This window comes from Manacus vitellinus, unplaced genomic scaffold (genome assembly GCF_001715985.3).
Source record: "Manacus vitellinus isolate BGI_N305 unplaced genomic scaffold, ASM171598v3 scaffold_0_pilon, whole genome shotgun sequence".
Lineage (NCBI taxonomy): Eukaryota > Metazoa > Chordata > Aves > Passeriformes > Pipridae > Manacus > Manacus vitellinus.
The window spans coordinates 10,601,089-10,673,177 of record NW_021938789.1 but is presented as its reverse complement, the minus strand read 5'-3'; positions in this window follow the sequence as shown (position 1 = coordinate 10,673,177).

Below are 72,089 nucleotides of genomic sequence, written 5' to 3'. Positions count from 1 at the left end.
TTTTCCTATTATCTAATTTAAACCTACTGTCTTTCAGCTTAAACCATTGCCCTTTGTCCTATCAGTATATACCCTTGTAAAAAGTCTCTATCTATGTTTCATGTTGACCTCCTTCAGGTATTGGAAGGCTGCAATTAGGTCACCCCAAAGGCATCTTTTCTCCAGGCTTGGCACTTACATCAGTCAATTCCCTTACAACTCTGGGATGCATCTCATCAGGTCTCTTCTGGTCTTAAGGTGAGAGACCAGAGCTCCATCTCCACCATGGAAGAGAGTTTTTGCCCTTAGAGAAAGAACATCCCAGAGAACAAACCTGTTTGTGTGGGTCCTCAAGGCATGTTCTCTTCATGTTTCCAACTCTGTGACAGATCTTGGAGATCAAGAGGTGGGATTTAGCTAATTGTTACACAGATCCAAACAAAGAGAATAATTGCCTGGTAGATATAGGATATAAGAAACTATATTGCATTAAATGGTTTAATAACAGTGAAAGTGTTGTGTTAAGACCAACAGAACAATGACCTTGCAGTTAAATGGCCTTTCCTGGGAACAAATCATGTATCATTTGAATGTTGTTTTCTGTTCAAATCTGCAGAGACTGTAAGATCTAGATAGAAAAAGAGGGGTTTGTGCCTTGCTCTTACAGTTTTCGCAAGTCGTGTAGTCCTGCCCAGGAGAAATTTCAACAGAGAGTAAGAATTCACTTTTTTCAATGTATTGCCAGAAGAAATTAGTGAGTTTAGGAATATTACTAATCAATATCTTATGTCAATATAATGATTCCTACTGACTTTACAATTAACATAAACAATACAGAAAGCAGTAGACAGTGCACAAATAGGAAAAGAAGGTGGCTGTAAATTTGCCCCTTTTTTTACAGTCATTGCTTTAAGAAGAAATATTTTGTCATGTATTTTGATATCCTAAAAAGTAATATGATGAGTAGAGTTGGGACATATTAGCATTTAAAACAAAGGAAAGTTTAAAATTAAACATATAGAACACTCCCTGTTAAGATTTTATTGTGTATATTTATGGACTGGGTATCATCACACAAAAAGAGGGAACGTCTTGATGTATTTTTTATTTTTATATTGCTAATAAAACTAGGAGTTTATACATATATATATATATATCTCCATTAAATGTGTTACAATTGGTTTTTCACGGATAGACTGTTATTTCCAGCCTGTAGTATAAATAGCCATGGACTAATAAAAATCCATTTTTAAATTGGTCTCTTTTTTGGGTTTTTAGATAAACATAAAAGTAAGAAAATCTGTAGAGACAGCAAACACATATACAAGCACGGACTAGAACAATATTTCCATCTTTACATGAGATTTACAGCATACGCCTAGTGCTGCATGCTGTGACAAATGGCACAGACCAAACACTTTGCTGTTGAGTAGTCACTTTATTTTTCTTTGATTCTGGGCCATTGTGGTAGTATAAGAGGAGGTCATATGTCAGCAGTAAGTGAAAAGATATGTAATGACCATTACTATATCATATTTGGCAGCTGTACTGGGGTACATTGTGTTCCTGAACCAATTTATACCACTCTAAGAGCCTCTCTGGAGTGCACTGGTGAATCTATATTTCTGCAGGAAGAGATCTCAAGCATGTACTAACCTTTTCACACTTCAATCCCATTGCCAAGGTAAGAGCCAGTATATCACAAAAGAGAGTCTTTCTGGGTACCAATTTCAGGCAATGGAGATGGGGTGTAGGAAAACAGTGTCACTCAACAGAAAAGTTTGGAGAAGATTCAAGTGGCAGTATAAATTGGCAACTAATATGTGGTTTAATCTTATGGTCTTCTCAGCAACTTTTCATCACTCACATTCCAAATCTATCAATACAGTCACATTTACTTCCATCAGTGACTTCCATTCCACAGATAGTGGGACTACTTATGCACTTGAAATTAAGCACATATACAATCATTTTACAAACACAGTCATGAATTTTCTCTTCACAGTATTTAAAATAACTTGATATTATTTGCTCAGTTCTTAAAGACCTCAGGGTTACATAGCTGGAAACAGGTGTTCCTGCACTTTTTCCTGATGATGGGCTGATATTGACATCATGGCTGTGACCCCAAATTCCAGGAGACACATAATGCCAATGTCAGAGCAGTGTATAAATTTTTTTTAAAGAAAAGAAACACATTTTTTAGAATAGAGCATATGTAAACATGAGAGATAGAATTTTTCATGTGGAAATGAATACTGAGGGCTCATGTACAGTGAGGTATTTATTGTCAAAGGTGTTATCTGGATTCCAGAATTATTTCTACTGTTTTTTTGATAATAAATAACTCCCCTGTGCCACTTAAAAGGCCATGGCATTCATTTCATTTCATTTCATTTCATTTCATGGAGAATGAGCAGCTTGTTATTTGGATGGAGTAGAATTTACTCCCAAGTGTCAATTTTTTCTTTCCAATTATGAAATATTTTAAGATGCCTGAGAAAATATCTTTTATGCAATATGTCAGATGAGTTTTAAATGGGCTGGACAAACTTTTTTCTACAATAAAAAATAATTGTTAACTGTTAACTCATTATTTCTAGATTTCTTTTTGCTGTTATAAAAGCCATACTTAATTTTTTTTTAATTTTTTTTCTTCATTTGGAAATATTCTCCTCTGAGATCCTGATCCTTTGCAAGTATTTGGATGCATTTATTCGAACCTTATAATGGATCAGACTCTAGTGCCATAGAGAGGTATATAAGGCTGATCTAGATCTCTCTTCTTTATCATTAGCAGCATATCCTTCAATCATGGACATGTGGTGAGCACATGAAGGTAGAATGTTTGATTTTATTCAAGAGAACATCTTCCTGTTTTTAACTTTCAGTGGTTTGTTGCTCAGAAGTTCTGAAACAGATAAAGTGATATTTATTTTTCTCTTGGCTCATCAGGAAAGTTATGTCCCCATAATTTGTGGGTTTTTTTCAAATCTCTGTTTTATACAAAGCAACTGTATAAGGCCACATTACTCATCTTTCCAATGGTAAGCAGTGACAGATGCCTGGGGAAGAGCAGTGAGAAGAGGATGAATAGTCTCCAAGACTTTCTTGATGTGCTTCCATAGCCTTCTCCCCCTGATGGTGATGTTACGGTGGCTGCACTATCAAGAAGCTGGTCTTCATGAATGAACATGTTAGCTTGTTTTAGCTATAATGAAATTTTAAAGATGCCAGTTTCAAAAGTGCAAGAATTCATCAGAAAATGCCACAGCTCTTTGGGTATGTGTTTACCTTAAGAAAGAACTAGACTTTGTGGGCGGCCTCATGGGCCAAGAGGCTAAAGAAATGGATTGCAAGGCCTAATCTAAATGACAGGTGTCAACCTGAAACTCCATAACTTCATTTGTGCCCTATGCTCCGCAGTGAGGACAAGTGACAGGATCACACCAAGAAGAAGTTGGCTGATGACAGGATGCTGTAGGGTGATGGAGCTGGAAGCACACTTCTACACCTCAGCAGAGGGTGGAAGACAGGGGTACTTCACAGTGGAAAATGGGAACTTGACAATGGCTTATCCTCACACCTGCAGTGACAATGCTGTGGTGGCTTCACTTGCATGGAAAGCTGAAGGTGGTAGCTCTCCCAAATCCTTTTTCTATAGGAACATAAGAAATGTGGAACAGCAAGAGCAAGCAGCCAATCTACAGCTGTGGGACAGGGTTTTAGTGGGGAGGCTACCAAGTAGTAGGGTGTTTTAGAGGATTCAGAATAAAACAGCAGTCTGAAATCCTCCTTGGGAGGACTTCAGTCAGTTGAATACTGTGATTGGAAATGAAAGGAACATGTGGAAAGGAGTGTGAATGAGTCTCTTTCCCCATGTGACTATCGTTTGAAGGGGAAAGAAAAATGAAAGGCAGGAGAGGTTAAACTGACTGTTAAATAGAAGCATATTTCTTGCACATAAAGTTTTATTGTGAGGGTTGTGTTTATGGGCTTAGTGAGAAGGGCTGATTAAATGGCAGGTTAATAAAGGGACAGCATGTGGTTTCTGAACTAGGTGGAAAAAAGTTATAAGGTGGGAGAGAAAAAAGGCTGAGGGCCAAGTATGGAAAGAGGAAATCTTACTTTGACACAGCTCATAATCAGTGCTCCTTATTTAGTATGGAGGAAGCTATTGCAGAGAGGAAAAATAAATGTGATATGCTCCATTGCTTTACCACCAAGGCTAGTAAATTCATGACTAGGATCTGATATCAGATGATAGTCAATATCCCTGGTGAATGCAACTTGTGTACCCTTAAGTTTCAAAACTTCTAGCCCAGCAAAAAGAAAATATGTTATGACAGCATCGAAGTCAAATATAATAAAGATATAAAGAACTGAAAGTTTTGTACATAACCTTGGATGTTAAAAAGGATTTTTTTTGTATATGTAAGTGACCAAAAATTGAAGAAAGAAACAAGGAAAAAATTTACAGTGACGTTTTTAGTAGAAATCTGTACAATAATGCAATTATAATATCACTGACTAGTAGAACAATAGATAATGTGATCTGGTTGTGATAGCCATTGCAGAAAAAAAAAAACAAACTGTGGTAACAGATCCTCCAAGCATCTAAGACTTGGCTTATTAGTGTAATTGCCTATATCTACACTTAAAAGAGTACAGAGATCTCAACTAACTGAAATAGTTCCTTTTATTGCATTATTTCAGCCTGGTGTCTTTTCCGGTTTGAAACCCTTGCCATCACTCTTATTATTGAAAGCTAAAATACATATGATTTAACAAGAACAGAAGTATATGCATTTGCTGTCTGTGCATGCATGCACTGGTACAACTGTTTAAGTGTCATAACCAAATTTTGCCAAATCTTCTACACATCTGTGAAGTCTACATTGGTGTTTGCCAGGCAAATTCCATCTGCTTGCATCTGTGCTACTTAGTCTTCTCTGTTGACTTAGCATTTCCTGAAACACAACCTACTTTTATCTGCGGTCTTGGAAATGCCTATTTACTACAGCAAATTGTCACTTCAAATACTTCATCAGCAGTTTTGGTAAATACCACTGCTTCGGCAGAAATCCATTATTTTGATGGAAATTTAGATGTGCTTCTCTATAATGCAACATTATGACAGGATGCCCTCAAGTGGCAAAATACAGACTCCACCCAGTAAAAATTAAAGTGGTTAATATATAGATGTACCCTGTCAGAAGCCACCCTGTTGGTTTAGGTATTGATGCTCTGGATGAACCTAAATATCTCTTAGTTCTAAAACAGTATCAGGAAATGAATTAAAATCACATAATATAACCTTTGCAAGATGAGAACTAGGAGATGAAAGACATTCTCAAAGACAAAAGGTGGTCTAGATTTTAGCCTATGCGGATTGATTAACTTCTTGCCTACAATATTGACTTCTAGTTATTTCACAAGACTAGCAAAATCTTCATATAATTCCTGGCATTTCTAGATAAGGTCTATCAACAGACAGTGTAATTGCATGAATTCTCATATATTTGCGTTAATTCAGGCATGAACCTTCTATTTCAAAACCATATATACCAAGCCCCATGTAAGTGAAGTACATTCAAATATTCATAAATAATCACAGATTTTAGGGTTTACAGATTTATAGGTTTTATATGTTCACTGTTTTTTGGCAATACAGCATTGACTGAAATAATTTTCTGAATTCATAGGAAGCTGGCTTGCATGGAGTGATAAACCTGGCAACAATGACAAAAAGAAATATTCAGCAGTTGGTATGAATTTATTTTTTAAATTTCTTTAATCCTTAGTATGAATTTTCATTCTCTTCCCCCTTAAGAAAAAAACCCAACAAAATACAAACCCAGAAGATTTGACTAGCCCAATTTCCTTTTTTTCCCAGTATCCCAACAGAAGCTTTGCAAAGAATACCATTAATGCTTTGGTAATATAGTTAGTTCATCTTATATGAGATCAAAAACTAAAAAATTTAAAAAAAAAAAAGAAAGAAAATAAAAAAATTTGTAGGTAAGCCAGTATATGTAAGTTTGGAATATTCGTTAATAGCTCAAATGCCTCCATGATTACTCTGCTAAATAGAAAAGAGCAGAACTTCTGTGGTTGCTATTTCTTTCCCTTTAAAACTGTGCGTTTTAACTGAACAGATCTCAGCTACAAAAATATTGGAAAATAAGTGGAAAATGGTTCAGCTAATCCTAAACTCTTCCTCTTTAAAGTCACTGTTATATCTAACATCTGAAGTTTCACTTAATTAGGTCTGTAATCTTCTTAAAACCTCCTTTTTCCATGAGAAGCAGAAGTATTTCCACAGAAGTTTTTTTAAGTAGGTAATTCTACAGACATTCATGAGGCTGATGTGACATCATCTGCACTGCTCAAGGACAAAGGACTTTTCTTTATTAAAACATCATACTTTTCAGCATCTTACTAGGCTCAGTCCTATATTATTTCTAAAAGTACCACACAACATTTTGCATGAAGCCTAGGAAGTTTTAAAAAAATGCAGATAACCTTATTCTGATCTTTGGGGAAAAACAAAAAAGAAAAAACAAAACCCATAAACCAACAAACCAACCAACCAAACCAAAAAGCTGTGAAAAATCATTAATGTTACCACAGGTGTGGGAAATGATGCTAGAATAATTCCCTTTTTGCACAACACTCTTTCTCTGACTCCCCACTCAGGCGGTTATGTGCCCACATAATGTGGTCCTTGCCCTCTTACTCTCCCCTTCTGACTGCCTGGGTCAGTCTTTACATAAAAGAACACAAGTTCCACCTACAAAGCCGTCTCTCTGTCTTTATTTTCATGGCAGACACTTTTATATCAGAGTACTTTCATCACAGTGGCACCCATACCAGAGCTACAATACTGTAGTTAAGGGTCTGTTCTTTGGCATTTCTATTCTAAAGCACTATTGTATGAGGTTGCTCAGCAGCTAAAATTCCTTCCATGCTGAGACTTGGCATAGAAGTGCTTAGCTCCAAAGCAATTTAATTTTTTTAAAATTTTGGTTTTAACCCTTGCGTGTTCCTTTGGAAAATGTAAAGGTGGAAAACAATAAATGCTGGCTGTCTTTGAGTGATTGCTGGATCTGTGATGGTGTGGTTTTTGTATTGATATATTACATGTTGTTTGTCAGCAATGTAGTTTTCAGGGACTATGTGAAATCTGCAAATTGCCCTCTATGAAATAAGTAAAACAAGATCCAGCAGTAATTCTGTCTGAATGGATGTTACATTTGCTGGAGTGTGAAGGTGGTCTCTTATAGCAATCATTTTTAGACATTACAGTGATTGTTATTTTAGAGGTATATATAAAAATAAGTATAGTAAAATCAGAAAAGTTTTAATATCATAATTGCTTTAACCAAGAGATTTTGGAAATAAAATAGTTGCCACATGGACTGAAAAAATACTGGTCTTCTCATCCTCTTCATGAAACAGTCTATGGAGCAAGGTTCACTGTGAGGATTTCACACCATCCTTTGAAGCCATTGTTAGGAGTTACTCATGATGGCAAGGTGCCAGACTGATGGACTTTTGGTCTGCTCTCGTGTAGTTAAGAATGGAAAGGGTGCCGAGCAGCTTAATGTGAATTAATGGTGACACTTTAAATTATATCACTGTTATTTCAGAAAAGTCAGGAAAACTCTGAACCATGTTACATCGGAATATTGATTTACAGTTCCTATACACCCACAGACATTGCTAGTAGTAGGAAAAAATACACAAAAGATTTCAGGGTTGAGGATTTTTTCCATTTTTTTTAGGTGACCAAAACCTGGGAATTTTGTCTTAAGAATCGCTGGTAGATTGCACAAATTTCCAGGAACAGACACAGGCACTAACTCACAGTGATAATTTTCTACTTAAGGAGATGATGAAACTTGAGTATTTATACCCAAATTAGAAAGAAGGTGAAACTGTAACATCCCAGCTGTGACATCCTTGTGTACAAAACAGCACTGAGGGCAGAACTCACGCACTGTGGGAAGGGGTAATGTGGGAAGCCATATAATTTAATTTGGACTTTACAGTGACGCTTGAAATCTGACAATAGCACATAATTTGCTGAAGATATACTGGTCAGAACCTTTATTTATTCTCAAATGTAGATGACAAAGGTAAATGATGTACACATTTTCCACAGGTTACCTCATTGGTTATATCTAAATATAACCAATATTATAACCAATATCTAAATATTGAGCTCTCTAAACTGCTTTTTAAGATGTCTGTAGGCCTGTTTGGAAGAATGTTATACAGGTATATAGGACCCTTAATTCTTTTCATCTGCCATGCAGATTTCCCAGTAAACCAAGCAGTCCTCAAAAGCCCAGTCGTACTCTGAAACTACTTTTGCACATGTTGTCTTCTGAATAATAATCTTTTATTTACTGTCTCTCACAGCCTTGCTTGTATAATTCAGCATATCTCTAAAGACAGAAACAATTAGGTATCAAATGTTGTCTATTCTGAAAAATATTTGTATTTCTGACATTTTTCTTTCCCAATTTTTCAGTATAAGTCCAAAAAATATTTATACTTTTAAAGGCATCTCTATCTCTATCATCTAAATCTAACCAGACAAATTCAAATACTGTGTTCTCTTTGATGCTGCAGTTTCTTTGTGAGAATTACAGGTAGGTGGAAAAACTGTGGATGTGCATAGGATGAGAACTGAAGAGTAAATTCTTCCCAGAATCAGACTGTTATTCCTTTTGGGAATATCTAGCATTAATAGCACCCCCAAAAATACGCAGGCAAGGTATTGGTGGTCCAAGAAAAAAAACCAAGCATGTGAGAGGTAAAGTCCAAACCCCATGTATCTATATTGGTGAAACCATACTTACTTCCACTACCTTCCATTTTACTGGAAAATCAAACAGAGAAGTGTAGTTGGAATAGCAGCAGAACTCCAATTGTGAATCAATTGTCTGCTGGAACAGTAAAAGGAAACCTTTTTTAAATATCAGCCAGCTACGCTTTTCTTTTTGTGTAAATATCCTCTTTTTCAACTTAGTCGAGTGTAATAATCATCCCTCTTCTTTTAACAAAATGTACAAAATATCTGGAGCAATTAGACTGCATTACTGTCTAATTACAACAAATGGTAATTTTCAAACCCAAGCTACTGTATTCTCTGTAGCTATATAATCACAAATTAGTAAGCTCTTAAATTAGTGGGCTTCTGCCGGAATCACTGGTAAGGTCTTTAAGTACAGTACAGCAGTGTGAACACACGTCTGTAATACACCCAATTAGTAAATAATTCTGTTAATCATTACCCAATTAAAGATTGCTTTTCTTTCTACACCTTTTTACTCATTTGTGTGAATTTGGATGTTCATGAATATGTATAACCTGTAGAATTAAAACAAGATGCACTCACTTATAGAGTATTATTTATGAGTTATCAAACTGAAAAGCTCTTCTTCACACAGTGGCTATTTACGAGGTTTTTAATTGTGTAGCAAATGCAGGTGATGGATGTGTAAAGATTAAAACCAGATGTCTTAGTCATTTGATCCTGAAATTGTCAGTTAGTGGCACTACTTTTTTTAACTGTGTTTAATAATTTCTTCTTTCAAAAGAATGTTCTGCATTTTGCTTTAATGATGGGCACTATTTCCTGATGAGAAATTTTAACAAATTAAAAAAAAGATAAGGAACATTTTGATTAGACATCCTAATTGTTAAAAGAAGAATAAATACATCCCAAAATGACAGGATAGGGCCACTGTGTAAACAACTGGAAAAAAAGTCCACATTTTTGAAGTAGTAATTACACTGAGTCACTAAATTATTGGAAGTACAGAGAAAAACATAGAAGCAAATTCTTATAAGAAATTTGGTATAACGTGTATTTTTAATCTCTGAGTATGTTTCATGTAAATAAAATTCTGATTTCAGTTTTAGTTGCAGTAACATTTCTATAAAATTATAGAAATTTCATAGAATACATAGAACTAGATCATGATTTAGTTTCTTTATAAATAAAGAAATTATACTCTTAAGGATAAATTATTTATATGATTTTAGTTATTAGTTATTTATCTTTCCATTCTAATACCCCCGCTTACCTCTCTGAAATATGTAAGCTGCTTTCTTCATGTTCTAGATATAGGAAACATATACAAAAACGTGGAATATTATCATCAGTTGACAACGGGGAGGAATATTTAGGAATATGAAGTCATTATAGGACTATTTGAAACAGTAATTGGATGTGTCTGGGAAAAAAAATAAAGAATTGTATCTTAAGCTTTTGCAAGGATGCCTACCAAAGTACCAGTACAACAGTCCTCATCTCAGTTTCTGTGGGCAGTGGCAGTGGATGCTACTTAACAAGTATAAATCCAAACCTGAATGTATTTAGAAAAGGGTCATAAAGATAACTAGATGAATAAAAATTTACCTTATGAGATGAGAATTAAAAAATCTTAACTTAGCACCAGCTTACTTGAAAAGACCTGTAGCAATGAAATGTCTCCTTTTTTTCCAAACGGTATCTTTACCCATGTTTTCAATCTTGCATCCTCTACAGATAACTACTATCTCAGTTGCAGTTAAAAGATCACCAAAACAGTGTATGTGTTTTCAAAATTTTTCAGTGTGTTTGGTGTATAAATTTAGATTGAAAAAAGAGAAAATGTAGTCTCCCTTTCTTGGGTGGCTTCTGTTATTTACTGCTTCTTCACCAGTGAGGTGCGGGCTCGCTCTTGCAGCACCATAGTACACATGGGCTGATCTACTCACAGTCAGAGTTTATACAGAGCGAGAGTAATGTAGTGCAAGAGCTGAAACTGATAGAGCTTTACACTTTCAGCATACAGTGAGTGACCAACAGAAGGTTTGTTTAGTGGGTTTTTTTGGTTTTGTGTGCATTCCAAACACAGTAACTTGAGTTTTTCAGGGTTAAACTGTCTGCCATATCTATCTGCACTGTTCTTTTTCCCCCTGTGATATAAGGGAAAAAACAGATTACTACCATTTGCCTCCAGCATTGATGTATCCCTGACTCTTTTATCTCCAGTCACTGTACAGACAGGGAAAAAAAAGTCGTTTGCTCATGGATCTTGAAACCTAAGGAGTCTTTTTAATGTGTGAAATCTGGATGAGAGTCACTACTTGAACTGCTCACAGCTCATGTATGATTTAACAAGCAACAGCGGGCGTATAAGCATTCCTGAATCTCCAGAGGCAGACAAAGGAGTGGATGGATAACACCACACTCCTAAAATCTCATCTAGATCTAAATGTGAGTCCTCTTGGATAATGATGTGTATTAGGTTGATAAAAGATGATAAAATGTTTGCACTTCTCTAAGTACTTGTGTGCAAAAAGGTTGTACACCTGATGTTTAGGAGGGTTAGATTTCAGACACACAATTCTTTACAGCATTTGCAGCTAGGGCTCTTACCTGTTACAAGCTGTTGATAAAAAATAAAAAAAAACTGCCTGAGATTAGCTCAGTTGGTTAGAGTGTAATGTTACTAATACCAAGGTTGTAGGTTTGATCCTGTGTGGGCCATTCACTTAAGAGTCAGACTCTATGATCCTTGTGGGTCCCTTCCAAGTCAGAATATATTGTGAAATTGAAAAATGCAGGTCACCTTTACAGCTAAGCCAGCCACATAATGTTTGGCAAGAAACCTCAGTAGAAAAGGACAACATCGCAAATATATTCATGGAGATACTCCAATTGTTTATGCATCAAGATGGCCCTGGAAAATAGATTGGAATATTCAGGATTTTTTCTCATATGTCATTAGACCTAGTATGGAGTAAGTCTTTAGCGGCCAAGCTTTGGAACATTGGCAGAGAAGAACAAGAGAAGCCATGTGAAAAGGTTAGTCAAAAATGTAAGTTTTAACTTCAGATAGATAATGCATTCACTCGGAACAGAAAATCCATAAAATAGATATAGGATCAAAATGAAACCAGAAGCCAACCAGAAAGTCTAATCTTTTACACAGTTCATAAAGTTATCACTCATTCTGTATCAAAATATTCCTGTTTCATGGTCACTTATTATCTGGACATTAAAGCAAACTGATTTACCTTCTGCAGATGCTGGGTACTGCTGAGAAATCAGCCCACCAGTAAAGTTTTCTTTTAGGTAACTCTGTTTCACACCTTTTGCCTGACTTAAAAAGTCCCAAAGCAATGGACACAAAGGAACTGAGATGTTTTGTATCTTCAATGATGGGGTCATCACAATAGGAAACATTAAGTATTTGGCAATTCAAATCAGGGACTGGAGCTGCAGCTCTCAGCATATTCTGTCAGATGGACTTGCAAACTACTGAGCTGTGCAGACCCTGTGTTCTTCAAGGATGCTTCTTTTAAGGAAAACAACTGATTTTTTTTCCATTAGACCGCACAGTGAATGATATTCAAACATGTCAATTATAAACAACCTAATAATTTTCCTTCCTTCTCTACTTCATGTTGCTTTTCATAAGATGCAGATTTGAAAGTTCTCAGGGAAGAATAAAAAAATATTTTTTTATTTCCTTCTTATTCACACCCGTTAATTTATATTACAGTAAGATTCATTCCTTTACAGAAAATTGAAACTATTCAAATCATGGTCAGAGCACCAGGTGTGATTAGGCAATTCATTTGACTAAATGAATACAATTCTTTTGTTATTTGATGCAATGTACAATTTCACTGTATTAAAATACATCTAAAGGATTATAATTCTCTAAGTTTGTGACCATGCTCCCTAATATAAAATCCATTATGCTTTTGAGTTGAACACCAGAAAAACTACTCTTTTAAGCCCATCTGTCTTTAATATCACAATGGCTAAACAGTTGAGTGAAATCTATTTCATGTATTTTTTTATGGCTTTGAAAGTTGTAGCAAGTCCAGAACAAAGAGTGTTAGCTGACTTATCCAGCTTTGACACTAGGAGAGGTTTTTCTGTATAGGTTCGACATTCAAGACCTTCAAGCATCTCTGCAGGTAGAGACAGAGAGCAGAAGCCAGGATTCCTGAATACCTTTGTGATGCCCCACAAACTCAGTTCTGGTGGAGGATAAACCTGGAATATTTGTGTTACTCAGCAGAGTGTCAACCATTTTTAGCTACCAATGCTTTCTTGCCTCACCCAGGGCAGGACTAGTGAGGTACCTTCTCCCATTGTCCTTGCTCCTCCCTGGAAACATTCAAGATCAGGTTGGAAGAGGCTCTGAGCAACCTGATCTAGTTGAAGATGTCCCTGCTCATTGCAGGGGAGGTTGAACTAGATGATATTCCAAGGTCCCTTCCAAACCAAAAGCATTCTATGATTCTATAAAGCATGAGATGAAATTTTCTTCAGTTTATATAAATAAGTCTTACTAGACAGTACTGCAAACCCACAGTACATATAATTTCAGTGTTTAAAAAATTAACAAGTATTTACCGAGTGGAAATATTTTAATTTCCTGTTACTTTAAATCACACTTTAACATCATTTCTGAAGCATTTAAAGAAGAAATATTTATGCCTCTAAACTCATTCCAACAGGACTAGCATCAGTGCTATAGATTTCACTAGAAAATATCAGAGGTAACTTGGATTTCTAAATTTACAAGAGGTGTGTTTTAAAATAAGTGTTGACAACTTGGAAGTTCGTCACTGAAAAGTAGTTGACAATACTTGTTTCTGACACATCACATTCTTATTGAATTTCTCTACTAGTACTGGATGGTTTTGCAGGTATACATATTTTTTACACTTTTTTTTAGTTTCTTGTGAAAATAACTTAAAAATTATAATAAAAATTATAATAAAAGAGTTGAACGGAAAGACTGTAGAAAGTGCTAGCAAATAAACCACAAGACATAAAGTAAATAATAGGTTTGAATTTCCTTCCACAGCAGTCCTGACATTTACTTATTACTTCTCTTTTGTCTGTAATCTCATCTGCAGTAAAATTAACTACAATATTAATCACTGGCAGTTCAATTATTTTCATGGTGCAGCTTTCAGGGTGGTGCCACAAAGGAATTAAAAGTTACTTCAATTAGTCATCTTTCTTATTAGTTATTTGGAATTTTAAGATATTGTCACATAATAGCAGTGGAGAGGGGCACTCATTCAAAGAAGTGAAGATTGTGAAATACAGAAGTGGAAGATTGCCTTACAAAATTTGGTTGAAAACCAAGTCATACATTATCCACCAGGCTTTGTGCTTCACTTAGTATGAAATATAGAGAGCTTATTTTTTGGTGTTTGTTTTTTTTTTCCTCACTATACCTATGACAATAATTCTAGAAATACCTTTATTGTGTGTAATTTCAGTAAGAAATTCAGGTATGGAATAAATCTGGGTTTCAAGCTAATATGGCCCAACAATGATTGTGTCCAACACTTTCGATGACTGTTTATTGAGCAAACAGGCTCTCCCACTCCTCAGGGCTTCCCATGCTCCCAGGAGCTCTGAGGGACATGGCAGAAGAGGGGGTGATCTTTGCATTTTGGGCAGTGCAGAAGTAAACAGCTGTGTTGAACTACAGCTTAACAAATGATCATCCCATTTGTTTTTAGGTAGTAGAGTCATTTTATAATAGAAAGTCCTGATCTGACTTAAATATCCTTGGGAAGAAGTCAAAGGCCATGTCAGAGGCAGCCATTCAAGCCACCATGTGATTTTGCAGTGCTACAAATTTGATAAATGTACTCTTTCTGAAAGAATCAGTTAAAACAATTATTGTTGAAGTATCAAATTTAAGAACAAACCTTTCTTAGCTTCCCCCCCCCCCACTGCACCTTGATCTATTGTCAGAGTCTCCTAGAACTTCAGATAATTTTAAGGCAGTAGATCAACTAATATTACCATCACTGAGCATCAGCAAGGGTGATACTTCTTAGCTACTCGTAATCATTTTCAATGAGAAGAATTGCCTAACAATAAGTAAGGTTATCAGTTCATGTGAGTGAAAAGATGTGACTTAAATTATTGTTTCCTGACTGTTCAACAGAGGAAAGGCCCACTGGCATGATGTTAACTTTGAAGGCAAGGAGAATTAGATGAAAGCCATCAGCCTTTGGTTTTCACATTGTGAGTTTCAAGTTTTAGATGAAAGGTCCCTGTGACAGCCACGGGAATACTTCTATTGCATCAGGATTATTTTGAATCCGTGCCTATGAACATCAGAACCATAAGTCAGGTGTAAGACTGCTATTAGGTTGGTACTACAGCCACAGCAGCACAGAGGGTTTTTTGAGGACAATAAATTAGATTTTAATATACTCTATTCTCTAGTTGGACTATGAGCAATTCCTACACTTACTATAAAGCAGACTGTGCTGACTCTGTAGACACAACTTACAGAAAAAGAACAACAGACTGCAGTTTAGCATGACTAATAGAAACTTAATCAACCTACTATACTTAGAGGATTCTCTCAGGCTGCCTTGTGTCCACTAACAATTATCTTTAAGAAGGTACTTATGGGGACAGAACTTTTTAAGAGGAAAAACTTAATTCCTAAAAAAAATATTTAATCAAGCACATTAGTTCTGCCTATCTAGAAGATAACAAGCAAATAAGTAAGAACCACCACTCATTTATTATAATCAAATGTCATCTGTTTTAGTATTGAGACATATATATTGACTTCACTAAGACTTCTAACATCTTGCATGACTTGCTGACACTGGCACAAGATGAGCATATAGATGGATAAAAGCAAGTTCTGAAGTTCATTGCCAACTTAAAAGAATGTTCTAAGTAGGATTGCACAAAGATCTTGATAGAAGTTATTCAAGAACATTACCACTAGTGGTATTATAGAACACAGACCCTGCTTTCACAGGCTTCACCAGTGGCAGTGACTGCAGGCATACTTGAGTGTAGTACTGGGATTCAGTGTGATCATAAAATCGCAGAAATAATCCTTGAAAACATAGAGCACAAATCCAGAAATGTATTTTTCATGTAGAAATTTGACATGTTTGACATGTAGAAATAATCAATTGTCTCTCATAGGAAGGGTCTAAATTACCCTTATGGGTAATTGTATGAGGATATACAATTTTTAGCAGATCAAAGGCTGAACCTGAACCATGGATGCAGCACTGCTAAGGGAAGGCAAATAACACCACTGTTATTTGAAGTGCTGGCCAGGCTGGTACTTTTCTTAGCTTGGACATAACAGTCCAAAAAAGATTTTGACTAGCAGAGGGAAATCTCAAGGAGAGCAAAGAATAAATGCAAAGATCACAATGATGGTCTCATTTGAACCCTTGAGTTGTCAGACAAACTGCAAAGAGAAAGAAAACATCTCATTCTCATGTCCACCTTGGACGGAGCATTACAGTATCACAGAATCAGAGTTGAAAGGAGATTTGACACATTCTTGCAGACAGTATCACCCCTTTAAATATATTTTGTGTTAAATCTTGAGTCATTAGTCTGAGTGGAAAACTATTGTTGAGAGTCCCTACTCCGACATATAGAAAGCTCCTTCTCAAGGAATCAGATCATAGAAAACTCAAATGACAGAATAAATTCTTATACAAAATTAATATATCCTAAAGCCCATTATGTGACAATTGTTACCATCCCTTATTTTGAACATCAGTTGTATGCAATTTCTGTTGATATTAGCAGGCTAAGAGTGTAGGCTGAGAATTTTCAAGAACCCTTTAAGAAAATCAATTTTTCCCTTCAGAGTTTGTCTTAAAAAAAAGATGCACTTAAGCTTTCTCTATTCAACAGCCACTTAATACTTATTATTATTTAAAATTTAGCAACTGCAAAATAGTCTGAAATCTGAAAAGAATGGTAAGTATTACTTTATATAAATCCTTAAAAGAAAATATAACCACTCAGATTATTCCTGATAAAATTAGGCCCAGATAGTTAACCTTTCAAAACAGAGAACAAGATAAACTATCCTTCAACAGGGCTTGCCAGACAGGCATAAATTATTCTTACAGATTATCATTATTGCTACACAATTTGATATTTGATCTATGTTATGTGGAGGAGATATTACTTTATATGGGATTCCAAAAATTATGCCTGTTAAATTGCAGAAGAAAGTGAACAGGCGAATGGAGAACTGTGAACAAAGCAAATAAAGTAATGGTTGAATAGTCAAGAAAAACTGTTATATACCTCTGTTTAAATTCTGATTCTTATACAACAAAATGCATATTTTTTCTTCTAAACCACGTTTTGCAAATAGGACATACTTGGTCCATCTTTGAGTTTAACTCCTCCCATTTTTGCTTCCTTACAGAAAAGGAAATGAGAAGGGATCCTTATTTGAGTTTACTAAGAGTATTAAAAAAAAAAAAGAATCAAAACATGATCTGCCTTCCGTAAAATGGGCAGAAGACCCATCCTGACTCAATCCCAACTGCCCAGGAGTTCATCTTACATGAAATGCAGAAAGTAAAAACACATCTTACATCAAAAGGATGCTTTGTTCTACTGTAGAGTAACAAAAAAAAAAAAAATCCCATTTTTTCTAAATACTAATTTTCTTTCAAATTTTATCAGATATTTTTAAAAATCTTAAAGTTTAATACAATTTAAAGTCTTCTAAGATTTTCCCCTTCCTCTTTAAACTTGGTTAGTTTAGCATCTTCTGAGAGGGATAAATTCATCATTGTCAGCTTCAGTAATAAGTTTTCATTAAACAAGGAATGTGAGAAAATTAAAAAGAGCAATAATAACATGTCAGGCAACCTAAACATATATTGTAAAGTCTACCCTGTGCTCTTTTGAACTGTTGTAAGAAGTGATCTTGAATGGAGAGCTGCACTAAGCTTTTTCTAAGATCTGAACTGCAGCGAAAGAGTCCCTTTAGGAAAAAATCTTTTGAACTTTATATATTTGAATCAGCTGTTTTATCTGGAAAACTTGTAAGAGCACTTTTGCTACATGAATTTAGAATAAAAATAGTATATTTAATTTAGTGCATATACATAGTTGGAGGAGAATTTCTGAAACTACTTTTCTTAAGCTCTCTCTAAGCTTTCGAGGGCTTATAGGACTTAAAAAAATAGTTCACATTCCTGCAGTTTTAATTGAACTGTATGTACAGTTCTACGGAAAAGGAGAATTTTGAAAAGACATTCAAATGTCCAGCATAACAAAGGTAGTGTGATAAAATTTTGTTTAAGGTTAAGAAGCAATAACTCACACAGTATCTTAACTAGTGAGAAAAGTCAACAGATAATATTTTTTTCTATTGAGAAAACAGTTCTGTATCATATTCACATTTAAATGTCATTGAAACATTTCTTTGCATCTGTGTTATATCTAGTGATTTTTGACACACTGATTCAAATTATATTCTAGATCAGATTATTTGGCCAGAAAACACTCAGATCATGTAGTCCACCTTCCTTCCTACTTCTCCCTGAATTAATTACTGTTTTAACTCTAGGGTGACATCTAAAAGCAAAACATTTTAAGAGATGGAGAACTCACAAAACTCCTCATAGTCTGTTCCAATGACTATTAACTTTTACTACTTAAAATGTTTAACATATTTCTGGTTTAAATTTTTCTATCTGTAACTCCTACTATTTGGCTTTTGTTCCATTTTTGTTATGAAATTTTTCAGTCCCTTAAGATTTACTGTGATCAAATCTCTCCATAAGCTTTTCTTTGATACACTAAAGAAATAGGTTTTCAGTCTTTGACTATAAGCCACGCTTTCCAATACTTTGATTATCCTCCTGACTCCATATTTAATTGTTTTCCTGTGGTGGATTTGCATTCACTTTAGAGAATTGTGTTTACTCTAAAATAAGCATGTCTGATGCTGTTACTTACACTACAAATTATGCCTATGATGACAATACAGTGCTCTTTATCCTGCTACACCAGTTGTATTGGGTCTGTCTGAGCTGGAGTTCATTTCCCCATAGTAGTTCTCGTGGTGCTGTGCTTTACATTGGTAGCTAGAAGGGTGTTGATGAAACACTGGTGGTTTGGCTACTGCTGACAGCAGCACCAACACTGTAACACTCCTTCTTCAGTTGAGGGCAAGATCCTGGGAGGGGACACAAGTAGGCCCAGCTGATCCAAACTGACCAAAGGGATATTCCAGACCATATGACATCAGCTCAGATATAGAAGCTAAGGCACAGATCAGGAAGGCAGGCATTCATTGTCTAATGGCTGCCTGCTGAGAAACCATCACACGTGCTGAAGCCCTGCTGCTTGGGAGTGGCCAACCATCACTGCTCATGGGAAGCAGAGAATAAACCCTGCTATCTTTCGCTTCGCTTCACTTTTGTGCACGCAAGCTTCTGCTTTACTTTTTTGCTTTAAATAAACTGCCTTATCCCAACCCATGAGTTGTTTTCCCACTTTGCTCTCTCCCCTGTCTGGCTGGGAAGGGGAGTGACCAGCCAAGGTCCAGCCAAGGTCAACCCAGCACACCAGTGAATGTAATTTGCCAGTTTCATGACAGTGTTAGTCTTGAGTTTAACAGAAGGAAAGAGTCTGCTGGAATTCTCTTTTCAGCAGAAATTGTTTCAATTCAAACTTTTAACTTCTTTTTTGTCCAGTCTTTCCCAATTAGTCTCTCATCACTTCCCCCCATTGACTAACCTATGTTCCAATACCACTGGGATACATTCTTCAAAAGTATCACATCTTGATGTGATGCTCATCTCCCATACAAAATAATGGTAAAGCTCCTATTAACCTCCAGCAGCAGAAAGGAGGAAGTGAAAAAATTTCTTAGAGACTTTAGCTCAATTAATTTCTTCTTGATACTTCATAATACATTTATTGAAATCTTACTTTAAAACATGGTGCCACCAAAGTCTTTCAGTCTGCAAAGCATTCATTGAGTTGGTAGACTAGAAAGTAACAATTAAAGACATATAAATATATATGTGTATATATGTCTCAATGTAATTAGAGAAGCAGTCTTTACATTCTTAAAAAGCACCCTATCATTTAAATCACTCTGTGATTTTAAGCCCTCTATCTTTCTAGACTCAAATGAAGTTTCAAATTTGCTTGGAACCTTTAAAAGTCATATCTGTGGGAAATTGGATAATGTAATGATTTTAGAATAGAGTTTAAATTTGCTACTAATTCAAAGAAATTTTTCATAGGTTGTGTCAGTTATCTACTGTTCATGGTTATGCCTTTAAATTTCCTTGTGTCTTCTCGTTAACTCTTCACTGTGCAGAATGAAGAGAAGACATTGTCCTTCAAATATTCTAATGTCTATATTAGAATTACTAGGAAAGCAGGCATTGGGTCACTGTAAATGCATCTTTCCATGGAAACGAGTAGAAGATGAAAAATTCTACAGAAGCTACTATGCTTCCAATTCCAGTTTCTCTGGAGGATGGTTTACAATAGGGAACAGGAACAAGTCCTGTGTTATCTGAAAAGTCTAACAGATTTTCCTGTGCTATGATTTACACCTCTCATGTGATTTTGCAGGGAAGATATTCAGGGGATGTAGTGATAATGAGGAACAATCTGTCATTTTGTTAATTACCTTTCAAACAGACGTAGGCTGCTATTAGGCTGCCCTTAACCTCCTCTTAACCCAACTAAACAACCCCAGCTCTCCCATGGTCTCCTCATAGGGTCTGTGTTCTAGACTCCTGACCATCTAGTAGTACTCTGCTGGATGCTCTTCAGTTTCTTAACATCCTTCTTGAACTATGGGGCCCAAAGGCAGTAATTTATAGCAGTGACAGCACTCAGTGTCTTATTCACAATGACAGCACAGCTGGCTCGTGCTGTCTGGTGTTCATCATAACCTCCAGGTGCTCTCAGAAGGGCACATAGCAGCTAGGCTCTTGACTATTTCTTTGTTTATAGAAATTTAAGGTATTATCTTGATTCTATGAATGTTTATTTTTTGATGCTTCTTCTTCCAGTCATACATTCCAGCACAGAAATATTTAAAACAGAAATCTTAAACAACAGACTACCAGAAAACAAACAAATAAATGAATAAATAAGTATTCCTATACCATTCATTGTTCACGAAACTGTACTGACTACACTGCTGCTAAGAGAGGTTGTAGCTGTATATAACACAGCAAATGACATTTTATGGAATTCTGCATTCTTCAATTCATCTTCAGTTAAATAACAAGATGAGAAGTGAAGAGCAGGGATGGGAAATGAATGAAAGCAGGCAGCTTCTAGGATGTAAGCAGGGGTTGTTTTCTCCTGATAAAGGGTCTCCATACTCTGTGCAGGCAAGGACATCTTACTGAGAATCTTGACTATAATGTTTTTACACTAACTAGTGAATTTTAAGTGAGATTCCAGATTTCATAGCTGAATATTTTAAAATCACACACTATGGTTTTGAGTCATTAAAATGAATTTCTATTTCTAGTTTGGAACTACCCTCGTCCAGCCCAGTGATGATGTTTAGAAAAGTACGGGAGCTAGGAAGCCTGAGCTGTGCCATTTAAATTACTTCTAAGAAGCCCAAGTGGACTCTGACATGAAGACTAGAGGCAAGACAAAATTACTGTCTCTGTTGGCATGTATCTAAGCCCCTGCAGAAGTGAGATCAGTAAGCCAGGAGAGGTGTCCAACAGGCAACATGTACCTTTTAGGTGCTGCAGCAGTGGAACTCCTTGGAAGTCTTTGCTTTGACCTATAAATGCTCCCTAGCCAAAGATCCCCAAGGTGTGTGGTATGTGTTTGGGGACTGTTGATTATGTGAGGATTTTGATACGCAACTCACAAAGTCAAAAAGTATATTTTCCAGAAATACTCTACTGCATATTATTTTTGTTTTTCAGAGGGGAGAAAACCGTTAAAAACAGACATTAGCAGGAAAGAGGATGTTGTTAATGTGGCACGTGATCCCAATCTTATAGAGGAGTTCTAAGAAAATTGTAGTGTTTACTTGGTGTTTTGAGGTCAATATGCTTTGTAGCAGACTCCTTTCCTTTTATTTTAATGCCTAAGTTTCCTTGATGTCAACTACGCATGCTTCCATTTCTTTGCATCAAAGAGGGTATCAATCTATTTTCTTCTGTATTTCAAGGGTTTCTCTTCTGAAGTGTTACTTCTGAAGTGTTACTGTAGGTTACTTCAGCACAATATTTAATAATCTTGCCATTCAAGTGACTATCCATGTTTCAGATTACACTTCCTTGAATTGTTAACCCAAAGTTTTGTAAGATATTTTTAATATTAGAAACTACAATAATTTTTAACATCTACTTTATTATTTCTGTATGTTTGATGATTCTCTGCAAGTTACAGCATGTTATTAACACAAAGTCAGGAGAGATCCCCAAATCTACCTTTAAAATAGCCTGAGTGTCAATGTATCATAATTTATTATTATTCAGCTATCCTACATAGTCTCATGTAGCATTGCGTTGAAAATTCATTCCTAAATTCTTCGTAAACCTATGAATTATGAAATTAAAAAATTTACATTCAGAGCCAAAAATGAGTGAAGTAGTCACATCAAACTACAGGGTTTTAATCTCCAGAGTTCCCCCACTTTTATGTTGGTGTCACTTCATTTGAATCAATGGTGTGATATCTTGGAGAATCAGCACACAAAGGGTTAGTGCAGAATCCAGCTTTATTTAATCTTCATTAGTGATCTGGAGGTGGAAGCAAACAGCTCATTAAGGGAATTTGCAGATGCTAATAAATTGAGAGAAGTTATGTACCCAAGGGAAGATTGCAAAGTAATAAAAGGGCATCCAACAGGGGTTTAAAATGTGGACAGAAAATAGCAATTTAACTCAGGAGAGCTTATATTAATACAACACAGAAAATAATTAAAAGCACAAATAGGAATGCAAATTAATTCCATACCTTAAAGTAGAGAATGAGACATTTCATCAGCAGAAGAATATCTATTCTCTTAGGTATTTGGAAAGGAAAACACACAACTAGACTTAGTATTAGAACCCGTCATCAATGATAGGCAAAACAGATAGACAAAATGGATAGTTAGAGGCATAAGGCAAGATGCTTCTGCTTTAAGATTTTCAGTGAACTAATGAAGTCTCTAATTCACTATTTGTGCTCAGTGAATTCCAGCAGTGGATTTTTCACAACTTAGTTGTCCAAATATTCTAATGTTTTAATCAGTCTTTCAGGAAGGTGACTGGATTTAATCTTGATGAAAATTTATATGATAATATGTAGTTTGGAGTTTGAAAATGTAAAGATTTTTTTTATGTCTTTTGACCTTGATTAATTTTTATGAATTAGTAAAGATTAATAATTCTGTTAAAAAAATAAATTTAGGAATTGCTGCTATTAAATAAAGAGCAAGTATTACATTCCTTTGACTCAGCAGGAAGTACTCACAAAGCTAAATCAGTCTTTAACTAAGTTTATTTACAGAAATAAATAACAATGCTATTATATTTTAAATTATACATGATTGGTATAATAATTCATTTAAATGTCTGTCTTTGGACCTCTGTAGCTGAAGATAGTGATGTGCCAAAAAAAAAATCAGTAAAAGCAATATAAGAAAATCATAGTGTTTTATAACTAATTTTTATTCCTACATTAGATTCTGTGTTTCCTCACTGTGGGGAATAATATCTCAGACATAGAGGGAAATAGAAATTGTACTGCTTGCTTTGGCTAGCTGTAAAGTTACAGCCATGAGCTCATGAGGACATAATGCCATTCAGATGGGAGCCTGAGTTTTGCTAAAGGATTTGGACAGCTAATCCCTATTTTGTTTATATTTAGAAAGTTAAAAGTGTAATTAAAAACTTCAGTTTGTTTAGTTCATTGTCCAAACATAATACAGGTTACTATATACCTAGCATGTTTTGCAGCAGTGTCTAACCTCCAGTAATTTCCTACCCAGAGCACTTTTCTCCTTGTTATCTTTTCTCCCTGTTTATTTGTTCAATGTTCATATCAAAACAGAAAATGTTCCTTTTCTATTCCAAATACAATCACTCTTCTTTTTCTTCCACCCTTCTTTTGTTAGAATGATGTTTACTGCTGTAACATTTCCTCTGCTTTTCTCTTTCTTCTCCAGTTGCATTGAGGACTATTTGGAATGATTCCCTCTCTAAAGACTCTTTAGGATTGGATTAGCTGATTAGTTTATTATCTCATAATTTTTGCAGCCCCTTAGTTGGTGATGGCCATTTTGAGCTTCACTTGATATAATCTTCTGTCATTGCCACTCAAGCATATGCGTAACAGCTGTGAAGCTGCAGAACATGCAAGTTTTGGCAGTTCTCAAGCTCTCTTTGCATTTGAGGCTGATGAGATAAAAAAGAGCTGTAGCATCCTGAGACACAAATGATCACATATGGGGGAGAAGGAAAGGAAGTAAAGATTATGTAGGCTTTGACCTCAAGTGTACGTTTTTGTGTGACTAGTTGCCTAATGATACACATCTGTGAAATCAGCATTGTATGCCCTCTAAAAAAGGGCAGTTCAATTTGCTGATATTATTGTGCAATGACATGATTTGACCTGCATTTGTAAAGTACAATCAAACTTGAGAAAAATGAGGAATTCTGGAAATACATAGGCTTAGCAGACAAGCAGAGGAGGATGAACAATGAAATGGAATTTCAGCTAATATGTGTGGTATGTCTGGAATCCCTGTCTGAGATATAGTATTAAAATTGAATTTCACAGAAGAAATATAGGATTGTCAGAGAAACACCACTGGCAGCATGAGAAAAAAATAGTAATTCCTTTCATTCTGCTATTTATCTGCTTTACAAGCATAAATCAGTCATTAGGCTTTAACACAAAATAGTTAACCTGTCACTTTCCCCTGTGCAATTCTTCAGGTATCCAGTGAGACAATCTTCTTGACTGTCAAACACACGTACCTTGGAATTGCACACCCATACATTTAGGGCCAGGTTTGCTGTCTTTCACCAACTGGAGCCCTCTCATTCATCACACTGGGTCAGGTCATCAGACTAGTGCTGGTGGGCTTGCTTGGCCAGCTTCCCTGTGTGGCAGCTGCAGAGTGCTGGCTGTGATTAATTGTGTTGCATTTACAGTGCTATATTAATTGTTTTGCTTCACAGACAAAAAAAAAATCTTTCAAAACTGTTAGGTCTCTAACAAGACACAAGTTGCCATTTCAGCTTCTTTGAATTAGTGTTATAGCACTGAGAAATGGTGTTACCCTCTTATTTTCCTCTTATGATTATGACCCAGGTTACTGAGGATCATGAGGTATCTTCCAGTCAAGTAAGCTAGCACTGTTTTGAAGATTTTAAAATAAATTTATAATTAGGAAATATCAAGTTTTTTAATTTATGGTTTCATATTTTCTAAAAAAAATGTTTTTTATCTGTGAAGTTCCTGTGATCAATACCTTTTGCAGTTTGTACAAAACGTAAAGACAAATTGGCTGAATGCCCTTCTTTTCCCCTCTCTCTTTTGGCTGTAATTGAAAAAAAAAATCATACTTTTTACATTTTCGAATAAAAATATAGTCTGGGATATGAATAGGTGTCTACAGGATTTATTTACTTTTTGTCCCAAGTGTTAGGTCCCACATGGTATTCCTTATAGCTAAACTCAGGGTTGTATCTTTGGCTGGTTATGGTCAGAGTGCTTAGTACCGTTCTGTTATACCAAGTTCTATCTTGTTTATTCTCTTCAAAATCCATCCTAAAGTTTTAGTTTGTGATTTCCCATCAGAGATTAGTAAGCTTAGTAGTTTCCCCTACCAAGAAAGACAACACTGTTTCGTGGATTCCCACTCTCAGTCAGAGTCCTTTCATCTTCCTCACTGTTGATCATCTGATACATGGTGGGTGAGCTGATGATCAGAAATTATCCACTTGAGTGATGGAGGGAGAGAATAGTGTTTCTTTACAGATATCTTAATTAGTTTACTGTGGAGAAAGAGACGTACCCTCACTGACAGAAGGCAAACAGGCTTGTATGGTGAGAAGGAGTTTCGGAGGGGAGGACAGAAATCTGTTCTGACAGCAGAAATCATGAAACTCACCTTCAGCATCTGGTCCACAGTTTGCTGGGTAAAATAAAATTGTTCCTATTGGGTTGGAATCCCAGCAAATTCTGAATCACTTATTGCTTTTTATGGTGCTCTCATAGATTTACTCATAATATTCATAGATGAATGCCCCACATAGGTGTGAAAATCCAGCAATAAACATTATTTCACTGTTTTAGTTCAGCATTGTCCAGACAAATCATCACCGAATCTAGTTCTTCTCCCATTTTTGCCTGTAAAATCATAAGAATCTCTGCTGAAGACAATCAAATTACAGTGCTGCAGAAGTGGACTGAAGAAAGCATCAGGGTGATGGTTCTTGGTTGGATCATACACACCTTGCATCTAGCTGAGGATGGGATGACATGACTACCCATCTCCTTTTTCCTTTCTGTTTCGAAGCTTCCAGACCAAGCAAGTTTCTTGTATCCCAGGAAAGTTATTGTCTACTCAATGTGTCTATTCAAAACAAAAAAAAAAAACCACAAACAAACAAACAAACAAAACTCAAAAAAATAAATTCAATGCATATGTTGTCCTTCTGTTCCCCTGTGAAAGGTTACCTGTTCCTGAGTAGCAAACTGCAAAGAAGCTAAAGGCTGAGGGAGCTGGGATTGTTCAGCCTGGAGAAGTCTCAGGGAAGACCTTATCACTCTCTGCAACTACCTGAAAGGAGATCGTAGTGAGGTGGGTATCAGTCTCTTCTCCCAGGCAACTAGCAGCAGGACAAGAGGACATGGTCTTAAGCTGTGCCAGAGGAGGTTTAGGTTAGACATTAGGAAGTTCTTTACTGAACGAGTTATTGAGCATTGGAATGGGCTGCCCAGTCAGGTGGTCTGTCACCGTCCTTGGAGGTATTTAAGAAGAGAGTGGACGTGGCACTTAGTGCCATGGTCTAGTAGAAAAGGTGGTGTTAGGTAAAAGATTGAACTCTATGATCTCAGGGGTGTTTTCCAACCTAGCTGATTCTGCAACTCTGTAAATGTTCCACTAGATTTATCTTCACTGGTTTATGATATTAATACCCTTGGCTCTCTGCTCATGTTGAATATACTATAATGGATATTTTCTACCCTAAATCCACTACTTTTCATTATTTGAAGTAGTATGTTGATCTGTGAACTTGAATGACCCAGGTAACAAAGTGTTTCCTCCTACCTCTCCTGCTATGGACCATTAAATTCTGATAAAACAGATAAGTAGTGGGTATCATGTTTTATTATATAGCCATTAAAAACACTGATGAACCTCTGTCAGAGTCCTAAGAAAAAGAACAAGAAGCCATACTCTCACCATAGTTTGGAGCACAGAGGGAATTCTGAAGCCAAATCTTAGCCTTAGAATGCCGAAAAAAAGAAGCTATTTTAGACATTTTCTTCCATCTCATACCTCTCAAAGTTCCCCTGAATGTTTTTTTTTTTTTCATATAAAAGGTTATGCATTGGAAGAAATCAGTCTGTTATCAACTTATCTACATAAGGTTATGAACTTTCACTTTTAGGTTAATGTAAGGTACCAAATTTTTTTCCTGCAAAAGGCACCATGAGACTGACAGGCACACTGACAAAGAATTTACTTTTGATTCAATACCAGTAAGTTATATGTGATTATAAATATTTCAATGCATATAAAAACAAGGAGAATGCAAGTTTTATAGTAAGATGATCATAATATAATGCAGTATTGTCATTCACGATTAACATTTGTGCAATATGACTGGTACATGTGAAGAGTTAGAATGTTTTAACATGTCCCTTTAGAAACTGGGATAGAAATAAAAGCTGTGCAGACAGATAAAAGTGATAAACAGAACACACCAAATTTTCCAATACATTGTCTCTGAACTATCGGTGTCGCCTGGTTTAAAGGCCAAATAATTCAGGAGAAGAAGAAGTAGCTAAGAGTGACCTAAGAGTAAGAGAGATCTCCTGGTGGAAAAGCAGTTCTTAATACATCTGGTGTCTCCACTGCTGACAGGGGAAACAAAGCAAAGCTAAAAGCAGGCTGTATGGTGAAAACAGCATCACTTTGATCTTATACTGTGCTTTTAAACAGCTCTGCATCCTTCAGAGCCTGGCATATGTTAAATCAGCTCTTATGTTTCTCCATCTACATGTGGGGACAAATGTTGCTACAGAGAAAAACAGGGCTAAAAAAGCTCAATAGTGAGTTTCAAAATTCACGTACAGAGCACCCTTTAATCCAGTCATGCTCACAATCAAATATCTGGCCTTGTAAATCTTTATTGTTCTCAATGAGCAAGAATTTCAACAATTACTGAGCTGCAAGTGCATGTTAAAGCCTCCCAACCCCCAGGTATATATCCAAGATTAGTCAGAGAATTATACTACAAATTCTAGTGTCTAAAGGAATCTACTTTAATTTTATAGTTTGTGAGATATATAAAACAACTAAAGATTCGTATTATTTTCTGACTTTGTTTTATGGTAGTTATATTCAACAGACACTGTTATGTGGTACATTGCACAGGAAAATCCAAAAATTTGTTAAAATATTTGTCATTTTGTCTTCATAGAAACTTGCAGTGGCATAACCCAGTGGTGGAAACATATAAGATGGAGGTAACAATCAGTAATAAAGGCACTGAGGGACAGACTTTCATACTTTCTTTCTTTCTAATGCTTGAAGGCATTACAGACTCTTACAAAGTTTTCTGCTGAGATCCTCACCAGCTAAAAAATATTAGAGCTGCCTTAATCCTTCAGTTTAATTTTCAAAATCCTTGAGTGGATATGCCAGCTACTCTGCTTCACCTGGATCGCATGACTATAACCAAAACAGTTCTCTAAGTCTGTTGCCAAGGTTATTACAGCTTACAGAAGCTAAGCTACATTCTCCAGCTGAACTTACTCCTGAACTCTTGTACTGCAGCTAAGTTTTAGCATGGACAAGCACATTTGCCTTCCATTTTTCCTTATTTCACTATATTAAAAGTATTGCAAGAGGAGAACACAGAAGAGGGCACAGGAGAAAATATTTCATCTGTGCCTGCTGGCAGATCCACCCCCGTGTAGCTCCCAGGCTGACCCACATCACTGCCTCCTGTGCTGAGGAGGAAGGCAGTAAGCCTGCCCCTGTATGACAGCTGGTAAAGAACTGACACAAATTTTCCTCTTTGAAGTATTCTTCATACTTTCCTATCTATTTCCATTCTATTTATTTTCTTAACAAAGCGAGTAAAGCATAGAGTGTAAAGCAATCATACTTCCTGTGAGGAAGGCCTGGGGTTTAATTCAACTGTCTGTTCTGGTTTTGTGTGTCTATTTTAGGAGACCTAAGTGGCAATCATGAAAGGAAACTAAACCACAAGTGCTTGTCTTTCCAACTCACATTCAATGATATAATTTCCCTGATAGCTCAATGCCTAATTGCTATCAGCACTACTGAAAAACACCAGTTGCACAACTTCAGATATTCCGTATACTGGTATTATTTTAGGTTGTCTTAGCTGTAGACAGTTGATTTTAAGTAAGACACTCTTTAACATCTTGTACCTTCTCCCTGTTTGTGTTCATATTGGTTGGGTCAGCAGTTTTGCCATAACTACGGCCTTGTTCATTAACGTCTTTATTGTCATTGCGACGACACTAAACTTGACACCGAGTTACTCATCAACATACTGAAAATCCTGTTCTGGTGGTAGGAGAACAACCAAATTTTCAACAAAGATCAGTAAATGAATGTTAACATTTCCTGTTTGAATTCTCCAGTCCTTCAAATCCTGTTCACAAAACAAGATGAAAGAATTAATCAAAAACATTGTAAAAGCCTGATTAGAATTTATGTATTGTAGCAGGCATAGAAAAGTTTTTGCAAAAATGAATCCTGAAGTGTTTTTACATATTCTTCTGCTTACTAACATGTTACCAGAGACTCAGTCATTTTTCACAAAAAGTTTTTTGACTCACTGGAATAATTTCTGTCTTTTCTCTTGCCTTTCTTTAGCTTTCCTTGCTTTCTGACTAATTTTGTATTTATATAGTAATCTTTTTTATGTACTTAGATACATTAGTAATATACCTTTTCAGTACTTGTAGTTTGGTATGAAGTCTTCAGATTAGTTTTTTTTTTTTTTTTGTTATACATTTTTGCAGGAGTAGAAATTAGAGGCTGTCATTATTTTTGTGAAAAGTTTGAGGATAGAGATTGTACCAAAAAATATTTCCCACTCCTTCTGATGTGCCAAAATATTTTGATTTGATTGAAAATTTGATTCCTTTAATATGCCCACTTTACCCCACAGTCTTTGTTTGGGCTGTATATAGTGGTTTTAAAACAGAGTACCAAGGCAAGACCAAAGGCCAGGTCTGCAGTCAAGTCAAAGATATAGCTGTAGAACAAGGTAGGTGATTCTTCACATGACTAATGACTCAGACGCAAATATTGAAAATATTAACATCCACCCATCATTTCTCTGTCTTCCTTTGACTTCTGTTGAAAAATATCTGCCCCTCAAAGTATGTATTCCCATACTGTGAAGTATCACCTGGAGCAGGAAGGGACAGTAAGCATGAACAAGACAGTTATTCATGATCCTCTTGAAAATAAGTGTTTCTTGCAAGTTATACAGATGTAGTTACAGAGATGCCTATTAACTCTCTAGTCAGATGGGTACTGATGGTATAAAAGTATAAGAAAAGTCTAAAAAATCTCCATCCATGGAAAGAAATTACAAGATTTTTTTCCAAATACATAAATAAATTCAATTACAACAGTTAATTATTTTCCTTGCTGATTTTTTTCTTTTTTTTAAAGAGGAACATGGATTTTTCTATGTCCCCTCTTCAAAAAACAGTGCATTGTTTTTTCTGGGGGGGACAGGGCAGTGGCAGTGGTTGTTGTTGTTAACTAAACACAGCAGAAGCAAAGCCAATACCAGTAGTCAACTTCCTGAGTACCCAAGAACAGAGTTTGCAGACTGCTCTAGGATCCCTGCAGGACTTCAGCCTCTGTTGGAGAACTGTTGCCAGCAAAGCAGAGGCTGGATAAATCTTGCCACCAAAGAGGCAGAAGGGAGTGGAGAAACACCATTTGTATTTGCAATTAATCATAGAATCATAGAATCAACTGGGTTGGAAAAGCCCTTCAAGATGATCTAGTCCAACCTTGATCCAACACCACCGTGGTTACTAGACCATGGCACTAAGTGCCACATCCAGGTTTATCTTGAAAACCTCCAGGGATGGTGAATCCTGATATGTAAGGGCTTATGAACCTGTAATGCTGTATGCACAAGGTCTATAAAGATATTTTCCCAGTCTGTCACATTCTTAACATACATTTGCCATTCCTAGAGAATTGCTGTGATTGAAAGGATGGAGTGGATGGGAAGGCTGGTAAGGGGTCTTCTTACCAAGTATTTTTCCATTTGTTGAAGATATGGTTGTTCAAATTAAGTTTTACAATAGTCTTTACTTAAAAAATAAACTCTGTCAGCTGCATTTGGACTTTCAAGCTCTCATCTCTGTTTTTTACTACTCTGTGGATGGTATTTTCCAAAGGCTGCTTTGATGGCATGGAGGTGTAGAGATTTTTGTGTACCAAGAAATTGTGTAGTTTGAGTTCATTTGGGCTAAATGGAAATAAATAAAACTCACTCCTGTGGCTGTAACTGTTGTGTTTTCTGCTTATTTCATTCATTTTCTGCTTATTTCATTCAGGAAGAAGTCTGAGGATCCTGTGAAAAAGAATATTCTAGAATTGAGAATGATTATGCAAGGAAGGAGGAAAGAAATGAGGGGCGTCTGGAGGCAGTATGGAAGTCAACATCTTGTTAGAGCTCTGCCTCAAGCAGAATAGTCTGCAGAAAACCTGATGTTCAGCAGAATCACAACAGCTTATGCTAAAAAGCATTATCCCTTAGAGCTTCGGGAAAAATATAATAAATGTCCCATTTATAAAGCAGGGAGATAAATTTTGCCCTGGTTCTCAGTCAAATAATTCTGTTTAGACCTTGCATTCTCATTCAAACATTGGCTACATAATATCTTTTTCAGGTAGCAAGATGGTTAATGACCAGCTTGGTCAATAGGATGATCAATTCTACTTCAGGTATGTATTTGTTTTGCCAAAGAGTATTCACTGTGTAATATTTGTTATAAAAATGTGTGTGTGTGTGTGTAGAAGTATACTTGGTGATCATCAAATTTCCATATACCAGAGGCTCGGGAAAAACAATTACATAAAAGTGGAACATTAAATATGGTATATCCCACTTAGACCAAATAATATTGCTATTCCAGTTTCAAATCTGTGTAATTCATGCCAAAACATGATATAAAGTTAAATGGAATTTGTCCATTAAAAGCACAGCAACAAAAGTGGAAGGGAATATTGTTCTTTTGATAATAACTAGATTTTGCCATGCTTAGTTCTTTTGCATGTATGCTGACAACACCTAATCAATACTTTAACCAAGTACTAGTCAAAAAGTACCTGATGTTACCAGTAAGTAAAATAATATTTTGCTTATTTAAATTAAGTACAAGTTGAGCTCATTTTTGAATCTGTAGAGGATGTGATGAATATTGCAAAGGGTAGTTGTTTGTTTCTTTCACACTGTCCAGCGTTCACAAGAAATACACCATCTTAGATCCATAAGATAACGTGCCATTCATAGATCCATGGATCATTGTGGAGTGCTTTTTTCAGGTTTTTTGGCTGACAAAGTAATTGTTTTCCATATGATAGAAGATGTGTGCATACACTAAGCAAAAGAAGTTGAACAGGTAACTTGCGGACTTTCTAACTTGGGAAGGCATGCTAATTTTTAGGTTTGCAGAAATTAGGCAGGCAATATATAACAAAGAACCAGTTCTAGTTCCTCATTTGAGTAACTTAGAGAGTAAATGTGAGAGTACTGTTAGTTCTTACCATACACACCTTTAAATCAACACCTAAGCTATGTAATACATTATTAAACACATTTAATCAAAGTAAATATGAATCCTTGGCTGAATATTATTCAAATTCCAACACTTGAAGGGAAGGACATGGTGTGATTTTACAAAGACATTGAGACAGCTCATTCTGGCTAACCACAAGGTGCAGTCTGACATTTCAATCAGTTTTTAATCTACTTCTATTATCAAATGAAGAGAAAAAATAGGTTTTTTTTGTTCAAACAACATTTCAATAGACTCAAGTGAATGAATTTGATGAATGGTACATCATGTACGTGCTTTATTTAGTATACAGATGCCTCCAATTTTCCCATATTAAAAAAAAAAAAAGAATAATAGTTTTCAATCTACACAAAAAGACTTGTAATAAGTAATATGGCTTAAAACCTGCAGGTTTTTGAGTGCATGTTTGTTTTACTTACTGTCAAAAGAAACATGGTAATGTTATGAAGTACAAGTGCTGTCTCCCAAGATGCCTGGAGGGAAATCTTGAACCTACTGAGATAAACAGGAATTTTGTCCTTAACTTCAGTGACTTAAGCTTATGTGTGTTTGTGTGTCAGAACAGTGACTAGAAGCATAAAATCACAGTCCCACTTGGGAGCTATCCAATAGTACAAACCTAAGATATAAGTTGAGTAAATACAGAAAGAAAAACCTTTTTTCCACAAGATATGTAAGCCACAAGACTCAGCAATCTAAACACTAATGATTTTGCTTAGATTTTTCAAGTCTCTGTGTCATGTTCAAGTAGCAGAAATAGAAGTAATTTATTCCTAAATAGATCCAGTGAGAATATTAGCCTCTTATGACTCTGATTCCAGTAGACTTTGATTGTCTGCATTGATACTATGCTAATATTTTTTATCCTCCATTAAAAATGTGTTATAATGTTAACTAAAGTCTCAGCTTTTCACAGCAGTCATTGTAAGAAACAATAGATAGGTTGCTGAAGGTAAAGCTTTAATTTACATGTGGATTGAAGGTTATGACTAGTACTTAGGTTATCTGAACACCCTAGTAGTAATGTCTCCTGAACTCTATGGAAAGAAATATTTAGTTAAGACTGTATAGGCTTAAAAACACCTATGCCATATTATGCTGTCTGTAAAGATTAGACTTCATGTTCCATGAATGGAAAATAGTGTTTAAAAACTGCAGAAAAACAAATCGAGTTCCATGTGAAGCACATTTTTCTGCAGCAATAGACATACCATAAGTAATGGATTTATGTCTGACGCCTTGCACTATGAAGCAATTCTTGACAGAGATAAATCAGCCTGAGAAAACTGAAAAAAACATGAATCAAAAGAAAGGGGGAAAAAGAGAAGGTATTAAGACCAGACAAGTACAAAAATAACTAAGTTAACTGAATAAACATTATGAAAACAAAATATAGCCAAGGGAATAGTAAGGAAGTAGCATAAATACTTCAAAGTAAGTCTTATTTTCATAAAAAACAATATTATGATTAGTCTCAGTTTTCTAGCCTAAAGGTATTTTTTAAAAAATTCTTCTGTACATTATTCATATTCTTAGTATAAAGAGCCATGTTGGCTCTGTGATGATTGGTAGCAGGATAACAACAGAAAGAGCTGTTTTGCTTTCTGCTTTGCATTCTTTCATTAAAGTGGGCTCGAATGGTAAAGTGGCAATGGAATTTGGCACTCAAGTGTCTACCTTCAGTCTCACAGCTAGAATTTAATTCCCAGCATTCATAGCATCTTTTGAAAATGATGAGTCAGACAGATGCTGGCAGACTTCCAGATCTTGGTTACATGTGTGAAAGGACACTGTTTTTCTTTTAAAGAAGAAAAAAAATCTCAGATGAGCAGCCATAGTTTTGTGCCCAGAGAGAAGAAGGATGAACTGAATTTGCATTAGAAACCCCTGCACCCAATTAGGGAGTAGAGGAATGTACAGTACCCATAAGAATTTATCTCTTGCATTTCAAATTCTCAATAGCAGAGGAGGAAAAACTTTGTAATGATGATTTTTTATTTTAATGAAAAGTTTTGTAAGGTTGAAAACAATCCTTTTAAAAAATGAATATAAAATAGTATAAGAAATCTATATCTTGAAGCTCTCTTTTCACCTCTCCCCAAATGCAAATTAACTATATGATCTCAGAGATATTTTTCTTCATTGAAACCTACATGAGCCGGAGATATTATGTGAATCTTCTCCCAGGGAGAAATAAGTGAAAAGCTTCAGGCAATGGTGAAGGTTGAATATTACCTGTACCACCAGCAGAAGAACCACATTGCCCAAAAAAACAAAAATTGAGGTGTGGAACCTGGATCCAATCTGGATTCCAAAACTCCCCCAAATTCAGGAAAGGTTGGATATGATATCTTTCATTTAAACCGAAGTCTCTTATTTCTGATGAACTAGAGAAAGGGGTAAATGGTTCAGATTCGTTTTATGCCATACACAAGGATGACCTCTTCTGGTCAAGGACAAAACTGTTGAACATTCTCCACTGATTTTTCAAACCTCTCTTTTTAGCTTAAGTCAAATTATTTCCCTCTGAAAGGAAGTACACAAAACTTCCCTAACACTGGGACTTTACTCATCAGAAAGAGGAAAAGGCCAAATGTTTCTATTCTATCAATTTGAGGTGTGCCATGATTTACAGGTATTTACATTACATTCTAAGTTACTTGTCAACAGACTACTAGGTTCTCTGATTATTATTTTTAACTCTTCTAAAGTTCAGAGTAAAAATCTGCAAGAAAAAAAAAAGAAAAAAGTGTGGAATTTGTCAACTGTATTTGCAGATGCAACTGATGTAATTGTATACACAAATATAAATTCCCTGCTGTATTTCCAAAGGATGTGGCTTTGTCAGTAACTCCTGCTCAATGTGGTTGAAAGGAACTTTAGGACCACCCCCAAAGAGCATTGTAGGCCAGATAGTGTTGGATGAGAGTCCAGAAGACTAAAGTGAAACCATGACCAACAGAGATGGCAATGGGAGGTTTGTAATCAGCTCCAGCACACCACAGTTCATCCCATGTCTTTAAAAAAATTTAAACATATTTTAAACTATTCTAAACAGACAATATCACGTGCTGGAAAATTATTTCATGTAAAACAATAAACCAATAACAATTATTATTTTTATAGTATTAATTTACTGAGATTTTCTCAGCAGAAATGTTTTAAAAGTTTCAGCAAAGCAGTAACATGCATAGACCTGTAAATGACCATTTTCAAATAATTTTGAAAACTGGCTATCTTCTTTTGCTATTCAGATGAGAATACAAATATAAAGTCTTTGTTATGGTTGGTGGTTACCATAAGACATATAAAATATATAAAAGGCTGCTTAAATATTTTCAGTGCAATGATTGAGTCTTCTTAAATATTGTAGCTGTTACAACAGATGAAGTTCCATCTGTGGTTGGTAGTAATGCAAGTTTAATTCAACATCGTGTTAAAGTCATTCTCTTGTTGATGGAGTTTCAATCTACCAGGCACTAAAAGGGCCCTCTTCCAAGGCAAAGTTAGAATTTTTTTTCCTGGGAGTGATGAAAGCTGTGAATACCACTGCTGCCCTTTTAATAACTGATATTTTATAACATCAGTTCTCAGATTCTGAGTTCTTGAGACACAGAAGCAGCAGAAAGCTAAATTAATTCTTTATTCTCAATTGCTTTTTTAAATATTCTTTGCAAAATACGTCTGTCCTTATGTCTGAAGAGCCAATCCAGCATCCTTGAGCTTCCTGGATAAACATCTTGATTATTTCTAAAGTTTTATTTACTACCTTATTATTTTAGGCTTAAAAATTAACTTAATAGAAAATAGAAAATACCAATGCTGCAGTGTTAACTGTACTTGAGGAAAAAATACTCAATCTTAGCCTCCACTGAAGATTGCTGTTAGAAGCTACCAACAGATGAATATATCTGAATTTCCAAGAGGTACAAAGGGGACAAGTTTTACTGTAGATCCAATCCAGGAAAAAATTTGATCTTAAAAGACTTAGATTATTCAGTGCTGTGAACTTCAGCCCAGCTTGGACACAGATAATAGAGTTATATAACTATAATTTTATTGATTTAATTCATCTAGGATTTCTCTTTGTGGTTGAAAAGGAGCTTTAAATATATAAGGGAAGATTTGGTCACTAGGAGTTGAAATGCTTTACTTTATTGAGGAAACATCTGGAAAACTTAGATACTTTCATATACAAAGTTGGCAACATCAAAGCAGAACTCCAATCATATTCAGATATAATTGGGAAGTCACTGAAAATCTTTCCATTATAACTTCTAAACTTCCCCAGCTGCTAAGAAAAACACTGTCGCACCACCACTGGCAGTCACACACAGACCTGTTTGAGGGCTCTGACTCATACAATTCAAGTGGCTGGGAATCTCTCTGCTGCTGCAGGAAATGGGCAATTTCCAGGATACCTCTATTCAGGGGAAAAGCCTTTGTTAAACACTTGGCTTTTTGATTGAAAATATGGAGCATGGTGGGATTAAAGAAAATCAATTCAGTTGCCTAAATGAACTCTCCTAAATTTGCAGCTCGTTTCCTGGTTCCTCCTGTCTCTCTAGGGGGAAGAGAGACAGAGAAGCATTACCACTATTGTTGGCTTTTGGTTTAATTTTCTCACATGGATTAATTCATTACATTTAACACTGAGAAATAACTTATAAGTAAGATGAGCGTGTATCTGTGGCTTTGAAAAGGAAATACTGGCCTTGAAACACTGCTTTCTTTTTTTTGATACTCAGCAGAAAATCCAGGAACAGTCTGTGAAATGCCTCTTCACCCTGAAGGGCTAAATGTTTGGTATGTGCTATCAAAAGTATTCATTAGTGCTATTGTACTGTCTGATGTCTGATTTTGATGTGTAGGTGTAGATTGACTTCTTATGAGTATTATCATTTATTTTGGAAATTTCAGTTGTGCACTTAGCCATAGAAGATAGAGAAATAGAGAAGCATGGATAGAGAATAAAATAGAGAAGCATGGATAAATTGTATGGAGGAAATATAATACAAAGTCTGAGACATTGCAGAATTCACGAACATTCTGACAATCTTACTTTGCTTCAGATTTTACTATTCTACATCTGAATTTGCATTAGATTTTGTAATGCAAGCAAAAATTCATAATTAATTTTTTTTTTTTTAAGAAACAAATGTACATATAAAATGGGGCAGCATGCAATAGTATTTTCAAAACTCAGGGTTTGCATCACAGCTGGATACTTTAACAGTGACAATTTATCAATTTAGAAGAACATTCACAGAGAGTTTTACAAGTTATTTTACAAGAAAAGGAGTCAAGTTTCATTTTTTATCAATACAGGAAAAAGGATATCCAAGGTTAGGTGAAAGACAATGTCATTAAATTGTTTCTTTTCTAAATTTTGCTTCTGCAATTTATGTGTTAATTGGTCTCACCTTCTGTTACTCTAGTGCCAAATTGCTTTGTTAATCACTCTATAGAAAGCAAAACTCTTTTTCTTTGAGGCAGCATTGGTCTTCAGTCTCTTTAGGTGAGATATTGAGTTTCTCTTTTAGAGGAACTGCCATCTGAGAAAAATCTAGGAAATATTTCACCTCTTACTCAATGGAAGAAACAGGGTACTTGATCTATATGCTTAATTTTTCTCCTCTACATTAAAACACAAATGTTATCTTACAAAATGCAAAATTGCTTTTATCTTTTTACCTGTGAGACTTACTGCTCTGAAGGACTCTCAAATTTTTCCTATCTTCTTTGAGTATTCTATTTTTAAGATGCTAATGATCTGTACATGTAATTTAGTTCCATGAATTAGTCTTGGAATGATCCTATGGTCAGTGTAGAGCATACAGAAAATGCCAAAATAGAAAATATCAAAACTGAAGCAGTTCATAGAGGAAGAAGAGCAGCCAGTTCTCAGGATCTCATCATCTATTTAAAAGTGAGTATAGTTAGATAGTACCATCTGAGCCAACGATGAGACACATGAAACCTTGATACTACATTTGAATTTCACACATCAGCAGAGTCTGATATTCTGAGCACTTTTGCTTAAAGCATCGCTATTACAGCTTATCCATATCAGGCAAACCTACCACCCTTTATTTCCTATATTTCACACTTTTTCACTTAATTGAATAACCACAATTATTCTATACAAGTACTTACAGGCTTCTGTCAAGAGATGTTGAAACAAAATCATCAAAAGCTTTGTCTATCTACTGTCTTCCCAAAATTCAGAGAAAGGTAATCTCAGAATTATTTAATTTTCTTTAGATTCCTAAAGATCTGAAGGTAACAGCAGTGAGATACCATTTGCCTGAAGTACATCCCTTGAGTCTTCTCTGGTTTTAAACAAAACAGCACGGTAACAACAAGGTTCAGATCTCAATCATCAGGAGAAGTTTACAGTCTGACTTCCAAATCTGTCTCAAAACCTCAGCCACTTGGCTATTTATTTCCCTGTATGAAGAGGATTTCTCATTCATATGAGAACAAGTGCATGGGCATTTATTCCCACCTTAGGAATCCTGTACTGGCTAAAGTCCTCTGACAAAGAAGTCAATCAGGTCTAACTTCAAAGCTAAATGTGTCCTCAAAGCTAGGACATATTAGATCCTCTTTAGACCATAGATTTTTTCTTTTTTGTGAGTCTGTTGGATGAATTTTAGGTTTTCATAAAGTAAATCAAGTGTCTAAAAGCCAATAAATATCTCTGATATCTTCTTAATCACAAAAGAGAGCTAAAGTAATATACTGTCCCATTTCAAGGATTCCATAATTGTAAATTTTGAAAACATTCCCAGTACATACCACTAAACGCTTTTATTAATATGTCAGGAGGGGATCATATTAGACAATCTTTTAACTGGGGCCAGGGTTTCTGTTTCAGACAAGACTGGACTTTAGAGTTCCTCCACTAATACACTGTTATATCATAAGTTCAATATATGAGATGGGTCAGTCAATGCCTACTCATAGTGGCCTCCAGAAAACTGCCAGCTCTGCCTGAGCCTTTCAAATAATTTATATACTAGAATGAAGAGGACTGTGGGTTTAGGTCATCACCTGACATTCTGGGCAACACATTTCAGATCAGAGGTCAGGTCAGCATCCACTCCTCTGCATTCCCACAGATGCTTAGATATCACATGTCATAAATCAGGTAAAAGATCAAATTCTAATACATACAGTAAACCAAAAGGTGTATTTAAAAGTCTTATACCATCCTGACCAAGATTTCCCTTACCAAAAAAAAAGATTTAACCTCTGACTTCAGATCTGGAACCTACATCATAAATTTAGCATCTATAACCTCAGTGATTTGTTCATGCAGCAAGGTTAGCTTGCATTTTCTTGAGTGTCAATGTAGGTGACATGTTGGTGTATACATAGTCATCTGCTTTTCAAGATTATCCTCTAATGTTCCTTTAGAAGTAAGTCTTCTAGTCTGATACTGTTCCTTTGATTCTTACAGAATATTTTCATTTTGCTTCTCTTTCTGCCTTTTGTTAACAAGACCAGTCACACCCACTGATACAGTTACAGAAGAGGCATCTTGAATGCCATAGTTCAGACATGGCAGTCAGCTAAATATAAAAGAAATATGATGATTGGTAACTACTTCCCAAAATTCAGACAGTGCTATTGTGTTATGGGAAGGGAAACCCTCCCATCCTACTGCTATCCCCAGTCCTCTTTATTAGTACTAACCTGCTTCAACCCCCACCCTCCCAGGCGAAGGGAAAATACCCTAAAACCTTCCACAGTCATAAACATATATGTAAGTTTCTATGACTTTTTCTATGACTTTTGGGGCTGGAAACCCACCAGCCCTGTATGAATCCCAGCACTTGTGCATGACTTCCTTGAAAAAATAGGACCAGCTGCCTTTTTAAGGGCCCCAGAACTCCCATGTTCTGTATTACTGGAGTGGGGGAGAAACAAATTTCTTAAATTTTACTTAAGCAAGCACTGGAGTAGAAGATAAATTAGAGCTTATGAACTCATGAACAGGAGGTTAAGCTGAAGGCAGAAATAGAGTAAGGGCAAAGTTGGGAGGGAGTAATGGGATCTGCTGTAAATCAGGAAAGAACAGTGGGGGAAAAAAGAACAATAAGGCTGGAAGAAAACAAGTATTCTGGAGAAGATGTAAAACATAGGCTAGGAAGGAAAATGAGACTAACTAGACATGCATAATGAAAGAGGCATGAGGTACAGTAGAAAAAGGTAGACTAGAATTAATATAAACATAAGCAGGGTATATAGAAAGTGGAAAGTCACTTCTGCACATAAATAAGGAAAATAAGATCCCAGCTGTTGAATTACTGTGTTATATTTACTTGGTTTAGAGTGAAAACTGGAAGAACTTGCTTATAAGAAGCAGTCAACTTAGAAAATAGTTCAAAAGTAGGGTTTGGACATGGTAGACCAGAACAGCTGTTCAGAAGCCATTACTGTCCATTGTGCAAATTTTTCTTAGTTCAGTGCTTATTGGTTTAATAGAGTGCTCAGCAGGAATCCTTATGGTCCTCTCTATTAATCTTGCTGTCAGCCCTGTACAAATTCCATACTTAAAAAAATATCCCCAGCCCCTCCCCTATACTTACAGCATGACAAGAATGCAGAAGGAGTCAGACCTACTCTTCCAAAAAGAGAAGGAGGCTGCACAGTGAAGATACTGTGCACTGCAGAGGTAACAGGACATTGCTGTGCCTGGCTTCTTCTCATTCCCTTTCTCTTTATCTAAACACCTTATTTTTTCTGACTCTGTGATGCTTTTCACCAGAGTTTTCATCTCTTCCAAAGTGAAAGAGATCTGTCCCTCATCACGCTTCACAACACCAGGGACACAAGAGTTCTCTTCACTCATCCTTATCTGCCTCTTCCATTCAAAATGACCATATAAGTAGAACTTCTAGCCCAAGGACTGATAGAAATCTTCTTAATGTTTGTTTGCATGAAAGATATCTTTAAAAGGATTACTGCAGGAGATGATATAATTTTTCATTCTATTATCAAACAGAGTGTATATATATATATGTATAGTGTATATATATATATAACTTTTTTTTTAAGCTTTTGGAATGAGGCTTCATAGACAATGCCCATCTACAAGGTAGTGGGTACAGTTGCTTCAAATAGCTAGAGCAAAGGTTGCACTGAAATTGTGTGGGATTTTTTCTAAAAATATCTTCATTATCCAGTATATGCAAAATAGATCCTGAAACTTAATTAATTTCATGTTTTCCCTTCATTCCTGTGCACGATAAATTGTCAGAGAGGTTTTTTTCCAAATTAAGTAAGCTTTGATTTATCTTTGAACTAGATTCCAGGCTGGGGTAAATTTTTCCTAATTGAACTGTAGTCCCTAGAAAAACTGCAGAGAAGTGTTGACACAATCTTAATCACTGTGGTTCTGACGGTTTGTTTAGCATAACTGTTTTGAAATAGTGAATTTAGAGAAAAAAATCTGTGCATATTGCACTCAGAAAAGCACATGAAGTTCTGTGACTGTATGTAGTAGTTATTGCAAAATGCTTAACTTTCATCTGGAGTTGATTGGTCCTCTGTATATCATACATATTGAAGATTGCAATCTAGCTCATCTCCTTGTACAACCAGAACTTTGGTATCACAGCAGAGCTTTGTCCTGGATAGTGCCCTGAAGTTCATCCTCTTCTGAGAATACTCTATGAAGAATGGTCATGATTACATTAGTTTTATATCTCTTCCTTTTAAAAATGCTTTTACTTACCAGAATCTTTCATGGTGCGTCTAAGTTGTGCATCAGAAGATGAGACTGAATTTTCCAAGTGTAGTAAACAGAATGAATAAAGCAAAAGACTACAGAATGCTATGTAAATTATTTACAGGATTTAGGATGTTTGGTTATGTCTTGAATTAATCAGTATGGTTTTAATTACACTTGCTACAAATGGAACACATTTTTTACTGAAGGATCAAGGAGCCAAATTTGAAGATAACAGACTTTTCACATGTTTTGTACCTTCTGTCATGACAGATCAAGCTATCATTCACTGCATGATGTGTATTACTCTTTTAACAGTAATGTTAGTTTTCTTCAGGGCAATGTCATAACAAATAAATATAAAGCAGAAATGTGATGTCTTTATATCCTTAGCATCTGAGGTGTGAGCTCGCCTACATTAGCAACTGCCCTTGAGCTAAACAAGATAGCCTGAAAATTCAGATCTGTAGAAGATTTTACTGTTATTGTTATGGTTAAGTATTTATAGATAAAGCGGTGCCAACTTTTACTACATATGTAGCTTGGATTTTTTGGATTTTGTTCAACTTCTAAAAGCCTGTTTTGACAGCACAGATTTGTCTATGGGTAAAATAGCTTAAAGACAGCTAGAATGCAGCTTCCCATGTAGTTGAAAATAACCTATCAATTTGAAAGGCATTCTGAAAGAATGATATAAAAAAACATTAACAGACAGACATGGAGTTGCTTGGAGTAAATCAGCACAGCTCTTTCAAATTCAAAGAAGCCACACTGATTTATACCAGATGAGGATCTGCCCATAATAAAATCAGTTTAAAACTTAAATATTTATACATCTGAGGTATTACAGAAAGTTTAAGAGTAAAAGACTTTTCTTAATCTTTCCAGTCAAAGTCCCATGACTTCTTGTGGTTACTGCTGTGTTTCCACCATGCTATACTTTTAACCAAGTTACTGGCTCTTAATTTGTTGCAGGCCATGATGTATCTGTATCTGTGTGTAATTCTGAGATGAAAAAATTAAGCTGAATAAAAATAAAGTTATTTATTTTTCTAAAAGAGCTTTACAATTAACAAAAGATAATTGTCCTTGAATTACAACTAGATAACTAGCTGATAACTAGAAGGGTGAGGCATGCTAACATCTAACATCTGAGCAGTGATCTCTACAAAAAAATCTAGGGAAATTTCGGTGCACTTATGTCCAGCTGAAGGTTCTCCATAAATCTGATCTTGTCACCTTTTGAATTCTCCCTGTGGGTGGTATTTAGGCCCCAAGTTCTGTGTATTGCTTTTCACAGATATGTTCTTTTATGAGGCAATGGTTTATTCTGTGTTGGAGCCCTTGTGTGTAAACTGAAGATATTTTAATAAAACCCTCAATATTAAAGGTATCTTGTTCAGGATTTTAAAGTACAGTCTTGTGTCCTGGTCCAAGTATACCTCAAAGAACATGTGATCCAGTAGTGTTAATGTTTTGTATAGTTCTTTATGCTGGTCCGTAGTCCAGCTATATCAGGACAGAGTTTCAGAAAGTTAAAAGGTAGTTCAGCATTGCTGAAATGTCAGCCACTTAGTCTTTGGTTTTGCTTTTCAGGAAGCAAACATAAGGAGTTCTCCACTGCAGACCCATTTCCAGGGCTCACTTTTTCATACAAATATGCCTGTACATTAGCTGCACATCTGTAGCTGTTGATCTTTGATATTTATGTGGGTTTAATGAGTTGCTTAAACGAGTATGCACTTTTCAATGGTCTTTTAGGTCAGTATGTAGGCTAGCCACCTTAGTCACACTATAACCAAACCCTTCTACATATTAGTTAAAATTTCCCTTTGTAATTCAAACTATGATTGTTGCTGTTCTGACTTTCCAGATGTTTTACTTGGCTTAGATTAATTTTAAAACTTTTTTTCAATACTAATATCACTAATTTGAACCATCCAGGTCCACTAATTATAGATATTTCTGAAATTAGAATGACTTCCCCACAGTAACATCAGTACATACATGCTTGTTTTGGTAGCAATATATGTAGATGAAAAATTAAGGGTTGATCTATAAAGATAAATAATAAAATAGCTGTATAAGCCCCCTTCTCCCTAAAAAATTAAAATGCTTGTGGCCTTTTAAAATAGTAGCTTCAGAGTTTTTGTTCAGGGTGAGACACATTAGGAAATGAACTATGTCTATATGTTCATATTTTTATTATGTAAAATTTCCTTGAATACTCTTAAATGAGGTAGAGTTCAAAGTAGCTGTTACACATAGAATGAAAATGTTTTAGGCATTGTGTACAACAGCATATTTGATGAAGGATATCTTTTCATCATATCAAAAGATTACGGCCTGAAGTTTGTTTAACACCTCAAGCATATGAGACAAATATTTATTTTAGATATATACATTTTCATGAAGTATACTTTCAGTTTTTCATATATTTTCCTCACTTGTACAATCCTATCAGATATTACTTTATTAGTGTATTAATTTATTTTCTATTAATTAAGAAAGAATAATCAATGTGCTATTGAAATTCATGGATTATACCAATTTGGGAGAAATTTATTTGAGATTACAGTCACAACAGTGCACGATTTTTTATGGTTCCTTTTGTTTTACTCACATATGCCCAGAAAAGCATAATCGTTTATATATATATATATAAAGTATGACTTATCAGATTATAGTATTATGTCATTTTCTAACCACTCCTCTATAAGGTTAACCTTTCCCCTGTTAGAGGATCATGTTGCAATAAGGATGAATGGTAACTTCTGAGTTACCTTTATTGGCATCAGGAGCCCTTAAGGGTGGGATCTGCAGATGACAAAAGATAATATATTACAGAAGCTGAACATGCCTCAACTAAATGGCACAGTTGCTGCTAGTAGTGTAACAGACTGTCACATTCAGTCAGACCATAAACAATTAGGCAAACAAAAAAAAAATATGGATGAAAGGGAGTCTAGGGATTTGTCCTGAAAGATATTGCAGCTAAACTTTGACAGAAAATATTTGGGAAAGAATTTTAATGCTGCTCACCCCGAGACAAAAAGGTCTCACCAGCTAGCCTCTCAGGGTTGTATTCCAGGGTACTCAACTACTCCATTTTATGTAACTCCAGCTGTCGTGATCAGAGACCAGGGAGCAGGTGTCCCTCCCTGGAAGGAAGGGTCAGGGCTCATGGGAAAAGGGGAACAAGGAGATTTTATAAAGCCCATGCATGGAGTTCAGCTAACAGCTGATGAAGAGAAGACGTTGCAGGTAGGATGCACACACTAGAAAGTGGATAGAAGCCATAAGAATCTTTTCAAAAGAACAATGTTAAATCTCTATGTGGCTAGAAAAAGATATCATTTTGGAAGGAAAATACCTCACTAGGACTATTTTTATGTCTTGCATATGAACAAGAGGGTGTCATTGAATGGGAAGTGAGCCTGAGGAAGAAAAAAAAGAAAAATATTTCTATCTCAAATATTCGGGTTTAATCCAGGATTGTGTGGAGAATGTAGATAAAGGCCAAATCTTGCTTAAATTTACTTTGAAATATGAAAACGTTTAGAGTTCAAAATGCCTTTCCTAACATATGTGGAATCATTACATCTTAAGAGTTTTATTCAGCTATTTTTCACTTTCTGAGATGAACTTCCTGTTGTTTTTTCTTTAATTTTTTCCTTATCATCTATAATGCTTGCCAACACTTATGACCTTAAAATGTGTAATAATTTCAGACAGAATTAATTCACTCATGATACTTCTATGCTGAAGCAAATCACCAGTAAAATTAACACTCATTAAAATCAAAAGTATTTAAAATCTAATATCTCATGGCAAACCTCTCCATTTAATAAAACCCAATTAAAATGCAATTAGCTTTATAAGTGATGTATATAATATCTAAGAAGGTCAATTGCTCTGCACTTTATAACTCTAATTTGTTTTCAGATTAGCTAGTATAATAAAATTTAGAATGGTATTTAAACTTTTCACTTTTAGTATTTGTTTCTGTACGCCTCCTTTATTTAAGCATTTTTTTAAAAAGAAAAATAAGAATAATTCATTGTGAATAATTCTGCATTTATTTTTCTATTCTTCATGATAGCCACTAATAGTAGAATTTCTAATAACAGACACACCTATTTAAAGAAATCCCTTACTTTCAAAAATGCCTAAGTAGTATTTTAATCCACATAAATCAGCATCTTCTGACTTTCCAAGATACTCAGTCAAACTGTAAATAGCTATCAATGGGAGGTTAGACACCTGTTTTATGGTATGATGGATTACTTCTCTCTAGGTAGCTTTTTCTCCTTACTGCTCTGTGAAAGATCTGAACAGTTAGCTGAGATGAATGCCTGGGTTCCACATCTCTTACATGATCTGGTGACATGAATCACCACCAACTATATGTAGTAATTTTATTTGGAGAAAATTGGTTACATTATAAATCTTTTGTACTAACTCCTGACAGCAATAAGATCAAAAAAACTGAAAGAAAAAATCTGTAGCAAAGCCAGTGTAACCAGTTTGATTCTCATACACGATATAACAAATTATGAACCAGGTTGAGGTGGAAACTAAATTCTCAGCTATCTCTTCAGTTGGACTTCAGTGTAAACTATTTAACATCCTTATTTCCTTCCTGTTCATGTTACCAGGATTTGTTTTTCTTAATTACTGATGGGCTGAAAGGATATTCTCCCTTCATTTGATATGCACCTTTGAACTTGCTACTTCTGAAGGAAGGAAATACGTTTCAGTTCTTCTGCTTTTTATGTATCTGTAAAATGTCATCTTAGTTCTATCATTTTAGAATTTCTCTTCCTCCTATTATGTTTACACTACTTTAGGTGTTTAGCTATAAATTATTATCTCATATATTTCTTTCTCTTTTTTGCATTTGCATGAACACATTTCCAATGCTCTTTTTTTCCCTGTCAGTTGCTTTCACTTCACTTTGAAGCCAGCAAAGTTTCAGTAAAAGTTGTCTTTGATTTTGAATTTGGTTGAGGTTAGGGTTGTTTTGGTTTTTTAAATTATTTTAAAATATTCTAATAATTTAAAATACAAAGTAATTTTAAAAAAATAAATTAAAAATACTTTGTTGTTGGTACTAGGTTTTCTTGTTTCTTAGGTTGTGATGGTAGATGTTTTATTTACACTCATAAGTTGCATTAAAGATATAGTTCCTAGCAGGTAATTATACTTTTCAGTTTTTTAATAGAGAGAAAATTGGTACATTTTCTGACTTCACTGCTAGTTTTTATCTGGGAAACATTAGGTAAAAATTACCCTCTGGCCCTATGTCTGCTAAGTTATAATTACAGAGCAAGCCAGACATTGTCAAGCTTGGAAGAATTTAAATACCTCTTGTTTCGTTTTTTTTTCTCTAAAAGTCTTGGACAAGTTATTTGGTAGCTTCAGAGATAGGTATTACTTTTTATGTGAATGTGTTTTGTTATTTCGTTATGGAATGACTGAATCTGTGTGAAAACATTTTGGATGCTCAGGTTTTTAATGTTTACATACCTTTATGATGATAATTGTAAAAGTATCTTAGGAAGTGGGATTATGTGGGTATAAACATACACACACGCATACATACATACACACACACACATATATATATATATATTAAAAAAAAGTTGTATTTTAAGCAAAGTCAGAAACCTGAACCTAGATTTGTCCCATACCCAACACATCTGGGTGCAAGGTAAGGCTCAGACATGGGTTCTGCATGTTTCTGGAGCATGACGGAGGAGGCAGTGTGGGCATTCCTGCTCTGGGCAGCACAAACATGCAAAAGAAGGCAGCACCAGCTGTTCAGAGTGTGTTCTCCATCACCCCTCACAGTGATGTCAGTCATCTGCCCCCTCAGTGCACGAGCAGCCTGTGCCTCTGGGGCCTGTAACCTGAGCACTGGGCAAGCCAGATTTGTGTCATTCAAGTGTGGGTTTGGGGCAGTGTACCCTCTTCTTATTCTAGCTTCTTCAGAGACACAACATATTTGTAATCTATCTATATTCCACGAAATGGAAAACACTGCTGAAAAGTAGAACTTGATGACTTTGAGTTTCTAATGAGACAGTTTACTTTTTTTTCTTTTATTTTTTCCCCCTGGATTCTCATGCCTTACTTTTCATGGAAAAGTTTAAAAAAAAAAAAAAAGAGAGGGAGAGAAAAAGAGATTCTCATTTAAAAGCAGATGTATTGAAACTGATTAATATCTTTGTGCTTAGTCTTTTAAAGAGAAAAGTATTGCTTATAAAAAAACCCCAGCTTAACCCCACCAGGAAATTAAGACATATGTGAGCAAAAAAACCTGTAAGTGATTATTACATTCTCATCTGCATAGATAACTATAAGTACTCTCATGGAAGCTTACAAATAATGAAGAAATCTTTATTATTTCTCTAATTTTTATTTATTTTGTCATTAATCTCTTTCAACTGTCTGGACAAATAGAAGCAGATATCAAACACATTTTTGTAATGTTTAATTAGTATCAAAGCAAGCCCAGGACTAATTTGTACGAGAAAAACGGATTATAAATAAGTCTAGATCTATTTGTGCCCTTGTGACTAGAGTCAAAGTTGACAGCTTATTGGAGCACTGGTATGTACAAAAAATTTAGGATCACGACTCCAGAAGAATAGTATTGGCTTAAACAGATCAGAAGTTCATCTTTTTTATTTTGGCTGACTGATACCCTTGGAAAATAACTTCATGGTTGTTTTATTTGATGATAAATTTGTAAGTCATTGCCTGTAGGAATGTGGTAGATGAGAGGAATATGGACAGAAATAAAATCCAAGCAGAACAAAAGGTCCACAGAGGGACCTCTGTGACAGTTAAACCCTCTTATTGATTGATGTAGCATTTAGTGTCTTCAGTTAGGAAATAAGTATTTGGACACTGATTTTACTGTTAGCTTTTTACACCAGCTTCGTAAAAAGAAAGAAAAAGAAATACTGTTTCCTTAGTCTCTAATTTTGGCAAGAGAAAAGAAATGGTTAAAGCCATATAGTCACAATATCTGCATGAAAATCCTGGTGATTTTCATGAACAGTGAACCTTACATGATCTGTAGTGCTTTTCCAAGAATAAGGTAGTTTATACAGTAGATACATATGAAAAGATAACATAATTTTATTAGTATTATCATTATTATCGTGGCTGATGTTTATCATGCACTGATATAGAAATGGAGTTTGGATGGCATTGCAGAAGCTCAGAAAGAAATGGCAGTTCAAACAATAAGTTGTATGACCTTTGGATTTCAGAAAAGTGGAAGAGAGAGAACTTAAATACTTCCCCTATAATTGTATATTTGATAGAAAATATGCATAGAATTAAAAAGGACATCAGTTAAAAATGTATTCATGTGTTCATGAAGGGTAATTAAAACAGAAAATATGACCTGACCGGAAAAGGGAGGACAGAGTGCATGCATGAAAATTTAATGGAATATTTAAGTAGCGGTTTTGTAATTACCGAAATTGATTCTATTTTTTAATAATTTTTAATCTATTCTATAAAATTCTCTACTGGTACCAAACTCACTTTATAGGTTATTTTAAAAGCTAGTTGATCATGAATAGGTAGCCAGAGTAGGATTTTAAGACTGTTTCTGTTTTTCTATTATTTTTGTTTAGTATTTCAGAACCACAGAATATTAACAAAGGACAATAGGTATTCAGTCCAAGGTGTGATTGCTGTGGGGCCAGGGGTTATTTGAACTTGTAGACATCACAAATATTTTAGAGGCATTGGAGGAAACAATGTAAAGTGTCATGAGTATTTTCTTTTTCTTCATTTTGGAAGTATTGTGTAGAATCAAAGACTGTCAAGAAATGATGTGTATGTGCTGTGGTGAATGGCACCACCACTGATAAAGGGCAGCAACTCTGGCAATGTGCTACATCAAGACAAACATTTGGAAGAAGACAAGATTATTCAAACACAAAACATTGTCATGTATTTGGATAAAAATATGAACAGTATTAGGAATTCTGGTTTCTAATACTCTATCCCTATGCATGATAAACCTAGGAAACAAGTAAGAGGAGATCCAATGATCTCCCATGCCCAGAGCTCATGGTAGTTCCCAGGCCCAAATTTGTGTGAAGACAGAAAACATAGTGGCCTAAAGGAAGGAAGACAACTTATTCATGCATTTTAAAAATGCATTTAAACCTTCAGTAGGATTTTTAATTATTGTTACAGGAGATGATACCCACATACTAGTACCATAAAAATATGGATAAGTACACAGTGAATATTCATTTTGCTGTTTTTGAAACATATTTGATCTGGGAAATCAGGACAGTAGTTGAATGCCAGGGAAATATATACACTATAAAATAGAACTTGGAATTCACTAATAATATCTCTCCTAAACACACAGAGTCTAAAATTCCTGAGAATAAAAGTAACAATCTGGTCAAAAAGAAAATTAGATTTACCCTCAATCATTTTTGTGTCAGGAAAGATCTTGACTCTTTGCTTGCCATAAGAGTCACTGCAAGGCAGGCAATGCACTTTCAAAATCCAAAGCCCCTCTGCCTTTGTAGCTTATTTTGTGCCAAAAATTTAAAAGCTTCCTTGATTTCTTTTTCTGCTTTATTGTCACATTTCTTCAATTCTGTCAAACTTTTTCCTTACAGTTCAGGGTTTTCAAGCCTCATAATGACCTTTCTAGTTGACCCTGACCTGTTCTTCATGTTTTCATGATGTGGTGTCATACTGTTTCGATGAAGTGCATTCTCTTAAGGGGTTAATGTTCCCCTGCCATTCAGCTGTTAGTTTCTCTTGAATTTCCCACTAGATGTCACAAAGGATAACAGAGATGTAATAAAAAGGTCACGCAGGTGCTTCCGCAGAACATGTTATCAAGTCCTACCAGTGAAAGAATGTGAGTAAGCCTATTTGAATGAACAATGAGGAGACAATAAAAGAAAAGTCGAATTATAGACAGCAGGCAGGTTTGCACTAAAAGAGTAAACAGGATTTACTGTATTCAAAGAGTCTGAAAAATTACACTCATTAACCATGTATCAAGTAAATTGATAATATCATTATGTGTTACAATGAGAATTAGCTTTAACAGCTATTTCATACAACTCAGCAGGGACTCACAGCTAATTCAATTTCTACTGCATTGTATTCACACTAATATTCCTTCAAAATGGTATTATTTTTGGTTTGCCCTTCATTTATCTCCTCACCTTACTCAATACACCTAAGAATATAAAATATACAGCCATTAAGAGGTGTAGCCTTAACATAAGGTTCATTGCTACTGCACTTTGTGTCAAAATGCTGAAAACCAAACCTTGGTCTTACATACTCCCACTGATGCCTTCATTAGCCAGTCAGTTTTCTATTCTGCAACAGATCAATGACAGCCCCCCATGATTCCTTAAAACAGGTCATCCATGAGGAATGCTGCAGTAAGGATCCTTCTGTCTACCTTTCTCCTTGCCTTTGTTTTGTCAGAGGCTTCCTGGATGGCTATTATTCTCAAGTGCAGCAGCTGCATGCTTAATTGCGAGCCAGCAAATGAAAACAACTTGATGTTCACACCTTTACTGTGCTGCATGGCCTAATTTAATAAACAAGGGCAGGAAGGAGGGAAAGATACAAATGGGTGCTTTGTGAGAAAATATCCAATAAATATGGTTGATGTGAATCGAAAATTCATATACTGCCGACAAAACAGAATAAAATGTAAGTAGTGAGTTGTGGCAAGGCAATATAAGAATGACATTTAAGACTTTCAGTGTGCTAAGACTTGTGCCAGAAGTTTCAGCCTTTATGTGAGAGAAATCAAGGCAAATATTCAATAAAGCATAACCAAAAAAGTATGTAATAAAATGCCAACAGTCTTCCACAGGGTCATTTCCCTTGATAAAGAGATCATAATAAATTTATTTTATTATCTAATTTTGTTTCTTTTACTCCATGAAGATTTTTTAATAGAAAGTCATAAGCAGACCAAGTTTTTTTGTGCTAAAAAAACCCCACAGATTTCCAGAGAGAAAATGAGGAAACTAGAGAGATTTAGGGAGGAGGATTGTATATCACTTGTTGCATCGCAACCATTGTTCTTCTAAAATTTTGTCCTATATCTGACCATCTATTCCTCTAGACAGATACACAAGGTACTAAACCCTGAGATATATGAGATTACTAAATCTTACACAATAGTACTTAAAGTTCACATCCACAAGCCATTTCCAGCATCCTAGTGTAGGTTGCAAATTAAACATACGTGGCAAACGTGTAGCCCAGATTTCAAACATTGTTTCATAATGTATTTAGCCTATGGTAAGGCTAGCAAACACTTCTGAGTTGCTTCTTTTTCTGAAATTTGAGGTTACTTTCATTGCTTTTGTGATTTTTATCCAAAATGACTTTTATACCACTCAAATTAAATAATTGAAAAATCTGATATTTCCTATTTGACACCAAGTGAAAGTCTGCCAGTGATCAATTTTAGAAATTGCTCATTAGAATTTATTTATTGAATTTTTTGTTTGTGTCAAATAGCAAATAGATTGAGAAAATTATGCACATATGATTCCAAGACCAGGATATTAACTGCTGGTGATTATTTGGTCATTACTGTGCATTACAAAATAATCCTTTAGTCATCTTTGATAAAAGCATTAAACAATTACTTCTCATATTCCATACAGTGTGTACAGGTTTTATTTGAAACCCAGTTGTCCTCTCAGTTTTTTATGTATACAGTGATTTTGGGGGATCCAGACAAACACCTGGCTTCTAAACTTGCTTGTTGCAGATTTTTTGCACATGATTGTGTGTTTAAAGTTTGGCTGAATAATAATAAAGCAGTTACTAGGTACTATTGGGTAGTTAAAATATAGGAACACATATGCTGTTTTTAATTGTTTTTTTTTGTTGTGGGTTTGGGTTGTTGGTTTGTGGAGGTTTTTTCCCTGAGGGAATGCCTAACTGGATGGGGAGGCACCTCTACTGCAGGCTTGAACTGGAGATTGTTTTCAATTGAAAACAAAGTTGCAGAAGGTCAGAATGGGTCACTTGTATGATAGTGAGTGTTTCTAAATTGGCTGTTTTCTTGGTGGCTTATTAAGAGCTTGGTTTAATGTTTGCCAGTCTTTTCCATGTAGAATGTTGCTGTAAGGGACATAGTATCAAAATGCATAAGAAACTGTCCTACCTACGCAAGGCACAGTACCGCAGTTTTTATTTTGTTTTCAGTTTTCATTGAACAGCATTACTCGTTATCAGAAGACTGAGTAGGTTGCCAAATACGATTTATTTATTGAGAACTGATGACATCTGTACAAGTTACATGTTACTTCAATTGAAAGTATTAATACAATCAAATAAAGATTTTTTAAAATAGACAGAAATTGTAAGAAATTCATTTTGAGAGAAGTCACAAAGCATGAAGCAAAAGCCTAGAAGCAGATGAACAGAAGGAAAGAAGAAAGAAAATAAGACCAGAATTGTCAATATGTACTGTGAATAAACCCTTCTACCACCTTGCCCTTTTATATCCAAAGTTGCTGTTTGGGACCACATCCTCCCACATACTGTTATCTGACTGTTATTTGACCAAGACAAAACAACAGAAACCCACAAGATGGTAACATGCAGACTCTGCTTCTGTCTTCATCACTCTCTAGTTTCATGCATTCATTCATTTGCAGCTGCCTTCCCTCGTCTTTGAGGCTACATCAAGGCTTCCTGCTGCTAGGCTGTGGCGAGACGTCTCATCTCAGACATCCTGGAGGCAGAATGAAGGCACCCATGAGTGATTGAAGGTAACAGATAGATGGAGTAAGTGCTCATTAACAATACGTGTGCCTATGAAAAATCTGGTGCCCCAGGCCAACTGTCCATTTGGCCCAACCCCAGCATTTAACAGTTGCTCAAAAATATTTGTATTCCATTAGTTCATTTTTCCACATATTTAGTGTGAAGGATTGCCATAATGGGTTCCAGCTTTTGAACTGGATTGACCTATCTTGTCAAAATCAGAGTCATGTCAGCAGAAGCTGGAGATTTGTGAAAACTACATATGAAGCCTGCAGTACATGATGTATTTCAATACAACTTATTTTCTCTCCCTGTGTAGGCCACTGTCTGATGAGCACAGGGTATTCTGTGAGGAATTTGTGTGCAGTGAACAGCAACAGAACACAAGGACAGCAAGCTGAGTTATAAACCATTTTATTCTAGTAGAATGTACCTTGTCTTACCTTCACTAGGTACACAAAAAGTGTTTGAATTGTTGACCTATTCCTCTCTCTTATAGCTTGTTTTTGGGGAAAAAAATCAACCTAAAACTGAGCTGTGGCATTCTCCTATTTTTTAAGACATTACTTTCTGGAGAATAACTTACAGTAAACAAAATAGTGGAGGTTGGCTTGCCAGCTAAAAAAATTAATTACATGAAAAGATATAACTAAGATTCTAAGAATGCTATAGTTTCAGAAAATACAAGCAATGTTTGATTATGTGTGAACTTCCAAACATTTTTTGATAGCTCTGCACAGAATACATGAGTATAATTCTGTCAGACTTTCATTTCTCAAATCACTTTTGTTTCTGTCAGACTCTGGGAATCGATTTTGTCATGTGTGAACTCAAGAAACTCATTGCAAAGGCAAGTCCTTCCGACAGCATTTGTCTCATCTTACCAATTCTGGGCACTGGTGAGAAGCACTGGCCTTGAGTCAGCTGCTCAGAGGACTGCTACCTACCAGTTCATGTCTCTACACACAGTTCACGCGTGTTGGGCTCTCTCATTCTCCCTGCAGGAGATGACAAAGTAGACCTTTCAATTCTGCCATGTTTATTTTCCTTCTGTGATTATGTTGGAAAAAGCAGGCTGAACAAACGAGGTTGGTGATGTTTGAGATACTACTTACTTTCTGTAGGTACTCAGAGGGTCCAACAGCAGCTTGTGCTGTAGGAAACAGCCCTGTTTCCTACACAGTCATGCTTCCTGCTAATGGAGCAGCTGGAAAGTGACTCCTCAACCAGAATATTCCTCCTGAAGCTGTGGGCAATTTTTTTATTTGCTTGCACTCAGTATCAACAGACTGTAAGTCAATATTTACTGGAAAACTGTGCAGGGAGCAGACATTGCTGTTCTTGTAATATTTTATGATGTTCTAATTAGCATAAGGAAGCCAATAAAGCCCACAAGATGAAATTTCTCTTCAGACATGGGTTTTTAATCTATAATAAATTCTGCTTGCGTCCATTTCATGATAGCAGATGTCAATGCAAGGGGAAATACTAACAGACTTCTACTACAGCTACACTTCTTTCTGAAGCTGTGGCCCCTAACTCCGTAGGCAAGAGAACTGAGTGGCTCATGTCCCTTCTTTCCAAGGTGAGTCACTCTAAAGCCAAAAGGTTACTTCCACTTGTCCTAGCTTTTAGTCCAAGTCTGTGTGAGCTTTCATGATGCCCTTGTAGTCTTATAGGGGGTTTTGTTGTTTGTGAGATCATTCCTCATGTCGCATTATAGTGTCACCCTGAGGTTGCATGGTATGTCCAGCAGTGCCACTAAAGGGAGTGTTTGGTATCCACAGCAGAAGGCCTGCTGAAATAGCCTCTCAATGCTGAAAGGTTGGAAATAGCCCAGCCAGGTGTAGCTTCATCCTTTTACCCGTGCCATCAGCAAGGAGGGGTCTCTGAAGCAAATTATCCCTAGAACTATACATAGGTTTCATCTCAGAAAGGAATGCAGACATAACTGAAAGTTAGAACGTGAGTTATCTGGATCTATCTTACAGCCTAAAGTTGTCCCATGACATCTGTATGTTACCCAAGTGTTGAGCCAAAAAATCATAGAAATGTACAATAAATTATAAAAAAAAAAAAAAAAGAAGAAGAAAGTTTATAGCATTGGCAGTATTTTCAGGGATAGTGCCAGAGTTCTACATTTTGTCCCCTGTTCACAGCTTTTCATGTATAGTATTATCTGTATGGTAGGTTGTATGATGGTACCATCTTACTGCAAAACACTGTGTATAAAAGCAACTGCTAATTTCATTAGATACTTTTGACAAATTTTGTTCAATTTGAGCCATCATTTGTTGTCAATATTGTCCTTTTGTCATTCTCACATCTGTTTATAATATGTTTTATAAGAATCTTTTAATGAAGCCTCTACAGCAAGGATATCGCAATCCCAGGTTGGCAAAGATATCACGATCCCAGGTTGGCACTTCCAGGGTCCTGTAAAATTACAAGTAATAGTAAATATAAAAATATTGTGTTGTAAGAGTTCTTTTTTTCAGCAAATTTATTCATTGTGTATGACCAACCTGAAGCTGATTTCTACTACTTTTTCACAACAATTGCACTTTTGTCTTGCTTATCTTTCCATTCATTCCATTCCTATTTTTCTTATAGGTCTTATAAATGCTAATATCTGATATTAAATTAAACCATATATAACAATTATTTAAACTAAAAATTTTTGTGTAGCATTCAACCAATAAATGGTAAAGCGAAAGGTAATGAAATTTAGTATTTCTTTTATTATCATAAAAGAAAAAAGAGAAGCTAGAAACATAACCTGGAATATCTGGGCTATTTCCTATCAGGTAGAAAAGCTCACCTGAGTTTTATACAGAAATTGACATTTGGAGAAGAAGGGATTGAGAAGGTAATGAACAAAGGGCACCTCACAGAATGCTGGGGCCACCTCCATCATCCACCTTCACACATCCCAGAGGACACCAGCCCTGTCAGCCACCTCCTTCCTCATCATGTATCATGGATGTACCACCTTGTAGACAAGCCTAATCCATGTCACTTACTGTTGGGTCAAAATCTGACTCTTTAATTACAGCTGAGATAAAGTGGGCAGCTGGAACAGATAGAAGCAACTTTCATTACATAAATGATCTGGAACAGAAGCAGATGAATAGAATGAAAATTTTTGCACAGAGGTGATGGACACACTAACATCTCCACTTCAGAGGTAAAATGTGGATAGTTTGGGAGATTTTTTTAGATAAGCAAATTTTTGTGTAAATATGTAGCCCTCCTTACTGTTGCAAATAGTCAGCTACCATGGGAATGCTGCATGCAAGGTTTTGTATTTCACCCCAGAACTGTATCCACATATCCTGCTATAGCAAGCCTTAGGCACCTTGAAGAAACAGAAAAGAAATTAAAGTAAACAATCCGAAGACTGTATGACATTAATGACATTAATTTCTATTTAAAATAGACTTTGTAGATATTCCTCAGAGAGCTCTCAAGAGTATCTCGTCATATTGTGAGATTTTCTAAGCAATGACAGATTTCTAATGACTGATAGAGAGTGGTATTACTTTCCAAGTGATCAGTGTGGTTTCCTTTCATCTTTGAGTTTCTATGAAAGAAATCCCTAATTTACAGTCTAATATCTTTCTTCTGTTCCCATATGCAGCAGATGGCACATGCAACTACATCCTATTTTCTAATTCCTATGTGACATTTATTATTCATCAGAAAGGAAGTTAAAAAATATTATCTTTTCAGCTTCTGGTTTGGCTAATCAAATAAATTAAAGAAAATATTTCTTGAAAAAAATCATATTTGAAGACATAAAGACTATTAAAAACATAGCATAGGGGCCACCCAGTGGGGCAGCAGTATATTGTTCTATCAAGGAGTAGTTCAATGAAGAAAGCACAACTGTTGAAACCTCTTACAACCATTTTCCACTATGTATTTTTGTGTTCATCTGATGATATTTCTTGATTAAGTACTAGGGGAATTGGAGCAATGCACAAGTACCAGTGATCATATATTCAAACATACTCAAGTTTTCTTCTATTTGTGATCACAGAATCATTTTATGAGGCTCTAGAGAAGTGCTTATTAATGCCTCTTTCCAAACTGCAGGCAAGGTTTTCACTTATTTTTACAGGTAACTATCTTTGCATGTATCTTTAATTAAAGGAAATTATTGTTGTTCAATTAAGTGAAAATCTGTATTTTTAAGTGGGTATGTCATACTATAGCACATCAGTACTATAGTATATCAGACATAAAGAGTGGAAGAATCTTGGACAGCAAGGCAAATCTGCCTGAGAAATAAAAAAAGAATTCCTTGCTGGTAGGTAATTTTTCTTTAGGCTGAAGTAGTTCTAGTGTTGGGTCATCAAAGACACTTGAATGTTTTAGAAACACAAATTTTTGGTATTCAAAAGGAATTTTTCTCCTAGTAAATGATATAAGATTTTTATTGTTTAAATTATATTGTAAAAGCAACTAGATCTTTCTCAACTCACAGGACATGAGTTCCAAGTTTACCTAACACTGATACCATGTAGAAGTTCCAACCCTGACCTGGAGTTTGTACGCTTTCTAAACTGCTTCCATTGCTAATGATGCAAAAAGAATTAGAAGTGCAATTTAGCTTTCTGTTTTGGTTAAAAAAAAAAACAACTAGATTTAATCTAGAATTTGGTGTTCATTTAGTTTTCTAAAGTAGTAAGATGCTTTGGGCTATGCCTTCCTGCTATATCTTCTCAGCCTCTTGAGTGGAAAGAGATCAGTTCCATGGTAATGTGTTTTTTAAAATCACAGACAGCTGTTCTTAAATACAAAAGCAAGTCACTGGGTAAAATATCTTACAAAATACCTGGCCCAAGGAAAGATAAAGAGTATTTCTTATTAATTCATACTCTTGTAATAATTGTAGTAATAATAATTAAAAAGACTTCCATATGGGATCTGTTTATCTCCATTGCAGAAGTCACATGTATCTTGCTGTGTGCAAATAGGCATCTAAAGGACATCAGTGCATGGCTTCTAACAGATTCAACATTCTTGAATTCAAGGCATATATACACCAGTTAATCTTGTAATTATTCTTCACTGTACACCATCTCTCTGAGCAATCATAGATCCAAATTTCTTAGTTATTGCTTTGATATTGATAATTAAATTTCACTGGCTATAAAGTAAGGTGTGTTTAGCAGAGGTTACACTAATGTACGATTTTAATATCAATTACCTTTGAAGAAAGTCACCCTGATAATAGCAAAAGAAGATCAGAAGAGAAGCTATAAATTTACCTTACTTCCTAGTTATATAACATCTACTTTTATCTTTTTTTTTTCTTTCTAAGCTCTGGAAGGATGCAGTTCCTGATTACTTAATACCTTCAGTGATGCTTCTCAGTGGTCAACTGAGTGATTCTGATGCAGATGGATCCAGAATCTTCAGGTCTTGGAGCCATACTCTTCACCAAAAGGCTAATGTCCTTGTTAAACCTTGTAAAAATTTCTACCAGAATATAATTACCCAAAAATAATCATAGTAAGGGAGAAAATATGAATATGACTTCTTATGACCTTGAAAGTTTTTATATAAATGTGTGGAATTCTGGGACAGCTTCCCAAAAAGAGGTATCTTTGTACAAGAATCTTGAAACATTCGGAGTCACCAAAAGAGTTTTTTTAAAAGGTAGCAAACAGAAATCAGGATGATCACATTGGGCTAAGTGGTTCTGTTGTGATCCAGGTCTTCACTCATGCTGTCTTCCCAGTGAACAAAAAGGCTCACCTATTTTATTTAAGCTTACAAGATTTTGACTCCTTGGTTGATGAAACTTGTATTAATTTTCATAAGGCTTACAAAAGCTATTTTTCAAAAATTTTATAATACATTTGAAATTGACTGCTATCTTTATCTGTAGAGTATAGCTTCTTTTTTTTTATATTTTCAAAGTAATGTTAACCAGTAAGAATGCACAATATCAAACTTTAAGAATAAACCCCTTGCATATAGTCCTTTCAAAGTTCATGTGGTAATAACGCCTACTATTAATACTCTTTTTATCAAAGGCAGTACATGTTTTCAATTTGAATAGTTTTCTCTACCTATGTCCCCATCCAGTTCTTAACTAGTTATTAAAATAACTGAAATTTATTTTCTTCAATATTAAAAAAGCTACTGACTGTTGGATTAATCGGAACATACTCTTCAAAGCTCCTGAAAGTAATTTGCCTCTGAGAGATGGAAATAAAACAGTAATTATTAGTCCAAGGATTCTGTAGGTTAATCTAATTAAGAATCCAGACTTGTTATGTCTTGGTTGGAGTCTAGTACCAAAGGAACTAATAGCTCATTTCACTAGATTTTTTTTTTTTACCATTTGCCTACAGAAAAAAAAAAGATTGCTACAGTACCTACAGCTTGCATCACACTTCCATAATGCATCATATTTTTGCTACCACATCCAGATGGGCTGCTCATTTGCTCTGTAGTTAGTAATATTCTTCAGACCTGGTCATAATGCTGGAAGAAGATTTGTAGTATATCTTGCAATTTTTAAGTGTATTGTTTTCACATATCATGGCCAGACTTCGCGAACGAAGATTTGGGAAAGGTCTTTACCCTTCGAGCCTGCGCAGTGGATTTGTTAGGTGAGACACAGTGTGCGCTGAACTGAGCCCACCCTTTAATCCTGAGGTTCATCTGCCGGGGCTGAGCAAGCTCGGACAGTGGCAGTGAGGTCCTCAGGACGTAGGTTTGTTTAGAGTGACCTTCTCTTAGATGGATGGCCTTACAGGGCTGACGAGCTCCATCTGCCCGGAGGAGTTCCCTGACCGGGAATCGAACCCCAGGGCGTGGCGGTGAGAATGCTGCATCCTAACCACTAGACCACCAGGGGGCCCCTGTTTTCGCATATACAGCGGCCTTAACCCTCTACCTCACACTTTCTCCTTTTCCCCAACTTTCCCTGTATCTCTTTCTAACACTGTACCTCAGATACCACTGTCATTCATAGTCTGACAGAAGTCTTGATAGGTGTTAATGGAATAGCACAATCTTTTGTGTCTTTGTTTCCAAAATATTAAATTTTTTTGTTTTATTGATACGTATGCATATAATGTTCTTACTAAATTTGATTGCCATATAGTTGCAATGCTATTTATCTGGTCAATCATGGTACTTCCATAAAATTCTCATCTGTTTGGTAATAACTGACTTCATATTTATTATTTGCTAATACTGTAGTTCCAAAAATTTAAGATAAAAATTGATTTAGTCTTTTTCAGTAGAGCCTACCTTATGAATGCTCTTCAGATACAAATAAAATAATCCATTATTAATTTGGCTTCATTTGTTTTAGATCATAGCTTTCATTAAAAAAAATACTCAGTAAGTCTTTTGGTAAAGGAAATATTTGCCATGCATATATGGGTATTTTTTCTCTCAGATTTTCTGTACACTTCCTGCTCATCAAATTTCATTCTATTGACAGGTAGGGGGGAGTCTAAATATTATTCTTTTTTCCACTGATGGTAGGCTGAGAATTAAAAAAGTAGATACAAATTCCTTCAGCCATTTCTGAAAAAGCTTAGATTAAAATGTTTCAATTAAACAAGGCTAAAGAGAAGACAGACAAAATATCTGCATTTGATCATCTCCTTTAGTATGATCCCATTCTTTGTTTTCAGTTTTATCAAAAGGGAGGGGAAAGCCTTTGACTCTTCCAAAGTAACTATTACTAACAAGTAATAAATGAAGTTTTTAATGCTTGAAAGATAAATATAATATAAATGTTTTGTGTTTCATAGGTCCCACAGAACAGTTCTTTGCTTGATCAAAGCCTAGTCTGGCCAACAGACCCACTTTTTCTACAAATATCGTCATTCAGTCATTGGTAGCAGAGACCTACCGTATGTTTATGGTCCTTTTCATTTTATCCTTTGTTTTTCCCATCCAAATTAAATAATAAAGTCTTTGAGCCACAGGGGCCCTTAAAGGCTCCCTTTCTCCCTACATTCATGTGCATGTAGGCACAACAAAATCAAGGCAAAATGGATGCTATCATTCAAACATATATGAGCTTCAATTTATAGCTAGTTGTTGAATTCTCCTTCCCAGCAAGTGTTCACTTTAGGAAATGGGTGTCTGAAATTAGTTTTGGATTGGGTTATATGCTCTGTGTTTCTAGAAATATAGCTCTTTGAAAAATGTGAATTAAATTGAAAAAGGCTCTCTGAAGCACACATGCACAAGGTATCTTTTAAGTTTGATCAGGGTGGAATTGTTCACAGCAATATTGTTCCTATGTTGATGCAGTGCTCTGCATCCATAGATCCAGAACTGCATTCATGCAGATGGTGCTCTGAAGACAAAGCTGCCTTCCAAATCCATTGGTTTTTGTCCCCTTAATAAATATTCTCAAAAAGTAAAATCTAATGAAATGAAATTAAATAGTTTCACAGGATTTTGTCTTTTTATCCCAGTAATCATTTGGCCTTTCTGCTGAGGCTTTATTATTCTCAAACATAATTCTATGATCCCCATGCAGATGAAACACTAACACAGATGATAATGTAAAACTCTCCTTATTATTCCTCATAAGAACTTCAATAAATCATTATAGTGTTATCATTATTCAGACTTGTTTTGACAAGGCTACAACCTTCATGTTTCAAAATGAGTTAGGTCTGAATTTATCTAAGCCCAGGGTACTTTATGTGTTCTGAAAATGTCATGAAATTTTCGCTGCCATATATCTTCATAGTGCTAATTTACCGCCAGAACCATATGTTCCTAATCTTAGATTACAGCTGTATAAAACGCTCAAAATTGTGTTCATTAAAAGTACGCCTGTGGTTAGGTCAGCCTATCTATATTTATTTTAGGTATGAGGTAGAATCCTTATTCTACCGCTAGTCACTTTGTAGGGACTGTAGCACACGTAGGAATGGCACGGAGGAACTGAGAAGAAAAGCAAACGTGAGACATTTTGTTTGGCCATGAAAGGAAAATTCATATTCTTATTCAGAGGGATGTGTATACATTAAACATTTGCTCAATCCCAAAATATAACTTAGGTGTTGGCATAGAAAGAAAATGCCAAAGGTAATGCTTCAAAATGTGAATTCCTTTTCATAAACATTCAGAGTTATAGTTTTCATTCTGTTTAAGAAGTTAGAGAAAAATATTGTCAAGTACACTGAAGCAAAAGAGCATCCAAAAGAAAAGCATCTGGAAAAAAAAAAAAATTTGAACCTGTGAGCTTATGGTTGCCTTTCCTACTCTCCTCTCAAAATTGTCCATGAAGTAGAGAGGTGCTTGCATATATGTTGTTATATGTAAGAGAATTCTTCGAAAGGAATTCCAGTGCAGTGTATGTTACGAGAAATCCCATGCAGTAATGTTAATTTATTTTTGGTGTTGTTGTTTAAGCAAGTTAAATAGATGCATAAAACTTACATGAGTTGTTGGCACGCAAGTTATTGCTTCCTGGGGACTGCAGCAAGTTACTGAAACCTTTTTGAAATGATGTCATGATTTTTTTGTAATTGAATATGCATATTTTACATGTTGGAGCCTGAAACCCACTTTTTTTGGCAGGCTCTTTCAACAGATGCACGTGCTGGGGCCCTCTTCTAGGAGGTCTTACAACATACATAAGTCAATATTTGTGCATAATTTATAAAACTGAACAGTGGAACATGGCTTTTCCATCAAATTTACACAATCATATTTCTCTCACTTTGTTTTTTGCTTCACAGGATGTAGAAGCCACAAAGACATCAAGATGTGGGAAAAAACCCTATAATATAGTATGAGAAACTAAACATTATTAGCTAATTCTAGTAGAAATTGACTTTTTTTTTTCTGAAGGAAAAGTACAAATGGAAAACAGAAACAAAGGGGAGTATTGAAAACTTGTAATTAGTCTTTCAATCCATACTCCCAAGTCTCTGAATGTTTCTCTTTAATTAGCCTGTCTTTCAATTTCTTTCAGGTTTTGATGAAAGAGATAAGCACAGGCAAGGTTGTACTGAACAGAAACCATTTTCAAAACATGTCTGAAGTGTTCATAATATCGAAATGTCTGAAGTGTTCATAATATTAGCTAAAGAGTTGTCTGCGTATCTTGCAGCTCTTTATATTGCCTTTGTTCGTTTCAACTATAAGAAAGGGAAGACACAATAAACATTGTTGTGAGGAAAGTGAATTGCTGTGTCTCAAACACGATGCTATAGTGACAGAAGGTTGCTGAATTCAATCCACTAATTTCTGCTACTACCATACTGATTAGAAATCCATTGAAAAAACCCCATGTGTTTAATACATCATCAGTCATTTTCTATACAGATCAAAAGTCAAATAGATATTAAGATAAACAGTTTGATTTGTTTGATTGCTGCCAAATTATCAACAAACAAATCCAAGAACTGGATTATTAATTTATTTCTGGTATAATAAAAATCCTGTACTAAGTGCCCTATATATAAGATCTTGATACTTCTCATTTTGGAAGAAGGAAATACTAAAATATTTTTAAAAATCTGAAAAAAAGAATTTATGATTTTTACAGATTCAGAAAACATCTTTCTTTGGCTTTGTTTATCTTACTCAAATTTTATAATGAGTAAATAACTTTGCTTTGCAGTGAAAATATATTAAATCTATTACCGTTGCTATTGAGTAAAACTCTAAATATCAAACCTTTTAGAAGTCACTAAAAACCATAAAACTGGAATGAATATAAAATTCTTTCATGCAAACTAGAGTCGATATCCAGATCTTGTCAAATGCACACTAAGTTAATTGTTTGACTGAAAACTAAGAGAAAATCCTCAATTTCAACTTAGATATGCTTTTGGTATGAAGATTTATTTATATAGCTCTAGTTTTTAGTTTAGCCTTCATTTTATACCTTGAGTAGGAAAAACCTTTGGTAACAAAGATTTATTGCTCCACAGATAACAAATGTGGCAGTATCACAAGAAGCTCCAGTTCATGCGTGGTGATGAACAGCTATCCTGATGACAAGCATGGACTGCCAATTTTAGTAACAGTTTTCAGTCACAAAGTTTAGATTTAGACATGAACTTTCTAAAGAATATGAAATAATCAGCTACAAACCTTTTAGTTTTGGCTCCTTTTAATATGAGGAAGTGGAGAGTTTTTCACAAAATACTTTAGGTATTGTGTTTCTGTGCACATTTTACCTATAAGTGAGCTGATGCACATAATGACCCCAAATCACACTGCAAAAATCTATGAGTGTCCAGCATATAAACTAGCTGTTGTCACTAATTCTAGCCACCAGATCTCATTCCCGCTAGTCAAAGGACTTTTTATTTCAGGAAAGATGTCTGGAGATCGGCACTAACCAACTGTTGTTTTAAAACAATCCTGTCTTGAAATGTCTGAAAGAATAACTGGGAAACTAGACCAAGACTTAACTACAGCTTTCACATTCCTGGCAACTTTTATTGGCATTCTACTGCAGACACTGCTTTTAACATCTTGCCGTCATAAATTTCAAATAAAATCATAATGATTTCAAAGATATGGTGTTAGATCTGGCATCAAGAACATCGTTTACATATACAGTGATAAACTTTCTTATATAATAGAGAGAAGTAGCTAAGAATTCAGCTTTATCAAGCATATCATAATACAACTAGAATAATGAGTCTAAGGACAATTTCCCAGTATGCAGATGTGATTAAATTGGGTGGAACATCAAGTAATGAGAAGTAATAAAGAAGGACTTGAAGCACTGAAGAAATATGCCAGAGCTAATTTATAGTAAATAGGCTTTGACAAAGACTGATGTATTGTAAGTTGCTAAAAGAAAACTCATCTGTGTGAATGGAATGGTGCAGAATTCTTCTCATTTCAGACAGACAATCCACACCTCTGTCAATACCCTATACAGTATACTTTACTTATATAAATGGCACTTTATATGTAAATATTGTTCCAATTTAACATGCCATGAAAAGAAAGACTGTGAAGCATCATAAGGAAGCCAATGGAAAGGGAAGAAAAAAGAAAAAACATAGGAAAGAGTGGGAAAAAACAGAAGTACAAAATATTTCAAGTTCTGTTGAAACATTCAAAGCTATATTCAAAGAAAGATTGAAGAGAAAAATCCTGCTTTAGTAGGAAGAGTCAGTAGATTGAATTCTTTTCTGTGATTAAATCCTTATTATTCTTTGTGAGATTACTGAGTTCTGGTTGCTTTTTCAAGTGGAAAAATGTTGTTAAATGTTACCTTTGAAAATGTAGAAGCTTTTTCCTCCTTTCTTTTTTTCTGCGTTTCCTTACCTTTATTGAAAATTTAAGTCTCAACAGAAATGGATTTTGGAAGTTTAGTAAAGATAAGTGTTTCAAACTTCAGCTGCTTACCTAAAACTTAAACCAAAGTAGCCTAGAAAACTCACCAAAATAAACACCCTGTACTACACACATGTACCAAAACATACTGGTATGTTATTCTGTGTGCATTTGGTGACTGCTAGCCCATAGGTTTAGATTTCACCATGGAAGGGCTCTTCAGTCACTCTAGAAGGCCTCTCTGACCCTTTTTAATTAGACTGTCCCCAACTGCAGTCTAATTCTCCCCTTTATTTACCACAGTCACCACCCTTGTCCTGAATGCAGTCCCAATTTAACAATTAGGTTTACCTTCAGAGTGAGATAACCAGTTGCTCTCTCTCATCTCTTCAGCCTGATGTCTGAGCAATAACCATGAATGAAAGTTAATGTTAAAACTGTGCTAGTACCTCCTTCCCCTGTGTAGTACAGAGAGGCAACCAGATTCAGGAGAGCTCTCATTTTGCGGTATTTAGTGTTTTCTTCATGGTTCTGAAATGTACATTTATGAATCCAGAAATGAAATTAAATAACCAAGTGGTATGTACAATCTTTATTGGTCAATGTACATAATTCCCAAATTATTGAAATCTAATGTAAAGCAGAAGAATGACATTTGTTTGCCCATTCTATTTTAATTTCTTGATACTTGAATGCTTGTTATAGCTACATCTGTGCATTGAGAAAGCAAACAAGTGGGATAAGTGTTAGTGCTTCAGTTTTCTTGACTATTGCATCTGGTCATTTGTGAAATCAACTGCAGACTGGATGTTTTTGTGATTTTCTATTTGTATCAATTTCTGGAATAAGTCTGATGATATATTAAGATGAAATACAAGTAGAAAAGACCTGATCTTCATATCAACTATTGACCATAAAATGAATGAAATGTTTAACATAATAGAACTTATGCTATACTATTTCTTGTTCTTTCTGTGCTGAATTAATATGACAGTTCTTTATGGTTTAGGTTTTCATTGTTAGCAAACGGCTGCTGTATATAAAGTAATAGAGGGCACAGAAAGCCTGCCTGTCTCATTTTCTCTGTGTCTTTCAAAATAACTTCATCTAGAAGGAAACTAGTTTCTGCTTTGACTCTCTCTCTGAAGTATACCAACTCCCAAGGGAAGGGGAAGAATCGATATATTTGTCAAGATAAAAAAACCACAATGTTTTATGATCTTATAAATTAACTTTTATATAATCATTGAAATTATGTTTACTTGAATAAGGTGTTGATTATGCAAAGTATACAATCAGCAAATTTCCATAGTAGTGGAATGTTTTGAAACCTGTACTAAATTAAATTAAATGTAATTTAATAAAAACAGGGAAAAATTTGTATTTTCAGGAGTAAAAATTAATTTGAACTGAACATTATAAAATACCCACATATCTCACCACTATCTTCATACTAACACAATAATATTTCAGGACTTCTGTCACACCTCAGGAGGATGAATTCACTTCCAGAAAAGCAGCGTAAAGCAAATACAACCAATCACATTCTACTGTGATTATATACGCATTTTTCATCAAGAAATATCATAGTTATGGGGTTTCAGCAGGGATATTTTACTATCAGGGAAAAAGGGAAACTCTATAGTAGAATTAATATAACCTTGAACAAATATCTCTTGAAAGAGTCATGACCAAAAAAAAAAATATTGAAATTACAACTATTTTAGGGCTGTGCTAATACTAGTACTGCTTTTGCCAATTTTCTGTTTTCCTTCATTTCTTTCCCCGACCTCTCTGTATCTCTTGGTTAACCTGATGACACTTAGACTGTTGAGATTGTCTTCTTGCTGTTTTGCATATGTCTAGTCTGTTTCTTTGATGTATAGACACATATTTCTAACAGCAATTATTATTAGAAACAGTGCTGATTAACCACTTGTTGTGGTACTTTTGAATTTTCTCAGTCTTTTTAATAAGCAAATGTATGAAGTCAGAGGGAGCAGAAGATTACAATAATTCAAAATCATATGATTTGTGTCAGAGAGAGTGCCAATGACTGACTCTTTTGGATAAATGCCCTGACTTGTTTATGTTTGGGGTTCAGAAAAATTAGTGATGAGAATGGAAGCTGAAGGAAACCATAAGATCTCTTCATTAAGAATAATTTTTTTCCCCTCCAAATAAACAACATTTCATCATTCTGTAAGACCAAAGATATTAGGTCCAAAGAGTTCTATTATGAGCCATTGAATAACTGAAGTTGACAAAGAAACACTGATTTCTGTCAGCCAAGGACACACAATCAAGGAGTGTTCATTAGCTGCAGAAAAGAAAGTGATACAACTGGCCATATACTGGTTACTTAAGTGCCATTATCTGTACAGTGCTCTGACTGTAAAGTATCCATGGTCACTGAAGACGGTACTTCATAAATTATTTATAAACTTGAAGATACTCTTAATGTTCAGTTGGAAAATTAAATGGATCCTTGCCCCTGTCATACTTTAATTTTCTGCATCTGAGGTATCAGTTTTAAAACACCTGACAAACACACAGATGTGCCTTTGAGCACCAACAGCAGGATTTGCTGAGATCCTTCTCTGAACTTCATGGTTACTCACTCACTTAACCACCTGACTAAATGAACACATCACTGAGTGCTAGCTCTACAGCTTCTCTGTGTAACTAATGAAACAATTGTCAATGTCAGAACCACAGGCAGATTATCCTTTCCTTAAAATGGTATAAGAATGTATTTTACAGTACAGATGTTCAAAATGTTCTTCCAAGTAATATATCTTAGCTTGTTGGGTTTTTTACTTGTTATTGTTAATAATAACAGTAATAATAATCACCACCATCATCATCATTTCTATGCTAACTCTATCAAACACATTCAACCAAATTCTCTTTTCAGATGCATATCCCTCTGGACACAATATGCCTTTGAGGGAAACCTTCAAGCAGTTCTGGTTTGCTGCGTATACAGCCCAAAGCATATCCAAGGTTGTCTGTGTTCTAATTCCAGCATGTGGCTACTTCGTAGCACTGCAAAGGATGTTTGAGCTCAGGTAGGAGTGAGTTAAGAGGTTAGCTCCTTTTTGAACAAGCATCATATTTATTGTCCTCTTTAGACACTTGGCACAATAACAACTGTCATGGATTGCTGGGTTGTTTGGGTTTTTTTGCATAATAAATATAGGTTTGTTTTGATAATAGCTGGAGGGTATCTGTCAGTTTGTAGCATGATCTTGGAAATAAAAGAAGCATCTACTGTCTTGCAAAATAGAAGATAAATCTCTGCTCAATTTATGAAGCTCCCTAAGGTGTTGGTGTTGAATATTCAAATAAATTCAGAAAACACTGAACTACAAGAGTTTTAAATGTGCCTTCAAGAGGCAGAGTCCTTGCTTCTAAATCATATTTGTTGACTGTGATAAAAATATTTCTCATCTTGCTCTGATGAGACTCCAGGAAAATGAAAATATTCAAAGCCCAAATAAAAAACTAAAACACATAAAAACTCATTATAGCACTCTGGTCTATGAAGATAAAAACAATGCTACTACTTGATGATGGCAAGAAAAGTAATAAGAAAGTTGCACAATTGAAAACCATAAACATTGCTAATAAGTGTACTTTCAGCATGTTTAATGTTGGTAATCAGAAGTTTATTGTGCTGGGATCCTTGCTAAGAATTGACATGCTTATTATTTTTGTTTGACATGAATAAGCAAAACAGAATCACATTTATTACTATCTTGTTTTTAATGACACTTTTACACTAAACAGAGATTTCCAGGAATATGGAAAATATTTTTCAATACTGGCGACTCTAGGGAATTTCAAGAAATAGAGACTTACTTTCTGGTTCTTTTTTGTCTGTCTGTTAAAGTATGTTAAATTCAAAATCTCTAGTACAAAAATTTGAAGTATTAATAGTCCTGTGCTGGTTTAAAGATAAACCAGCAGGGGAAAATTAACTCAACCCAAAAGAGAGATTATAAATCAGAATAGCAATTTAATAAAATAATACAATAAGTACGATTATACAGATGAACAATTGGTTTTAACCCACAAAACCCAAATGTATAACCCAGCACCCTGGGGCATGAACAGAGTGGTGCTCTTTGGTCCCCCTGAGTCCAAAGTAAAGGGAGAGGGGGAAAACCTGTTGGTGAGAGTGCTGTTGCAGTCTGGTCAAGAGTGGTGATTGCAGTCTGGTTGAGGGTGGTGGTTGCAGTTTGGTTGAGAGCGGTGAGCTGCAGTCTTCCTCTGGATCCCACGAGTGGTTCAAAAAGTCCCAAGACTCCAAGATTATGTATTCTCCAGTTCAGGCAGGAATGCTCAGTACTTCCCTCAGTGGTGGTGGGGGGGGTGTCCTCAATGGGTGTGAGGACAAAAACATCCTTCTATCTCGAAGGCCTCTTAGCACCTAGTTTGTAGCCTGAGGAGTCAGTCTGGGCAGAGGGTGCAAATAGTCTATTGACAACAGTTTCTGGGAAATGGCATGGAAGACTATAGAATACAGTTTTGGGTTACACCCATCCAGTGATGAACTGGGCCCAGCTGTTCTAACTAGGACAGTCCTTATGGAGATAGAGCTTGAGCAAATTTTCTTCTCCACACTTGACCCTTAGTTTTATAATAAACTAATAGTTTAACAAGGGATTTAACCAAAAGACTGAATCAGTTAGCATCTTCATGTATAAAAATTCTTATATTAATAATTTTGTAAAATATGAATATAAAGGACTTGCAGCTGAAACATTAATTATTAAACAGGAAGTAATCAAATGAAAGATTTACTGAGTCTGGAGTATAGCGGAAGTAAAAGGGAAACATCTAAATCTTCAACAGAATAATGAACTTTTCTATAATTTGTAACCTAATGTTTCCACACACTAACACATGCAGCTCTCTAAGTGACACTTAGAGAATCATACTTTTTCTTACTACAGTAAAAGTTTACCATCATAAGACTTGAGAAAATATGGCCACTAGTTCCCCAAGAGACCTGGAAAACCTGAAGCTGTACAATAGTTCAGAAGATGAGTGATGGCAATATCCCATTTCTGAGTTGACACTTTCTTCTTCTATGTGCATCTGTAGAGTTCTCACCAATCACAATACAAGGTGATGCCATGCGCTAAAATAGAGTTTTCCTATTGACTTCAATGAAACAGGGATTTTACCTACCATTGCAGCATTTTCTTGTATCTAACCATGATCTGTTCCAGCACATCTGGTGATATCTCTTGTGAGACATGATTTTATTCTGGATGCATTACTATCTGGATATACTGGAGGCTGACTTGAGAGCACCTGGCCCATTGAGGTCACTGTGTGGAAAGTGCT